Here is a 67,870-nt window from a genome sequence, read left to right as displayed (position 1 = left end):
CAACAATAGATGCGATACATAAATAACGAATGAAAATCAAACTCACAAAATAGTGAGAGAGAGAAATGGAAAAACAACACGTGACTAAAGGCACGTGAGCTAAAAGGGTAAAACAGAGAATATTATACATATATAGTATATATGTAATATTCTATATCTATATATAATACAAACAGATACGCATATATGTATTTATACATATATATACCGTAATCACGTGACCGAAGTCAGTAACACCGCCGCGGTCGCGCGGCCGAGGTCAGTGACCCCGATTCGATTCGGCTCGATCAACCAACTAACCAATCGGCAACGCGGAAAAGAGGCAACAATAGGTGCGATATATTCGACTCCAAACGTGCACTTCTCGGTCCAAATGCTTTTTTTAATATAGGACACATCACAGACGCGCGCTACGCGCACGCTATTATTTTTATTTTAACATATTCCGTCAGTAGACACAACATGTCACCGCGATGACAGCTAGTACACGTACGACAGTATGACATCGAGAAACACATTATCCGAGAAACGTCACCGAGACGTCCATTTAACGTCGCGGAAAAGAGGTAACAATCAAGATCGATAGAATCGATTCTGATTATTTGCACACGCTTTTTTGGTAGGAATATTTATTATTATTCTTTCATTTTTCTTCATTTGTTTTTGGTAAACGGGAATTTCGTTGATAAGAATGCTTTATCGTCGAGCAATCGGCGCTACAGTTAATCGATCAATTCGCGATTTTGAATACCGCTTTCCACCAACGCATCTCATTTCGCTCATCAGTACTCGCTCCGACTACAATTGCGCTCACGGGGCGGAAGTTCGCGTGCTCTTCCCGAAAGGGGACGAAAGACACCCCCGCTCGTCCTAGGGCGCGGGGGCGGCCCATAAAATCGGGATGTTGCGCAAAATATAACGACCGACGTTCTCCTGGCGCTGGCTGACGCTCCCGTCGTAATTCATCCCGACTCTCGCTTGCCTTCGCCTTCCCGACGACACCTGCGTCGGCAACTAAGCCCGTTAATTCTCGACGCCGCGGCGCGCGCGTCTCTCCATCGCCCTGCCATCGGCTCTCGCCGTGAACCCGGCTTTTCCCGGTTGCGCTGCTATCCTGACACGTTCCGGTTCTCGATCTTCGCCGGCACTTAGCCCTCGTAGGTAGGTAAGCGCGCCGTGTTAGTCCCAATGACGAGGGCGTTGAGCTTCGTTGAGTGTTTCACACGTGATGGTGCACAACACTCTATGTATACTCGGCATAAATATCGTATACTTATGATAGGGGTAATTAAGAAAAATATTTTTAATTCATTAAAATACAATTATGCCATTTTTATATACACGTGGATTTTATTAGGCATATATATAGTCGCGACTCCTGACGTTTCAATCCTGCCGCTGTTATGATTTTTTCTGTATTAAATAAATTTCTTAACGTTACGATGAAATTCTTCTGTAAAGTAATAAAATTAGCGGTATCTTATTTTTTTTCTGAAGATTTTTCGACCATGTTCAAACGGTTGTCTTTGAAACGCGTTGCGGCAAACGGACGGGACAGACGCGGTTAGGTGAGCGCGACGCGGCGCTACGACAGAAAACGGCAAACAAAGGATACCGAGTCTGGAGTGCGAGAACAGGAGAGTGCCCAGGCATCCCCCGACTGTCGCGCGGGTACCACGGCTAGCACACGTACCGCTGTAATTAAAAGAACCGACAGATGTCTCTCTCTCTTTCGCCGTTGCTTTTATTTCGTTACGCGAAACGACGTCGTCGTCGACGACGACGACGACGACGACAACGACGACGACGACGGCGGCGGCAGCGTCTCGCGTATTTAAATTCTCTTGTACGGCGCGACGCTAGGAATTCTTTGATTAGACGAAGGTACCTGACGACGCTGGTAGATGAGATCCGCAGCAAGTGCGTATGTGATTGGCGTCGTGATGAATTGAACAGAGTGGGAAGCAAAAAAAAAAAAAGAGAAAAGAGAGAGAGAGAAAATGTGTGCACACAAAACATTTCAAAGTGTGTAAAGACAAACGTGATTGATAAACAGACACTTTCATATTCCTATCACGGACAAACGTTGTCCGATTATACGGGGTGACAGCGAGCTTTTTAATTCCGCGCGACCTCCCGTAATTCAACTCTTTCGTTAACGCTGAATCGACGAGAAATATCGTTCGGCCGGCAATAAAGTTTCAGGCCGCACCGGGCTGATAAAGCGCGACACACGTAAACCGTAAAACGGCTTATACGCTTTTTCCTCGGCGTGCCGACATTTTTCAAAAGGCGCGGATATCATCAGGGACCATCTAAATCATCCCGCGCGCGAGTACAGCGCGACCCTATGCTCGGCCTCCGCAAACAACCCCCGTCCTCCTCCCCCTCCTCCTCCTCCTCTTCCTCCTCCTCGCTGCCCTCTGCCGCGATCCCTCGCTCGCCACCGAAAACAACCGTGTTTCTGCCGGCAAGCCGGTGATTTTCGTTAGTGCTTGCTCATCGAAAAAAAGTAGAAAAAGGGGGTAGATTCCAAGTGGGGGCGGCATGGAGAGCCCGGTAGATGTCGTGTGTTTGGAGACGAAGCACTCGCTTTCGGGGTTGTGCATGTGTGTGTGTGTGTGTGTGAGCGCGTATGTGTGCGCGCAGCACACCGCGTGTGGCCGCCCGAGATTAGCCTCGGGTTTATATCGGGATTACATATGTAAAACCATTAGGTTAAATCATTTTTTAAATAAACGCGCGTGACACCCCCTCTCACACTCTCTCTCTTTCTCTCTCTCTCTCTCTCTCTCTCTCTCTCTCTCTCTCTCTTTCTCTCTTTCGAATACGGCGGCCGGGTCAGATAGGAGAGCAATCCCCGCGCGTTCGCGCCAACGGGGGTGAGATTCAGCCCGTGGGTGAAATATTCCGTAGCACGTTCAACATATGCTCGAGAAACTCTAGCGCCACGCCATCCGATTGACCGTTTCTGCAACGCTCCCGCGGAATTTTCGCGTTCGGGAATAAATGAGCTTGCACGCGTGACAGATTAGCCCGCGAGCTTTATGGCGCCTCGTAAATCTGTCTTCTTTATTGTTTGTCTTTCGACCCGAAGCGGTTTCAAGTGAATATCAGAACACGCGCGTACAAAACAAATCTCGTTTTTTTTTTTGTAAAACATTCGCACTTGAAATGATTGTAACTCGCGACAGTAGTTCGCGGCAGCTCTTTCGCGCCGCAGCTTGATTGTATAATAATTTCAGTCAATCCAAGTCGATTCAATTTCGTACATAAATAATGTTTTAAATATTTATGTACACATTTATGTGTACATTAATTCACATAAGGTAGAACTGACCCATATCGCGGGTCTGGGCAAAAAATTGCATCATTTCTACCGACTATAATGACTACTGACAAAATTATTTTGCTACGCAACTTTTCTTCTTCAATCTGCATGCGCGGATTATATGTGTACATATAAGTCTGCAAATATGAAGCAGAATATTTTTTCGGGCGTGGCAAAAACCGCAATCTGGCAGTTACATTGTGCAAACAGTAACTCGCGATACGATGGTTTTTAATATAAATTTTGAGGAATGTGTGGTCGTGTGGAAGATATAAAATAGTCGGCCGCGTGTACACATTCACGCTCTTTCGCCGCCATAAACATTACGTGCACATCACGCCCAGACAAATATTTCTTTCACTCCGAACGCTGTGTGGTCCTGCATTTTTTTGTTCGATCTAAAATATATATAGATAAATTCAATTCATCGTGTTTGCAGCGATATCGCTCGCAATGTTATCGGTTTTGTTAAATGCCGATACATCGTAAAGATAATCGGGCCAATAAATTTCGAGATAGTTCGAATACAAATGATGCGTTTTTTTTGTTTTCAATTTTTTAAATCACAGCACGCGAAACTTTTTAAGCACTTTGCGAGATAAATTTATTACAAACAGTAAAAAAATAATTAGCCGTGTTAGAAATTTGTTTGCCACGAAAATTCTTTAATAAGATTAATTGTGGGGAATGTTTGCGCCTGTAATTATGCGTATGTCCATTATCTACTTTCCGCTTTCTTGCTGCGGGCGTTACGACAACTCGCCCGTTTCGCGGAGCTCAGAATCTGGGTACTCGTAGATGAAGAGCCGGCATTAGGGGTTTACGAGGCGAATACTCTGAGGGTGGTTCGAAGAGACGCTCGCTCGCTCGCTCGCGCGGTGCTGGCGAGTGGATTGGGTAGAGGTTCGCGGAGCGGCGAGAGGGTGGCTATAAGAGGTGAGAATTATTCATAAACGTAGGCTGACTTTTAGCGGAGAAGAGAGGAGAGGAGGGAAAGTGGAGAGTTAGAAGTGGGAGTAGGAAAGATGCGGCGTAGATTTCTCTCGGCCGTAGGCGGGAGAAGCTGAAATCTACCGAATATTAAGGCAGGTAAGGGATGACGGGAGCGGGAGAGCAGGGCGAGAGAGATACTCCAGGACGCATAATAAACACATAACGGTAATCCTTAAAACAATAATTAGCCGCGCGAGCCAACCAAGAGGCGACGATCTTCCGGCGTCGCGCGGAATGGCGCCGCTTTCGCAATTCGTTGTCGAATTAATACCGGGACGGTGTGTAGCGCGATTCACACCCACACCGTGGCCGCATTATGCGCCAGGAATTGTACTTACTTCCTATAGCGATTATCCGCGGCCGAGTATTGCCGTTTACTTCAGGGGGAACCCCGGCTAGACTGTATAACTGCGGCTAAACTGTCCTTATTTATTGTTATTTACTTTCTTAAGAGTTCGTCCTCTTTTCATATTTACGATTTCTAAGATTTTCTATCTTTACTTGTATTTCGTCTCTAGTCTTTACTTGTCCTTGCCGTATCCGCGTAATTACGATAACACAAGCAAAATGACAAAAATTTGTCATTAATTCTACGAAATAAAAACTGTTGCTATTAGCAACGTCTTGCGCATCTCTTTTACTTGCTCCGGTTCTCATACAAATGAACCTGCCAGATTCTTGATCCCCCCGGGGGACATTTAAAACATGCCGAAGAGCGCACAGAAAGAGTCTTCGCGAAGGTGAGATAGAGAACTCGAGATGAAGCGTGGGCAGAGAGAGAGAGAGAGAGAGAGAGAGAGAGAGAGAGCTTGAAGGGGTGCCGCGAAGTGGTAATAGTTTTAATCCGGTGTCTTGAAGTCAGGATTTGGCGGCACGGCAGTTAGTGGCTGCCGGTAAGTCCGAGCGAACCCGCTTCGCGCTCTGATATCATAATCCGAATAATCACTATTATTGCCGCCATTTGCTTAATCCGAAGCCCATCCTCCTCGCCTTTCCCCGCTCGCAAGCTTGCGGGATCTGTTATTCGGTTTCAGGACGCGCGACGAAGACACGACGGCCGTGTTCTCTCTATCGAAAGTTCCGTCTTGCATCTTTAATCCCAATTATTCCGACACTTTGGAATCTGAGATGAGCTGAAGCAATCTGCGACTCAGGAAACGGACAGTCAAATATTCGTCTATGATAAATTCAAAAGAGCCTCAAAGTTTCAAACGACAACTTTCAGATTTTTTTTCTCCGGATAAGAAAGAACGTTCGCGTTTCTGAATCGCGTCATGTTTCGCGTGTTCAGCTGCTCGGAGTCGCGGAGTGCGATAATCGCACAGCATAAAGCTACGGCGATACGACGAACGGAAGTTCTACCGGCAATAACGCATAAACTTCATTTAACCTTATTTAAGCCGGCTGAGAGAAGGTGGCAGACATTAAATCCCCGAGATTCGTTCTAACGGCCGCGACTAACTTAGGAACTGTTCCGCGCGATCTTTCGCGCACGCATAATGCGCTGCTCTCTCTCTCTCTCTCTCTCTCTCTCTCTCTCTCTATGTGCGTTCTTAATAAATTCGCTCGAACCCGGAACAGGCCGGGTTGAAATCGCCTAAGTGAAACGACGAAAAAACTTTCGCGCAAACTGCCGCTCTTAATTTGGCCAGTTTGTTTAGCAGCGGTCGGTTGTTCCTTTCTGTGCTTTGCTTTCCTCTTTTTCTCGTCCTCTTCGTTTCCTCCCTTCCTCTCTCTCTCTCTCTCTCTCTTTCTCTCGGAGGAAAGCGATTCGTTCGCTTCCGGAAAAAGTTCGGAATTACGAATTAGCAGGAAGCCGGGAAAGGTGTATCTGCATTTATTCTGAATTCAGCTTATTATGAAATTATAATGCGAAGAACGACTTAAAACGAGCGTTTACCCTTTTCGCGTTTATACCGCGAGCGGATTAAGAGTCATCGTATTTTGCTATTAATTACTGCTTAATTCAGAGTTGAGATTTCTGTTGCCCCGCGCGCGTAATACCCATATCTTTGTTTTGAGACTCGATTACCTCTTGTCAACTTTTATAACATACCGCGATGATCTCTCTCCTTAAAAAAAAAAAACGTAGACATTTATTTTATTTGATTTTATTTTATGTTAGAATACTCCGTCGTTTTTTTTTTAATTGTTCTCTCAATATGTTCTTTTTCTTTTAGATTCTAAAAACTATTAAAAGATATTACAATTTTGATTGAAGATAATTACGATATTACAAGATATCAATAGATATTTATGAACGAAGGCACAAGCTCGAACGAATGATCGACAACGATCGACTCAGCAACGGCGATTCAGCAACGAGCGTAATCTCCAACGGCGCGACGTAATTGCGCGACGTTCTAATCGCTCGAAAGATTACGGTCGGGAGCGGCGACGGCACACACCACCGAGTAATGTTACGCGAGACAGTAGTCTCGGGTGGCATGTGTCGTTGATGAGGCGGTTAGTATTCAGCGGTGCTTCCTGGCCCCCCGGAACTTTTGAAAACTAACCGAGTAAAGCCACCTTAATTCCATAAGAGGGAGACCGAAGGGGTTTTCCCGGGCGTCACCGTAACACCCTCTTAATTACAGGATATTAGGACGCCTACGGGAGACACGGCGCGGGGAAGGCAGATAGCGCGATTTATTATCCGCCGCTAACCTTATCTACGTTTTTACGAGTCAAATTTTCTTGGCGCGCGCTTCTTTTCGGAATTGCGAATTCGGTCAGAAGCGACCGGTGTGTGACATCGCGATCGATACGTCCGCATTGACGTTTGATTCGAACTGACATCGAGCTAACGTAACGATTATTTGTAAAGAATAATTGATGAGTTATTTACAAAATGCTTTTGTGAATGATCACAATGTCTTCATAATTTTTACTAATAGATTTTATTAATAGATATCAAAAGAGTAAATGCGTGTATACTTACGTGCACAGAATTTCTTGTTTGCCACCCTCGTAAACGACATCCTTGCCCCATCGTTTCGGTAGCTCCATGAGGGAGATGCCCAAGTTGCCCCATAGCGCTAACTGCGTTGCAGTCTCGTTTATCAGCACGTTCGTGACTTCGAATATCGGCGAGTCCGTTAGTAGAAGTAACTGCGCAATAACACAATTAAAAAAAAAAAAAAACATTTTTTATTATTAAATCAATACTGATACTTTTTTTATCTTTTCAAATAATACATATTCACATATCGAGGAGATGTAGAAGATGAGATTCGCATAAATAAGATGCGCAAGCGAGGCGGAATTAAATCAAACTCTCGGGAATTCTTTAATCTTAAATCTCATTCGCGAAATATAGACCTTTTCGAGGAAAGATTTCGTCGGTGCTAAGATCTCTTCATTAATTAAAATTCTAAGAAGAGAGGCAGGCGAAGCGAGAAAGAAAAGTGGTACGCTCGCTACTCCCGAAAGCGTTCTCGCGCGAGGTATAAATTCATTATTACACGAGCCAGTAAGCACGCCGCAGGATTCCTCGCCCGATCGCGCCGTTTCCTCTTTTGGACCCTCTTTCCCTTCCTTCTCTTTTTTTTTCTTCCCGTCTCGCACCGCGAGATATCTACCCGTCCCACGCTCCGCTTCTTCCCCGCGTCTCTCTCCGAGAGACGCGCATCGTCTATCGATTAAAAAACTTTATAATACGATCCCGCTTCTCGTTTGTTTTCCAGTTTGATTTTTATCGTGACGCGCCCCCGGGAAAAAGGCAGGTGCACAACGTCGTTCTTTCTTATTCTCCCGTCGCGCAATCTCCCGATGCCTCCTCTTCGACAACGTTTCCCGTTCCCGCTGTTCCACCTCCTTGCCCCGATATTTAATTTCGAACTAAGTTCGCCAACGCGAACATCATTACGAGGCGGCAGCCCCGCAGGTGGGGTATCGGCGTGTATCAAGGGGCAATTACTTTTTTTTTTTTTCTCTACCCAGAGGCTGGTTATTCCCCGGGTTTCCTCGATGGGGAGAGACTTCCTCGTCTCGATGTATCGGGTATCGTGTCTCTCCCGTTCGATGTAACCTCGCGAGAGCTGACAGTCGGAGTGGGAAATGAAAGTAGCTCGCGTGTTGCGGCATGTTGCGAAGATATGTTGGGAAAACAAAACTATAAGAATGTCTTAATAATATTCTAATGAATATTTTTTACACAAAACGATACACGCCAACGAGTTTTCGTTTCTTTTTATTCACCAAGAGTTGAATTCTTGTCGAATCTTATTGGAATCTTCTTTTATATAATTCTCACACATCAATAATAAAAAAATATCAGTAATTACGATATCGTTTAAAAATCATTTCCCAAACAAACACCATTGGATTTGCGCCGGCATAATGTTCGATAGAAAATCGAACTGTCACCGCGACTAAATGTGTAACATATTCGCGCTGTTCATCGAGGACACTCGGGCGGCTGAAAAGAGCAGGGGTTGGTTGAAAGCCGGGGCGATAAAGGGTGTTGGACGACGGTACACACGGAAGCGGCTGCATCAGAGTATGAGCAGGAAAATGGAAGGGTATAAAATGGGAGGAGGAAGGGAGAGAGAGAGTGAAAGGGCGAGAGAGGCAGAGAGGCAAACGCCGGATTCCCGGGTACCGATGCCGACACACCGGCGCGCGAGGCTGTAATGCGTTATTAATGAACACCAAGAATTTCATTAAAGATTGTTTGTATATCAAACTGTCCACTAAATTATGCCCTATAACCCCCGTGGCGCCTTCACGCGCCTGGAAACTATTGGCTGCTGCTGCAGCGGAGCTGCTTTTCCCTCGCCCTACGTGCCATTGACGATTCCCGCTAGACGAACAAAAATCTAACAATCATTGCGATAAAAAAGTGGACAAGCAATATTCTCGAGAGAAATATCGATCATTTGTGATTTTCATCGATACTAATGATACGATCCGAGAACTCGATCGCGCGGCGACTAATTGCGATGTTCGCCGTACGTCGACCGACGAAGTCAGTTATTTCGCGACCTTTGGGACATACATTATTAGAAAGGACGATATAGGTAGCTAGGACGTGGCGCGTGCGACGTGGAGCAAGAAGGACGCGTACGTGTGTATGTGTGTGTAGACATGGAGAACGAGAGAGAAAGAGCGCGAGGGTTGCGAGAGAATGAGCGAACACACGGAGTGGCGGATGAACGGAGAAGAGACAGAGAGGATGAGAAAGAGGGGAAGGGTACGAGTGGTGGATGGGTGGAGGGATACAGTTAATCGTTGGGAAGCTATTAACTTCGGACTGGAATGCCCCATAGCGCCTCATTTCGTTCAATGCAAATTTACACCCGACGCGAACCACCTAGCACGCGCACTTCGTTCTCTTTCAACGCGAAAATTCGAACTGGAAAACAAATGTGGCGCTCTATCAGCGATAATATTTTTCCCGCAATGTCCGCCGCGTGAAATGCATTTCTTTCGCAAAAAAATCTTGCAAAAACCTTGAATATGATTTTGTTATTGTGATCTCGAAATATCAGAACATATACGTAAGAATACATTGCGCTATCTTTTTTGAGAACTACTACTGTATGATAATTAACAAATCTTATATTATTATAAAAAATTATATTCAAAATAAATTAAATAATTTAATAAATATCTTGAGAAAGAGAGAAAAAGAAAGAGAAATAAAAAATAAGTTGTGATAACAAATATTTGTGCAAGATAGACGAAAGTCAAAAATATATGTCTGAGTTGAATCTTGGGGAGTTTAACAGAGGACACGAAGGCGAGACGAAGAAGATTCCGCTCCTTCAACTTATCCAATTTAGTTGTCTCTCGTAGACGATCAGCGTCGTAATCGGTGACCCGGTTCGCAGCTCCATGAAACTTGGACCCTTCTGCTTCCAACCTTTGTCCCCTCCCCCCCGATCGTGCGCCACCGTGATGTTGCCTTATTAGTTTGGAACTTAGGTTTACCGTAAAGTCGCGCGTGTCACTTATGATCAAAGTCTGTTCAGACGACGAGTCTGAATTCCGCTCCGAATTGAATGTCCCCAGAACCGCGGGGACAGTTCCGGATCGCACTTGTGACGATCATTGATTCTTAATGGAAGTCTCTTTACTGCTCCCTCAGCTGTTATTCCTCTCAGAGAAATGAATACCTTATTCGTCGCGAAATTAAGCGTTTATTTAAGTTGGCGCTTGTGTGAAATCTTGACTGCTGTTTAGAAAGACGCAATCTTCGACGATGTGTTTCCTTTCGCGTTGCAGCGTTTATTTGTTTGTTTGCTGTCGGCAAACATCGGTCCGTGACAAATCCTAGAACGCGAGTTGTCACAGTCGGCCGAAATATCGCGTTGGCTGCGCGACTTAACGCGCGGAATTGCGCGCGTACGACGAAGCGGACCCTGACAAATGGCGATGTAACGGGTGCTCAAGATACACATAGTTAACAGCGAGATGCGGCGCGAGTTGACTAACGACGCGTCGGGCGTTCTCGCGCTATATAATTTCAAAACACACGCAGGCACGCGGCCGAAATGTCGCGGATAGAAGGGGGAGGTCGGACACCACCCCTCGACACGCGAACATTGCGAGGCCATGACGGCGCCTTAATATGAACAAATGCTGGACTATATCTCAGCTCGGGTTTGCTTTGCATTATTCGGCTAACGTCCTCGTTTGCCATCCTTACGCAGGATGCCTTAACATTATGACGACCGCTCTTCACGCGAAATGCTCGTACTTCTCTCTTCGGGCCCGCAGAAATGCGCCTATTACCGAATGTGAAGCGTGAATTGATACAAATGTATGAGAGGGGGTGCGTCGCCCATTCGAATGGGCAACGCGCACGGGGGTATATAAATATACGCTTTCCAAAGTTGGAAACTGTGTGTGAGTGTATAATATATTTTACACTAAGAGATAGATGTGTCCTGCGATGACGATAACGACGGTGATAAGTTATACTTCTACTAACTTACAGAACGGTAATAATATATATATATATATGTAAGGCTGACAGGATAAAAGCACTAAAATGGCGAATAATTCCTCGTGATATTTCACTGTTTGACGGCGTATTAAAAATGAAGGAGACCAGGCGGAGATGGGGAAAAACGTTTTAAAAAAAAAAAAAAAAGAAACGGGTCAAGAAAACGGAGCCCCGGTATATATAAGTCGGATTTTAAGAAACCGTGACAAGGCACGAGATGTCTATCTGACTGGTGCTTAGCGCAAGAGTTCGCGCGCAACGGCAATGTTAATGGGTCCCGCTCTCGCGGGAGGAAGAGAAGAAAGAAAGGAGAAGCGCAAGATAGAGAGAAAGAAAAAGCGGAGGGCGGAAAAGAGAGAGGAGACGACGCGCGACGGGTACCAGAGAGAATAGATGTGTTCACATTATATCCTCTGTTCTTTTAATTTCTTCAAAGGACCCTACCCCTTGAGCATCCTCGCTCGCAGCCTCCAACGTCTCACCCTCGTTTCCAGATTAATAAGGCGTCGACAATGTGACGTCTTTTTTTTTCTCCGCTCCCGAACGGGACGGCAGACAGCTACCAAAGTGAATGAAGGCTCTCGCTAAGAGGAAAAGCAACAGGGAGGGTACTTTCTTACCGGTACTTAGCGGCGGGATGAGCCGAGCTGCCGTTAATAAATGTGTTTCTAACAGTGAAAGAAAGAAATAGAACGAGAGAGAGAGAGAGAGAGAGAGAGAGAGAGAGAGAGAGAGAGGAGCGGAAAGGGCAAGAAGAGGAAAGAGAAGGAAGGAGAAACAACAGTGCGGAACATGGCACTCTCTCGTTAGATTTTGCCGACAACGACTCTGGGGAATACATCTTAACGGGGAGAAAACTTTTTAAATGCGCGAAGACGTCATTCGTCGACGTCGAAACCGGTCGTGTCTCATTTTCTTTGTCGCGTCAGTCTCAGCGAGCGCGAAATCGATCAGCTCGAAATACGAGTGTGTTTTATTCCGCGCTTTTACGTTGCGCAGATCCCTCAAGTATAAATTAGTTTGGGATCGCTTCCTTCCTTCCGTTAACCACGACGAATCCATCGTGGAACATTTATTCACAATGTTGCTATTGCGTGCGAATAATTTCGAGCCCTACGACGGGACGTTGATAAAGGTCAGTTGATTCTCGGAGCCGCAGCCCCGGAATAACACGCCCCGCCACGGTCGGCGTAACAGCCACTGTTAATGAATCGACGTAATCAGGGGACTGCGACGAATGACAATCGAGTTTTGTATTAATGTCCGCCGCACCCAAAGCGGACAACCATCAGGCTGATCGCTCGTTTAATCAAGCGAGCCGCTAACGCGATTAACTTATTGCGTACGCTCTCACGCCGTTGCGTACACACGCGTGAGACACACGTGAATCAGCGATATATGCGCGAACGTAATGGCCATTACGGTTCGAGGTTTCCTCCTCACAAAAGAATTCGCCGATATCACTGGGCACGTCCTTTCTACGTTTCGTGATCGCTCTTTCGAAATATTATCTTTTTGCATTTGTCGACTCGATACCATCTACTGATGTATGTCGTCCTGTCACACATCCCGCTATTCTTTTCTCAGTTATTTTGCGCGCGTTTCGTCGTATACATTACATTACGTTTCACGCAAGCAAACTTTATGTGATCTAAAAAAAAAAAAAAAAAAAAAAAAAAAAAAAAAAAAAAAAAAAAAAAAAAAAAAGAAAAAACAAAACCAAGTGAAGTTTGCAAATAGATTTCCGAGATAGTAGAAGGAATAAAATTTTCTTTTTACACTCTCTCTCTCATATAGAATGTTTTGCTGACTGTTTTATTACCAAATGCAATGCACTTTCTATGATGAGAAAGCCGCGAACTCCTTCCGTCTCGTATACATTAGCAGAACGAAATAAAATTCCTTTCGACGTTACTGCGATGTCCGGTCATCCGCCAGCACCTCTCAGAGGTTGATATATCCATATTTCCTGAAGTGGAGATGCGCGCATACTTTACGTACGCTCTCCAGCCGAGCGTCCGAGAACCGAGGCGCCAATGTCCGCATGCATGAACCACGACACAAACATAAACGCGAATGTCCGGCGAATGAGTCGCGGTGCAACGAAGTCATTACAAAGTAGTTCTGTGGATTGCAACGGAAATTTGTAAAAGTACGTCAATTTTTGCTAATAATTTTGACAATATGTTTGGAAATAAATCACATTGGCGTGTATAAAAAAAAAAAAAAAGTGAATTAAATACTTATACAAATTTGTTTTACTAGTGTCGAATTTCTGAGAAGCGTTTTTTTCCCGCCAATTCCAACTTTAATTACGCTATACACGTAGTATTTCAATGTTTTTCATTGCAATTTACTTGAATAATTTTTTTTGCAAGAATGTTTCTTATTTACACAAGTCATAATCATCAAATGGAATTATTATTTGTTAAATGCAACACACAACTTACAGAGAAGATTTTTATATCTTATTCCGCGACGCGATGTCTGTAGCTTTCTCCGGCTCATTTCCGGAAATGAAGACGCACTTGGTCATTTTATACTTCGAGGCGCCAATGACCGCACGCATGACCGCGGCGCGCACATAAACGTGAACGTCCGCGTCCGGTGAATGGACCGCAAACTTCGTACAATGTAAGGATCGGTAGGTGGGCGCAGGCAGTTGAGTTCTCGCGCGGGGGTGTGAGAAAAGCGAACGGGGTGGAAGGACAACGGCCGGGGACGGAAAGTGACGGCTACGCAGGGGGACGATATAGAATTTTAATATAGTGCTTTACGAGCGCGATTGTCCGCCATTTTACGGACGGTATAGGGCGGCCATTTGAATTCTTAGATCTGCATACTTTGTGGAATTGCGTGGCCTGGCCTGGCACAACGATGGAGGTAAGCATCACGAGGCCACCCACCAAAGTGTGTATACGGGGTGTCGTGGAAGTCGACCGGTTTTCTCGATCGAGACGCGATTCACACTTCGATTGTCAATAGTTTGTAAGTTCCGATAAACAACGTTAAAATAAAACTTGTCCCCTTTTTCTAAAATGTATTTAAAAAAAAGCTTTAAAACACATAAGAGTTTTACTCCTCGATCGCAGACGTACAAGATTTGAAAATTACGCATTTTTAGAAACTGAAATAATCACGCGATCAATTTTACGATTTGCATTTTGCGTTCGCTATATTCAAGGAAAAGAAGACAATTTCTACGGCACCCCGTATACACGCGGCTATCGTCATACCGCGCGAGCGTTCAAACATCTCGGTCATCTCTCTATATTACGGCTTAATAAAATAATAACGTAAAGTCTTGAGGCACAGTGGCACGTTTCGTCCGTGCGTGCGTAGTGGAATTGGCAGCGGCAATTGCGAGTGTGGAATCGTCGGCAGAACGAAGGGAGAAATTCATATTGCTCGCATCGCGATGACCGGCGCCATTTGATTAACATAGAATTCGAGTTTTCTTCGATTTGACGGCGCGTTATTAATTTTTCCACTCGCTTATTAAACTAATCGGAATGATCGAGGCGAATATTTTACTTTTACGATCTTCAAGCGATTAAAAGAGCTTTCGCGTTTGAAGTATTGCATTTTATTTTGCGAGATGATGCATTTTTAAATCATATTTTCTATTGTCCTCATTTAAATTGAATGCAACTAATTGCTTAAAACCAAATTGCTTTAGATTATATTCGTCACCCCTTTGCCCGAGGATCATCTTTTCGTCTCTTCCGCACCCGCGATTCGAAATTAATGGTTCGAAGATCGAGCGGCCTCTTTTGGTGCACCTTAATCAAACAAGATACCCTTTTGAAATATCCGTAATTGTCTGAATACGCACATCTCCGACGACGACGACGACGACGACGACAAAAAAGAAGCGTAAGAGAAGAGGAAAAGGGAGAGGAAAAGAGAGAGGGTGAAAAAGAGAAAGCCGGAGCTCTCGCTCTCGCGATATAAGCCGTATCAGTTATAATTTATAATGTTATGGCGATTTTATGTATATCTTGCCTCGGCCTCTCAGCTTCCCCCGCGCGCGAGAAGTATTATTTAAATTAAACGGGGCTAAACTAAGCGAACCGGGAGCCCATCGAAGTGGCGGTGAGGTGCCGCGCGGCGGTATGCAAATTATTATCGCGGGGCGATAATTTAAATGCATATTTCGCCTCCTATATCATTTTATTATTGCCAGCCAAGTTAAGTCGGTCCGTGAGCTAACGTTTACGGCGTACGCCCCCAAGCTGGTGGTGGTGGTGGTGAACCACCATCACCACTATCGCTCGCCCACGTGGATTTCGTATTAGAAACGCTATCGAAGCGCTTTTCCCCGTATAATCCGCATTGTTCGCCGCTTCCAGAGGCATAATATCCTGTCGGGTAACGGCCAGCGGAGCAGGATTAATACCCGAGGACTAATTGTGTACCGTAGGAAGCGCTGGCTCATCTAACCAACCCCGTCTTCAACGCGCTCCTTAGCGCTGCTGTGTCACTTCGCGCTCAATGACTCACCGCGGTTAATGATATATCCGACGAGTAAACTTCACGCGAACGCGACACATGCTCTATCGTTAATTAATTCCTTCGACACGTTACATCGATCCGGAATAATACAACTCGCGGACGATACAATTTCGCAAGATCATTCGTTAAATTAAACTCGAGTAAACTCGCCGGTAGAGACGTGTTCGTCTAGAAAATTATTAATTTCTACGGCACACGTTAAGATCGCACGGGATTTAAATTTAACGATGGCTAAAAGTTACTGTTTAGATTAAGGCAGATTAGTTTCTCTGCGGTAACGACGACGCATTTTGGGCACGTATACGCAAAGAAAATGTATTCGCCGTGCTCATCCGCGCGTTACGAATTCTCGAGGACGAATTTCCGCGCGGTCCACGGACTTTGTCCTCCCTCTCCGCCTCTTACAACAGCGCCCTTTAATCCAGATTTACATTTCACGAAACAACAATAGCAAGTAGATCCCGCGGAAGATTGCCGCGGACGTTACATCCGAAGTTTTAAGGATCTCCGAGTGGAAAATGCCAACCGCGCCACCATCCAAGGGTAGCGGGACACCGACCACGTCCGCGCGCGCATACCTCGAACGACGAAGAAGGGTTAAAATCTACGGGCAGTATTTTAATTCCCGACCGTTATCGCGCCGGTGGCTCGGGTCAGTAGCGAAAGATACATGTAAGTTGACCCCGCCCTCGAGATCTCTCTCTGGACGCTTATGAATATTAATTCCGCCCCACCCCCTCCTTCCGCACACACACCCCCCTCTGGAAACCCACCACCTACGCATCCGAAAGCGGACCCGACAGGAACAAATTAGATCTTTCCTTCCATACATTTCCCTTTTATTCGCACGACTCCTCCCGAGCCATCGTCGGGACTCGGCCCGCAATTCCTGCCTGCCTTGCCTTCCAGCTTTGTCGAGAACACCGTGTTTTTACGCGCATTGTTGTGATACGCAATATCCTCTCGTCGCGACGTCGGTGTTTCTATCAACGCGCGGAGAGAAATTCATTTTTCGTGAGAAAGAGCTCGATGCGGGAAGAGAGACCGCGCCGATATATGAACGCGTCGCGCGGTTGTGTTTGCGCACGAATACGGGGGCTTGCTTGAATCTAGCAATCTCCTAGCCGCGGGATATAACCAGGAGTTAAAACCGCAGCGCGAGGTGTCGTATCTTAGGACCCCTCGCAGCACGACGTTCTGCGTACTATGCGGCTGGATCTTATTATCAAGCGCTGGGCTTTCTCTCGTTTCTGACGCACAGAGAAAGAGATGTCTCGATTCGTGCTTACGTATAGATATAAAAAAAAAAAAAAAAAGAAAAATTACGTATCTTCGACGATATTTCTTTCGGTATCCGATAATACGTTGATCTATGCGCGCGCTACTTGAAGACAATTTTGTTTCGAATTTGATCGAATCTTTTTACTTTTATCAATACATTGTACACGTTTTATTAATATGTTGAGATAATACTTCCATGTGTAAATTATTTAAGAATTTTTTAAAGCAAATGACTTCGTAATTTTTGGCCGAAATCTTTATTGGATTGTACGGCGCAAAATAATACTCGAACAAAATATCTAGACGAAGCGAACGAGCGAACATAAATATCGCGCACGTTCTACGGGGCGTGTTTTCTCAACTAGTCCGCGACGTGACTTAGTTCACCGCGAGGACAACGAGAAGACCGTATAACTCCGCAAGAACTTCTCGTCGTTTCGTGAATTTCCGTCTGCGCGCTCTTACGCGTATATGTACAATACATGCAGCCCCCGCTATTTCGGTTCGCCTTAATGGATTTCGCAGTAATTGTAAAATATCTCGTGAGTTCCGCGCGCGCATTTACGAGCGGACACGTGCGCATCCTGAACACGGACGTCCCTCGGTTTAATTTTCAGCTCGCATGTAACAGGTAACTTTCCGAAGTATTTTCGTGTGCGTCCGGGGATTTATTTTAAAAGCGCGTGATGTATACACGCGTCTAAAAATCCGAACTTTCAGGATCAGACGCAACCATCTTGTCATCTACGACCGCGACGACTTGAATTTCGAATGAAAAATTTTCAAATTGATACGAAAGTTAAAAAAATTCTTGTCCACATCTATTTCTCGATCACATATAGCGTTCTATCCGCTTCAAGCGGTCTGTCGAGATTTTACGAGATCCCGTACAACTTCACACCGATGTCCGCGTGTCTTCGCGGATGTCGTCGATGACTAAACAGGTTGTCGCGCCCATCGCACGCACACGGTCTTGGAAAGAGGCTCGGGACACGACAATGAGAAAGACGACGAAGGAGAAAGAGAAGAGGAGGCTGCTGTCGCGGGGTTAAAGAGACCGACGTCAAACGTTAAACGTAATGTCCGCCAGCGCAAGAATGTCCCCGCGGTAGTCGCCACGTAAAGTGGTCATTTGTTACGTTATTACGCGCGTTTGATACGACGTGTGGAAAAGCCACGTAGCACGTGCTTTCGCCCGGGTCTTCCCCTGACGGGGGAATGCGGCCTTACCGCGACTAAACGCGCGCTCCTAATGCGAGTCGATTTAAAATATAAATTCTCGGCGATACGTATGCGCGCGACCGTATAAGGGGTTTCCCCTAGCCTTCCAGTCTGTCTCTCTGTGAAATTCCGAGCTGTACGACTAAGCACGTCGCTCCCGGGAAGAGCGCCTTTTCTGGATACCGTATTGTGCGAAGCGTACACTACCAGATTTCTCTCTCGCGCGCTTCTTTTTTTTTTTTTTTTAAATTAATCTCACTATTATCTCCGCCCCTTCTTGAGTTTCTGAGATAAAAATTGATAACGATATGTCGTTCCTCGCGCAACAAAAGTCTTGATGTTCTTCAATGTCATAAAAAAAAATTCTTAACGTGTATTAAATATATAAAAAAATATTGAAGAAATTTTCTTTTCTTCTTCTAGATAACTCTCGTATTTTTCGCAACACTTATATTGCCTCAATATTTCGCCACGGCGTGAAAATCGCTCACTTGAGAAGCAATCATAGGAGGTAGCGAATATTCCCATTCGTCAGGTCGCCGTGAAATGGAGTAAAGCCCCGGGGAAACAAATGACCGAGCAGTCGGAGAAACGTCGTTGAAATACTACGTCGGATTGCGAAGGAGCATTATCATACTTCGCAATTTGCTTATGCGCCGTCGCAAAAATACCGTCAGGAGAAATTGCTAACTAGAATCATCCGGAGGGAACGTGTCGCTCCCCTTCAATGTTCTTCCCCCCGATCGGTTCTTCCGTCGTGAAAGAAACATTGCCGCGAGAATTCGATATCGGAACAACGACGGGGCGGTCGATTATGAAAATCGCAACGATTGCTCATCGACGACGCCGGCCTTTCTTGGTCTCGGGACGCGAGATTAGCAACGGAAATACACCGACGACGGGAGCAAGATCGTCACATTCGTAATAAATAGGAGCAATTCGTAACACCGTGGCTGGCCAAACTAACTGTTCATTCGTTCGTTCGTTCGTTCGGCGGCGGCGGTGGTGGCGACGACGCCCCGCGTCCCGTCGGATGCGCCGACTGATGCTTTTTGCCATCGATAATAAATTACCCATCGCGATATTTCTTATTGTTAGCGGGATGCTACCGAGTGCGTCTGAGGGCTCGATCGGTACCGTAGCCTCTACGGTATTTATATATATATATATATACGTACACATATATATATATAAATGGTGTCGCGGTCGTTAATCAAAGATATATAACCTTCGACCACACCATAGCGAACCACTCCCCGTGGCGGACTTTTCCCTCCCCATCGGTTCTATCGTCTCTGCTCGAAGACGTTTTTATTACAGTTCTGAGCGATCGCATGCTATACATGATGAAACACATTCTGCGTTTTTTTGCCAACTGACTCGAAGGAGTCGATTTTCCAGTTAAAAATTGTTTTTACTATAAAATGAACACAAATAGAGAGAAAGAGAGAGTGTAGCAATTTTATTTAAATTGGTTATTTGTGATTGATACGACGATTAAGATTAAAGCTATTTGCGAAAGATACGAGAGAGATGATATTATAGATCCCGAAGAGAGCAAGGAGCGACTAAATTCGAACGTCGTTTGTAAAATTTCTTGCCGAATGGTAGATTGGAGGAGCATTAAGAAGGCCATTATCCGGTGGCGGAAATCGTGTCGTTATAGGCTACGGAAAGACGGTCGCATTTTCCGAGCCATAAAGATCGGATATTACGAGAATTATTCAGGATAATTTAAATTGCGTCATTCCCTCATCTTTTCCTAACGCAGCCGTCGATTTTCCGCGAGACGCGTTTCTCTCGCGCCCAAAGTAGACGCGATATAAGCGACGTTGCCGGAAAACAAGGGCATAAATTATGTACAGATAGGTACTATAATTTAAATCGTCTTCTCTCTCTCTCTCTCTCTCTCTCTCTCTCTCTCTCTCTCTTTATGCTTCGACATCCCCCGATTTCAGGACTGCCGTAAAATTCAAATCAGCCGTCGTTATTTCTTCGCCAGAGACACTCTTGCCTCGTATACCTCTTAAAAACGAAAACGTACGGAGAGATGCGAGAAAGTGTAGCTCTGTGTCGATTTTTATCCCAACTTCTCTCTCTCTCTCTCTCTCTGCAATCGCGCGTTACGAACGCCTGAGCTGAATGCCTGAGTTTCGTTGCCGCTCTCTCGTCACACGCGACATAAATCTATCTATCCACGTATATAAGGGTATAATATGAGAATCGGATCCGACATTACGTATGACGTATAGTGCTCGGCTGACATACACCCTCGGCGATTTCTTGCCTTTCCTCTCTTTATCTGCATCGTCGCTGGAATTTCGTGCCCCGTATATTGATGTTCCCAGTTGTCCTGAACCTTATTCCCGCTCCCCGCTTCATCGCCTCGCTGCGAAAATCCACCGAGAGACGTGTATAAACGCGCACGCACATACACTCGCGCGTGGAGAAAAATATTCTCCTTCTCTCCCGCATCATATTGTACTTAAGCGATCTCTCTCATTCCCTTCTTTTTTACTTCAAAAAGCTCCTGGATTCACGACCGTCATTTGACGAATCGAAGAAATCGAGGGAGTGGCTATCGCTCAATCCTCACATCAACCGTAACGAAGGTTGCAGCGGTACGTGAAAAATTGTTTTGTTACGAAATATTAATGTATTCGATTCTTTTCTTCTTCTACGCTGAATTAACGAGATATTGTATCCGAATAAAAATTAATAAACGTTTAATATTCAATTAGCAGAGCTCACGTTCGTTCAAAAGAGAATGTTATTTCTCCGAACGGCGTTTCTCGGTATATAGTTTCGATCTTCCGTGGCATTAAATCCCTTACCGTTACACGCGGTTCCACCCTCTCATTCCCAGGGCAGAGAAAGCCTGATGCTAATAGTTTAATTGAATTCCGATTATCCTAAAGAGAGACCGACCGCCCTACCGGTTTCGCAGTTCTGTTGTGCTATGAATCAAAAGCAGGGCGCGTCTGCAACTGACGTAATTATTGAGACCTCAATTTCGCTAGAAGCAACCCCCACCGCGTTTTCCTCCTCCTTCGCTGTTGAACGAATGACAGACGCATTAAAATATTAATGACCTCCGGTATCGGAAACAGACTTCGGAAAAACGACTCGTCGGTCGCCGGTGGCATAAATCACTGCCAAAGCACCGATATTACTTCGAAATGCCGTCGTAGCGATCCCGACCAAAATGCCAAACGATATTCACATTTTATTTCACGTTAAAATTTCGAGCAAATATTACGAAATTCACAATAAAATGTTATGCAATATACTTTTGAAATAGATCTTTTAAATTGAACATTATTATACGCGGGCAGAGAGCAATACTTAGCGGGTGTGTGAGTCTCTATTCATTTTTAAAATCCACAAAGAAGTAAATGCGCCTGAACACACTATTGAATACGCACAAAGCAACGATTAATCCTCCTATAGCGAGAGCTATCGGAGATACGTTGCAGCACGGCATATGGGTCTGATATCGAGAAAGGATATCACCTGTTGCATCCGGAACGATGGGGTTGGGGTCACGAGGGTTACGGTTCGAAGGCTATTCAGGAGTTCGTGGTAGAAACGACCCTCGATTGGTCGTGTAGTGGCCAGCGAGTGGCTATATCTCCTCAAATGCCGTGTAATTGACGGCACCTCTCCGTGTTCTCTCTGTTGAAACACAAGTAACTTTAAAACGACACGTTCTAGGAAATTTTCGCAGTGACAGTATTTGTTTTTTTTTCTTTTTCTTTTACATACGATCACACAATGTGTGACTGAACATATGTACGTAATATTTGTCAATTTTTGAACAAACGCGTATTTTGTCATTCAACGATTCGTTCCGTCGATAAGCAATAAAAAATCTATCATACGCGATTCAAATTATTTTGTCACAAACATATACCAGAAATTGACATTTTCTTGCTCACTAAATTGCTTTCGCAGCGATAATTTTAAGAGCACACACAATGGCATTTTTGCGAATCGTGTTACCAGATGATTTCACTCGCGCGAACGTGCCGCACATATATACACAAGGAAATTTATACACAAGGGGAGCTTTGATCGTATTATCCTTCGAGCGGCAAACATATAGAAAGGTAGCAAAAGTAAGAGAGGGTGGGCACGGAGACATCCGGGTCTGTCGATGTCGACCTAGGTCGAGAGAGGGTCCACTATACGACAAAGGGCAGCCGGGATTCCCGTGGGATTCCCGGAACAAGGTTGGAATGTCTTATAAGGGGAGCTGACCGATGTCTTATGGTTACGATAATTCATTATTTCTCGAGCTATACCTACGATCGCTAGATGCGTTAAACAATCGTCTCTCCGACTTATATTAATTACAAAAACTCGCGCAGCGTATGCGTAAAATATTTATAAAAATATTATTGTTCACAATCTTCAGTACACAATCCTACGATAATTGTTATATCCGCTTTATAAAAAAAAAAAACGTTTACTTAAAATTAAAATCATAGTTCCTAGGTGTAATAATATATTTTTGGCTTGAAAACGTTTAAGAAAACAAAGATGTTATGTAGTTAATGGTTATCTTCTCGTTTAAACATTTTGGTGGATATTGGAAGAGATGAGAGAATCATTATCACTTGCCATTAACAAAAGTCACGGTTCGCATGAACGTATCCAATTTATCAGTGATTCGTGGCATTAGGGGTAGCGGAAACGAATGAATGAACGAACGAGCGAACGAAAATAACTGCGGGGATGAAAGAAATTCCAATAAGAGGATGAAGACAAGCTCGAGTAAGAAACGAGCCCATTTTGATAATGGGTTCGTATACCGGGGGGCCAACGCTACCTACGTGGCTCTGTAGGGATTTGGTGAGCCATTGCCACGGATCACCGTGGAAAGCGACGACACTTACGTGTGCGAACCAACACACACGTGAAGCGCGAGTAACTCGTACGTCTATAGAAACGTTTTCCAGTCGAGACACTTCGTCGTCTCTCTCCTTGAATTGTGACTCGCGCGTTGAAATAATATCTGTCTCGATCGCTATTTACGCATTTTCACGCATTTCAATTGTTTGTTGAAAAAAATCCACGTTGACCTTTTTGTCTAATCTAACATCAGGGAAATTGCAGGCAATCTTTGCGTTCTCTTGCCAGATAAAAAATAAAACAAACTATAATAGAAGATAAAAAAACAATTGAGATAAATATGTCAATATTATATGTGCGAATGTTGCAAAGATTTTTTTGTAAAAACATTTGCTGATGTTTTCCGATCGTTATATTTTTTACAAAGTCCGACAAATGTAGTGTCTAACGATTTTTCAAGCAGAAAGCTTTTCTTTCTGAGATCGTTCTCTTTATTTTAGTGTATTTAATCGGTCCTACCGTCATTAGCACTCTTTCCCCGACGAGAGAGCTAAAGCCGGGACTAGACCGGGACGCCGTTGCGGTTTACGTCGAACCAGGTGCCTGCCAGAAAGGTTAATTTTAACGAATTCAACGAAGCAAGAGAGGTCGGAGTTTAACAGGATAAGCTAATTGTGGGGTATTGGCTAAGAAGTCGGGAGAAATGAGGACGTGGGCGGCGAGAAGCGAGACCGACACAGAAAGAGAGACGGAGAAAGAAGCGTTCTCTTCTCCCCGACGCTAGTCGAGGATCGTTAGCAGCCGGCAGGTGACTGGAATTATAATGCAGTTTTCTTACGGGAGATCCGCAATGAGGATTCTGTTTTCCACGAAACTAGCCTTCGATCGAGGCGAAAGAAATGGCTCGGGCGTACCCGAGCGAAGAATATTGCGGTGTCGACCTTTGATCGTGTGTGTCATCTTAAATTTATTTTCGATCATTTCCAAAATAAAAGCAAGTCATCGAAACTACAGATAAACGTAGATTGATTTTGCGTGTAAATATAATATTCTTCGCGGAAGAATGAAGAAAAAACTGAATTGCGAAAAATGCTCTTTAGATGTCATTAATCATTTGCAGAATCGTCACCCGAACACCACGTTCGTGGATGACAAACGTATCGACCGGGATACCGGTGGAGTGGGAGAACGCGAAGCGAACCTTCTCAATCGTCGCTTTATACCAGAGGATTAGATTAAGTCCGCCAAGAAAAATCTATCCAACCACCCCCTGAGATGTCTCACTTCGCTTCCACGGAAAAAAGAAAGCCAGCAATATGGCCGTTGTCCTGACTTGGATCTCTCACGAAAGATATCCAAGCTTTCGCGGGAGGGATGGCCGTCGGAAGGTCCAATGAAGAAACGACAAGGAAGAGAAAAGCTTGAGCTCTCCCTCCGGGAGAGAAAAGGGGGAGAGGGAAAGGGCACTACTATCCGTAAGGTAACCCAATTTAGATCGAGTGCCGGGCATTTGTTACGGAGGCACGGATCTTCTACGTTGCCTCATCCCGCCCCGAGGCAACGCTCGTTTTTATTTCCTATTATTTATCTGGATAAATAAGTCACTTGCAACTCCCTTAGCGCGCCCGGAAGAGAATCGCCCGGCATTCTTTATTATCGAGGACGTCCCGTCATGAAGATTTACGGAACAACGATCGGAATGAGTCCTATACATCACCATCCGCGACACATCGTGGACGAGCGCGAAGAAAAGTTAAGATTTATTTGCGCGGCAACTATACGAAATATCGATTCCAAAACCATCTCGACGTCTCTGCAAAATTGAATTTTTCAAAAAACTTAATTTTTTTGAAACTTAGTTTTTTTGCAAAAATAAAAAAATGAACAAAATAATATCGATACATGTTTCGTAAAAAAAATACTATACGCATACACACAATGTCTGATACAACTTGATTTTAAGTTGCTCGGCGTACGCGCGGTTGAATATGGGAGTGGTAAGCAGAGCATAATTACAATGAGCCAAAATTACTAAATGCGTCCAAAAGCGTTTAACGAGGGAACGGTGTTTTCAGCATCGGCGAATCCGCGTCGTGTGTTTTTGTCACGTGAAATTAACGCGCGCGCTCGTGGATCCAAATGGTAATATCCGACAACAACGACAACGACAACGACGACGACGACGACGACGACGACGACGACGACGACGACGACGACGACGACGACGGCGTCGACGACGGGGTTAAAGGTGGCGGACGCGAGTTACATGCGTATAATAATCATTACGAGCCGCAAATGTGTGCTCGGTCTTCCAGATCCGGCATGCATATAGAGCGGTGCGCGAGAAGGGTTACGACAACCGTGGGAGAGCGAGATGGAACGTAGAGGGAATATAGAGGGCGAAAGGGGTGTGGAGATGAGAGTGCGAGGTGGCATATTTGGCAAGGATTAATGTAACCGCGAAACGTGTGTCGGTGCTGTTTACGATCGGCTCGATACATTCCGCGATAATGTTTACTGCCTCCGCGGATAATTAATTTCGAGCGAGTCGGGTAACGACTTTTTTTTTTTTTTTTTTTTTTTTAATTAGAAGCGCACGCGCCAGACGGAAACGTCGTAAGTAGCACCGGAAGTCGCGCGACAGCACAGCTCGGGTTGTCATTCGCGTTCCAAGCGACGTAGACCCTCATGAATGTTGTCGGTGGTAATAATGCGTAATTATGCTTTTATTAGCATATGATAATTTCAAGAGAAGAGTTGTTAAAACTTGGCGCGGCCTTCGTCGCTTTATCGTTCTCCGTTGTATTCCGGATTTGTCGCCCCCGATGTCGACCCCGTTTCCAAGCTGCAGGAAATTATTCCCTTGTATTATTTCGCCGACATTTAGGAAATTATCCCTCCGTCGCGTAAAAGAATAATGATTCGTCACGTGTTATTGTGTTGAAGATTTTGCGTGCAATTCGCGACACGAATACATATATATATATATACCGCTCTACATATGTCTGTATATAATTACTGATATATTAAATTTCTAATATTTGCGCAAAATTATGTGGACGGGAAAGATTAAAATTGTAACAGATTTCAAAATATATCAATGTGTCAGTAAACGCGAATAAGAACCCGAATAATAATCGCGAAAAAGGACGCATAGGAAGGAAGTCGATTTTCAAAAAAAGTTCCCCGTTCGAAGACCGGAAGGTTCTCGACGACGAATGCAACGGGAGGTCAAAGAGGGTGGTTCACCTCATTGTTCTCGCGGTGCAAAAGGTGGGCTAACAGCGCGAGGTTGATGCGAGTGTGGCAGCAGCAAGAGTTAAATGACAAGAACGAAAGAGAGCGAGAGCGAGAGAAAAGGGATGTGTGGAGGGTGGGTTGCTGAAACGAGGTAGGGGCCTCGAGCGATGCGGGGTGTTTCGCAAGTGTAAATGCCAAGTGAACAGTTCGAGTGAACAGCCCTTCAGTGCTCGCGCGCGGTGGCTCTCGACCTTTATAATCCGGGCATAATTACTGGGCGGACGGTAACGGCGGCGGTGGCGCCCGGCCGCTGCCATACACGAGAGATTAATTGTTATTAATTATTTTCCCGCGGTGGGTAATTGCGTCATCGCAGCATCCGTACGCCGCCGACTATGTGGGCCTCGCCCGTTTTAACAATGAGACCCCGCGCCGACGTTCCCTTCATAGGCCCGCGACCGGAAGCGGACGCTCGAAAACTGCAATACCCGCGTGTACCCTCCTCCCTCCAGGCGCTACCGGATGGACTCTTTCAAACGCTGCAAGCTCCTTAGCTTGTAGCGATTCAACTCGAGTGCCGACTTTCCACCGAGTTCCTTTTGACGCCCGCGCTCTTGGACTTTGAGAATTATTCGAGGGCCCTTCGCTGCCTCGCGCGTCCAATTCGCCTATGTGTGTGTTTCGCGCTCGCGATTTTTCTATAAGTTATTTAATATTTCTACATGCAATTTTCAATAAAACTCTTCTGCGCTTTTGTTCTCTTCAATTTTCCAGTTTAAGCGCTTGGTTTGTAATTGCACTTCAATGATGGGCTACGATATTCTTTTTGTTTCGCGGTCATCTCATCGCGAAGTCCCCGTCGAAGGTAACTTTATCCGTCACTCCGAAATATATCGTTTAAGGCATCACGGAGACGTGTCTCCTACTCCCTCGCATGACACTAATCGCTTGCGGCGTCGTTTCGCTAACGGCGGTCATCGCGGTGGCACTTTCGTTAGTACAGCTATTGCTTTCAGGGGGACAGCAAGACGCGACACTCAAGGCGGAGGGGATCGGGTCAGAAGAGACACGACGTTGTTTGCGACTGAAGAGGGTGCAATATTCCGAGCGCGTCCTTTTTCAGCGGGGATGGTCGTGCCGGGTCGAATCACCGGCTTTGTACACGCCGACCGGACTTACCCCACGGGGGAAGTGTAGGATTTAAGAGCACTCGGGGCATCATACGGCGTTAGTTTACGTTAGATACCAAACGACGGGATCCACGGTGTTATCCTCCCGCTGATTTATAAACGCTGAGCATCGTTCGTGTTTTTTTTTTACATAATTATTATTACTGCTCATTTAAGAGCAATAATAAACGTGATCTTTTTTTCTAACAAAAGTGTCAGTTTACTATTGCGAATAAAGCAATTATTTTAATTATTAATATAAAAAATATAAATCTTTCTAAAGATTTGCGTAGTTGTTTTATAATTACGTTCGAACAATCATACAATCGTAATAATTTTAAAGTTTATATATTACTCGTCTCGAGATTGAATTTCTCGCAACACAAAAGATCTTGACGATCTACACCCGAGTGAGACGCGCACGAGATAGGCACTTGAACACGTGCAAGTCGAGAAAGCAGCAGCAGCAGCAGCGACAGAGGATGGAATGTGCTCTCCGACGAAATGTAAAAGAGAGAAGAGGCGGGAGAAAGATAACGTACGAGAAACGCGACGGAAGAAAGAGACAGAATCAGCGTGAGGAGCCTCACACGTGGACAAGAAAAGAGGGCGAGGGAAGAGCGGAGAGAGGGAGCAGAAACACGGGGTGGAGTTTGGTCGACCGAGGCTGTCCGCAATTAAAATAATTCCCTTTCTGCCTGCAGCCGAGCGGAAAGAACTTACCAGCACCCTCCCGCGAGTACCCCCGGGGTGCTACCCTCTTCCTCCTCTTGCTGCTGCTACTGCTGCTGCTCGTTCCTGGACCGTCGTTCTCCTGCACCTCCCCCCGTGCCTCCTGACGCATCCCTTAGTACCGCGCTGGTAAGCATAGCTATTTTAATTGTGTCGTCCTCCGGCGGGATGACCGGTCCGCGCGGGACGGCGCGGAATGAACGCGCACCCTCTTGCGGAACCCCGCGTAGCTCGAGCAAAAGGCCGAGTATGTGGCCACATTATTATGCTTCGCTCGCGAGAATTGCGAAGGAGTCGGGGTGATTGCATCAGCGGAATAAGAGACAGTAGGTGTAATCTTCCGCAAGTTGCGCGACTGGGGGAAATCCAGCCGCCTGAAGATGCCGCGCTACATGCTCTTGTTATTCCGGATTTCGGTAACTTAGTCATGTAGAATGCAAATGGCGACGGTATAATAATTATCATCTCTTCTTTTCGCTCCGCGCGTATATTCGCGAGAAAGATAGAGAGAGAGAGAGAGGGTTTAGCGAATTTCACCAAACAAAATATTTTATCTTTATAGATGTATATATTATATAAAGTTTTATTTTTGTTATAAAAATTGTTTTGCAATACTTTTCTACGACGGTGCGTTTCTTGGGATTTTAAAAATATAGATTGGTTTTTTTTTTTTTTTTAAATCGTGTCCGAGCATTATGGAAACTTCATGAGATACATATTTATGAAACTTTATTAAAAGTCGGATGTTTTACATCTTCCGTCAAGCGTGCATTTTACGCGCCCCGGGATATACTTGCACGGATAACGTACGTAGATTTTCAGTGTCGTGATACCGCAAAGGGCGCAGCAGAGAGAAAGAGATACAAATCCAGACATGTAGAAGATAATCTCTCGTGGAAGATAATCTCGGGGGCGAAGGAAGAGGAGTCGGTCGGTCTCGTGTTTCAAACGGCGTTTCTTTCCGCTCGTAGCTGCAACTGAAATTTTATACCGCGTGTATCTTCTCGCAATTATGATTCTCCGTCGCGAAAATGGATGCTCCTTATAAACGTTCAGGCGACGACACTCTCTCTTTGGCAATAGGAACAAACGTGCGTCGAGTGGTGAAAGAGTCGCGAAACGGCGGTTGAAAGAACGCAGGCAAAAAAAAAAAAAAAAAAAATTGCAAGACGATGACGGTAAATGCCATGGACCGCGGCGAGCGATGCGCGAAAGGTTTATCGCGCTTAGGTGGCTCTCGCGAACGCGCGATTGAGATTAATCCGAGCGAGGTTAACCGCGGTTAAATTCGCTCAAAAGCGACAACCGGGAAATGGCTCACGAAGTCACAACAGGCGATTCTGCTCGTTTTTCACAGTCGGTGTCATCAGTCCGACACTGTCTTCTTCGTCTCTTTTGAGATTAACGAGGTGTTTTTCCCTATGTTTTTGCGAGAATGGATGAATACGGGATCTGTAGCGATATTTCCCCCTCCCGGTTTCAAAAAAGAACCGAGTCTTTAACTCGGAAAATGATACGGAAAACATTACGTCGGTCCCGTTTGTGCGAACACATGTGAGAACACATAAAGTATAAAATATGAATATAATAAATAATACATATTATTATAAATAATTAAAACAAGTTCTTTTAAGAAAAGAATAACCTCAAATGAAATTTCCGTATAAAAAATTTGAAATAATCTTAACGTATCCTGTGCGGTCACAAAAATCACACGCAAGAAGGTCTCGATTTTGCTTTCGGTGTGTATATTCGCGTTAATGTCTCGAAGACGCAGCATCCGTTTCAAGTGAGGGTGGGAAATAAAGAGCACGTCATCAGCTCGTTACGCGCCAATTAAATGCGTGCAGCTGGCCTGCCAAAGATATTAGAAGCATCCGAGCGAGCAAGGCCGAGCAAAAATAAGTAATTAGAAATACCGCATGGGTAATATACGGTGCAATTAAGACCGAAAGAGGGCCACCTAGCTGCCGGCAACAGCCTCTTCCTTCTCTACCGCGCTCTCTTCACCGCGTACCCTACCACCCCCTTCCCCGCGAGCTCCCGTGGGGGCTGCTGCCGCTGCTGGTGGTGCGCCGTGCAAAGGGGGGTGGAGCCTCAACCGGATGCGGATTCATAATTAAACACGCCCTTAAAACAAAATCATTACGGCTATGTCGGCCGGGGCGGCTTCCACCCGTCTCTCCTCGTCCGACCCCGCTCAACCTCCTCCGCGTGTCCTCTTGCCCTCTAACCACCCCCTTTTCGCTCTTCTCGCGGTAGGTGAGCCCCGCTCGAGTGGGTGGAAAACGAGAGAGACAGAGAAACGCGAGAGAGACGTGCCAAAGGGACGCCTGGGATGCTCTGGAATAGTGCGCGCGGACGAACGAACGCGGAAAGGAGGGTGCGCGGCAGGGATGATTTTGTCGATGTCCTCTACAGCGCGCGTTCCTCCACCACACGTCTTTGCGAATACCTGGACACGCGCGGTGAAGAGCTGCTGTACATACGTAAACTCGCGCGTCCCGCAATAAGTAGGGGAATCGGCCGACGTAAACCTACGTCACCTATGGCTACCCCTCTAGATCTGTGTGTGTGTGTGTGTGTGTGTAACTTGGGATTGCCGGGAATGGGTTGCCGGCAGATCAAGCACGAGCAGTCTAATTCGAGACACAACCTTATCACAGACAAGACTTACGCGATCTTTAGATGGATGTTTTTTTTTGTTTCTTTTAAAGAAGAAAAATACGAAATCAATACTTGGCAAATAAATGGATGCTTTTCTAATTTCTTCTCGCAATATATATATGTTCAAATATCGATAATTTATGTTGTACTTGATTTGATTATGATAATATTCTTGGCTTGTAATATAAATTTTAATCTTCATTAATCAGCTATTTTAAATATACTCAAAATTATTCTACAATGTATGCAGAAATGCACTTTTGCACACACATATCGTAGAAACGATATAAATATTTAATTATAATTCCGTACTTTGTATTATGCAACACTTCCAGATAAGATAATAATATTTACCATGATGTAATAAATAATTTCGCATAAATTATAATATATGCATTTCTGAATAGATGCTGAGAAATGTAATTTCGCATTGTTATACGTAGTATTACACATTTTTAAGACAAGGTATTACAAGGACAGATATTGCTAAGGACGTGTGTAGATTTCATCTGAGTGTCCGAATGGGAAATCTGCAATCTAGCTGTGCATTGTCAGGGAAAAAAATCGCGTAAACAAAATTTTTCATACAAAAACCCCGATCCCCGGGGACACGTATACGCGTGATGTATTTACGAAAATGCACAAAAGACCCAGGGTTTCTATTTCCTCGGGAGTGAGCGCGGCGTACGTCGTTGGTGCCGACGCCGCCGCAGGTCGCGGTTGAGATAGTAGCGGAGAGCCAGGATTCGTTCCAATCGTAAATTTCATCCCCACCTCGAGAAACGACGTGCTGTGCTACGTACTCGACTGGCTGTCGAGCAAGTGGATTCACCGAGTCGTACAAAACGCCGGACTAGCGCCTCGAAACGAGAGCGAGTCTCTCCCTCTCGCAGGTGAGGAAGGGGTGAACACAGAGGTGGGTAAAGGCGACGCCGAAGCTGCGGGGGTAGTGGAGGCGCAACCACTTCGGTCTCGTACGGTGGGGGTGAAAACGGCCACTGCCGCCGCCGCCGCCGCCGCTGCCGCCGCCGTCGTCGTCGCTGCCACCGACGATTCCGCACACCTCACCCCGCGATGGTTAGGACGGGGGTTGGGCGTGCGAACCCGACGAAGCATCCCGGGATTCGAACTGGTACCACCCACAAGGTCCATCGCGCCGGTCCGGCCGCCGCCCCCCGCGCTATTTTCTCTCGCGCAACGCTTCGTAACGAGCGGAAATCCTTTCTCCTTCTCTGTCTCGGCTCTTCTCGTCATCGTTCCCCTTACCGGTGCCATCGGCCAGTCATCGAGTGGCTCTCCCGGATTCGTTAAGAAATCCCGGCTGCATGTGCGCAATGCACCTTGCATCTTTGCGTAGAAGTAAAGATGGGATTCTTGGATTCAAACAGAAAGACGCAAACATTTTCGCTCACTTTGCGACGCTTCCTGAATTGAATGCGTAATGACTGTCGATGATTTTTAGACCATCGCGGCGTAGAAAACGATGTTATTCATTCGATGACTTCGTCGATAAGAGATACGCGTGTCTCTCATGGCTTCTTCGAAAGTCTTATACGTCGTTATTTCCAATAGAAGTTGCAATGCAAATCGCGCGCGCGTGAACACATTTCATTGTAAATTATAAGAATATTTTATAAATATAAATATAAAATTTGTACTGTTGTTGTATATTTAATCACGATCTCCGTTACCGCGTACGAAATGTATCGTACATCGCGCGGAAATGGCAACGGAACTTTTCTCAAAGTTTATGGCATCACGTCGTCTGTTTGTCACTTCGCTTATTGTCAGAAGAAATGGCAGAAGAGGATTAAGAAGAAGTACGAGTGGCGAAACATAGTGGCGGACGCCAGTTGGAAGAAGGCGAAGAGCAACGAAATGAAACGTTCGCAAACGAGTCACGATCCCCTAATTAGGCGACTAAATACCGCTGACGTTTTTTGCCGTTGCAATATTATCATATTTAGTATGCGCACTTAGGAAGCCGGCTTAAATAAGCCCCAGGACCGAGCGAGCTCGGAAGCTCCGCGCCGGGGCGAGAGCACGAAGTGCAATAAGTTTCACTGGTCGAGCTGCACGTCGTATTTCTGCAGGAGCTTTAAACTGGTTCACGTGCTGGCGTGTCTTAACATGGCCGCGTGTGAAGCCGAGGAAAAAAAAAACAACTGCCATCAAGGAAAAAGCGACTTCGACTGCTCTCGATTGGACGAACCGGCAGTCGATGTTGCTTCGCTCTTCGATTCGTTGGCTTCGAGCGGCGTTGAAATCTCCTCTCTATCACGGCTGCGAATTGCATTCGCATTTCCGGCCATTTTGCGAACTTCGCGTCAATGTGAATGAAGAATTCAGTGACAGTATAAATAGAAAAGAAATATTCATCGATATGCAATCGATAATATTTCTCTTATATGTAAATCTGTCGAATTAAGATACTGTTAATGCGATATCGTTGAATCTGACTATTTTTTTTTACCGAGAATCGATTTATGAGAAGAGTAACGGGAAGTTGGAGCGAAGATAAGGAGAGGGAGTATCAAGTCGCGCGTCAAGCTGGCATTTCTGGCGAAGGTGTCATGGGGGTGACGTTGGCGAAGACGTTTAAGAAAAGTTTTGGAAGAGAGAGAAAAGGTCGAACGATGGACGGGCCAGAAGAGGGAGAAAGAAGAAACGACTGAAAGAGCGAGAAGCAGGAGCAGACTACGAGAGGTTCTAATTTACCGGGACGCAGGGACTTTACGTCTGAGGCTGGAGCTAACTGCTAATTTAAGGGTTAATTCCTTGGGAGACAAGTTGGCAGAGTTACGGCGAAAATATTCATGGCATTATGCATATGCTTAGGCGGACAAGAGAGAACGTCGCTAATAAAAATTAAAAAGTCTAATTGCGAAAGAGTCGTCTTAACACCATTAAGATTCCTATCAATTTCCTCGTCGAGTCAGGCATTGAACTTTCTGTCACTGTCAGAAATTATGATTTTGTTTCACCATTAAGCCATTGGATGTAACGATATCTCTAATTTTTTATATATATCTTTACATCTTTATTAAATATAAAAAAAATTTAAAAAAATTAAAATAAGTAAACCTTGCCACGTATTAAATTTTTTACGCTCGAATTTTAATGTTAAAAATTCTGAGCAGGTAATTTTTTTAAACTGCAAAAATATATATATTATTGCCAAATGTGCGTAATATTATTTCCGTGTGAAATTACGCTTGATTCCCTAAAACAGACTTAAATTATAGAAATGTTCCACAGTATTCAATAAATTACTGTTTCCGAGCAACCGTGTAAGAATGTATACGGTTCAAAGGGGGGTTCGGAAAGAACTTTTCGCGTTTAAATTTCAATCGAAACTAATAAAATATTCCTTCCTTAAATATCTTTTCCCATCGAAGGAGAGACGCACCCTCGCGCCGTACCAAATCGTCTTTCGTCTGCATCGTCGCTTTCGTAATTTGATTTTCGCCTCGGGCGACGAAGGGCCATTGCAATTTTGTACTTCGACTTCTCAGCCCCGCGCGATGTCCCCGCCCAGTGCTCGCCGACATATTGAATTGGCAATTGTATACGCAGAATGGAGAAGCGCAACAGGAATGACGAAAAGAAGTCTCTTACGTGGGTGAAAACGGCACTCTGGGGTGACCTTACAATGAAATATACTCACCCTTTCGGCTACTGTCGCGATTCGCTCTAGAGACCGGGATTGAAAGTCCCGGAAAGAGAGACCTCAGTATAACACTTAGATATTTCTTTTAACGTAATCATTTCAACATTGCGCGATATATCGACGATGTGTAATAATTGGCTAAGTTTATTAAAAATTAAAACAAAGTAAAAATCACCTTTCCGTCAACTTCAATTTTTACTTGCAGTTGTTGGAAAAATTATACGCTGTGTGTGAAAGTTTTCACGAAAACATTTAATCTAAATAACAAAGATTTTGTATATGTGCGTATATATTGCACCTACGCGTAACAGAAACGTTTACACGTAAAAATACGCGAGAGTAACACAAATAATTTAATAAATAATTCTTCGCTCTTGCGATTATTTCTTGCTTCATTAAATGCTTGATGAATCTTTCATACACACGATGTTAATTTAAAAGCTGCGTGATGTCGTTTGCACTTCGTAACTTTCGTCGCTACGTCGGTGTGGCTGCGTTTGTGGTGAGTAAAAAAGTCGCACGAGGGTTGAAAAGCCCGACAGGAGGTTGACAGTCGGATTTGTACATTTTAAGTAGTAAGCCGGCTCTGTTCCGCTTTCCTTCGGTCCCTTATTTCGCGCGATAAATAAGGCTGTAACTTCGCAGCGAGGGCGATAATTAAATCGAGACATTTCGAGCGTTTACCACGTTTTTTTCACTTTTCGCCCGGAATTGAATGCTAAAGATACATAGATATCTTAAATAACAACAAGATAATCGCGCGCGTTTGTCGAGCTATCATGAAAAAAAAAAACCCAGAGCAAAATATTTTGTATTTATTTCCTCCATTTTTTTAATATATTGCGCAAAGCACGAAATTAGTAAATTAGCTAATTCGATGATCAAGAATCGTATTTGCAATAAACGGAGTTATAGGCTATCATCTTGTTAGTAACACTAGGTGAAGTACGATATCGCTGTCATTAAAACAGCCGAGTTACGATATTCAACTCCCTACCCCGACCGTCAAAGAGCCACGTTCGCCGAGACGAGAGCCGCGCTTGTAAAAATAAAGAAAATTTATTTACGTAATTTGAGCGGAAGCCGAGAGAGAGCTCGCATTCTGCGATCTCGCGTCTCTTCTTCTCGCACTTTCGTCGTCGTCGTCGTCGCACTCTACGTCGACATCAACGACCTGGTCGACACAGCGGTGGTACAGCGCCGCGCGGAGAATGGCAATATAGTTTCCCTAATGGCGCTTAAAAATCTTGAGAGGGCGATATTAAGAATGCGACTACCGACGCCCGGATCCTGAAACGCGAGACAAAGATCAAGCGAAAACAAAATGGATCTTACATGTCTAAAACCGACATTTTTTTTATCGATTTCTCAGAATTCGCACGATAAATCATCTGAAAAAAAAAAATTGTGAAGTGCCAATTATCATTAGCGTTCTTTTTGACGAGAGATAAGTTCTCTATAACATTGCGCTTATAAAAATATCTTAAGAAGACGATATTAAGAATGTGACTACGACGGGAAGGAACCGAGAGGTGATGGGAAGGGATACGAGAGGACGGTCCAGGATGGAGAACAAGCCGGAGGTGGTTACGAGGGTGGGAGTTAGCAGCCGTGGTTAATCACCGTAAGACAACCGGAGAAATGAGCGAACAGTAACGCAGGGGTGGTTTGTCTTTCTCCTCGGAAGGAAAGTCCGAAGACGGTGGGATCGGGGTGGAATTTAAAAGAGTGTCGAGTGGCGCGCGGCGCTGAACAGGGGAAAAAACGCGAAGAAATTAAAGATGAACCTTCAGCGAAATGGGGCGTGAGTTTATAAGGACTCTCCGCTTTTCGAGATATTCGCGCCAACTTCCTACGCGTTTTATACCCGAGCCGAGTGCCATCTCGTTGGCTCGATCGAGTCATGTCTTGAAAATAAAATTCTTTTTACACGTCTGTGTAAAAGAAACATGAGCTCTCGCGCAAATAAGATTCGTCATATAAATATTACCACCGCGTAATTGCAAAATTTGAAAACATTTAAAAATTTCGCACAAATTAAAATTTTTTAATTTTCTTACGAAACAAAGATGGCAAAGCCTCAGAAGTAAACTTCACCTAAAAAGCAAAATGGCAACGCTATCTCCTGAATACAAAATATCAATCAACTGCAGGGGTGGCTTGCGCGAGAAAAATACTCGGTAATTATAATAGGATCCCTGCACCCACGATGCCGACCCCTGTACGTAAATACAGTCGGCATGATTACTTTACGAGAAGATTTCGATTTCTTTTGAAGAGTCGTAGCACTTAAAAAAAGCACCCCATTGTTTCGCAACGTCGACGAAATCCCCGACGCATTTCTCACGTTGTAATTTCCAAGATCAATCATTTCAATGTGTTATCGAATGCGACTTAAAAGTTGATTTATTTGCAAAGCACTTATTATCATGTAAAAATCAACATGTAATGATGACAGATGTAATTCTGACCTCGCATAGTACGGTATTCCAGTTGTAACGTTCGGCTTCCATTTTTCTTTCGTCCGGGCGTCCCCTTCGAGGTCAGAAAATCCACGTCCGACCCAACCCGCGCAAGGGGGCGGCGGGCATTATAACGAATCCTCGCGGAAATTAAAGGAAGGACCCTTTATGTATTCTCCGGAGAATTCATACGTAGCCGGTTAATTACGAAATTCAAATTAACGCGAAAAATAGCGGCAGATCCCCGACGTGGGGTCCGACGGGGTTTTTAAGGATCTCTCGCTTTTTAAGGCTACAGACTCGCGTTTTCTCCGCGCACTGGCCTAGCAGTCCGTTATTTACCTACTCGAGGTTTTAATTACCAACCCTCTCCCTCCCCTCCCGACTTTCCACGGCGGACAGAAAAGTAATCTTGGAAGTATGTGAAAGCAGCTCGGTGAATTCACGTAGTAGCCGGACGTTAGGAACAAAGTAGATGTATCGGGTCTGAGCCCCAACCCCATTCTTAATGAATACGAGAAACCATGTATGCTTGAGAAGTGCGTTTTTGCTCGGAAACTTAATTGTCTGGTTTATTCGCTTCGAGTAAAATTACGTATATATCGCATAATAAATATAATTCGCGATACCGAGCGTGTAGGCGGAGTATCTTTGTCCAACATGATTTTAGCCGCGTTTCTATTTTTATTTTTGACAGTTTCACGCGCGATATTGCGCGAAACAGACCGGGATACTACTGTTGCTGCTGCGGTTGCTATCTGCGCGAAGTCTCTAGTGATTCGCATAAATCGCGCGCCTATATAGAAAGCCATAACCGCTCCCAATCGTGTGCACAAACGTCGGCACAGACGTCGCGAGCGAGTAGCTGTAGGGTAATAATGCTTGTTTGCCCAAATGTGCGCGCGGCAACTCCGGTGAAAACCGATGGCGATGCCTCCCGTCGTAGACGCGATGCCGTGCTGTATCGGAGTTACGAGCGACATAAAAAGTTACAGTTACATTATAATAAGCTGCCGGCAGCATACGCCTCGCGCGAAAAGAGGGAAAGAACGACTCTCCGGCAAGTTTATACGTCACCGCCGAATGTAAATTCGCGCGGAGAAGGGCAACCACGAGTCCGCGACTTATCGTGGCGTAAAAGCAAAAGTCCCGATTATTGGCGTTTAAAAGCTCGCAACGGGAAAAGAAAGTTTCTCGCCGAAGAACGCGAGGAAAAACGACGAGAGAGATCTTCGCGCCGTCGTCAACGAGGAGAAGTGAAGCCAATACCGATGTCAATACCGTCGTTTCCTTCGCGTCTTTATTTGCTGTTCGTTTCAGACGAATAACACAGGTCGAAACGCGGTTACCGGCAATCAACGCGATATGGCGTGTAGGTACGGTCGCGCGTACGCGTTCTCGCTCACAACCGCGTGCAAATATAAAGCGACCGTTCGGCGAGACGAAGTCGGAATAAACGGAAATTACCGAGGCCATCTTGTAATTATACGGCTAATAGGAAGGTAATTTAGTGTCTCGAACTCGAGTTACCAGCGCGGCGGCGGCCGCCGGTAGCCCGCGTCGGCGGCGGCCTTCGCGGAAAATTAAAATAATAAACGGCATCGTTAGGATTCATCATCTGATTTTAATTTCCATTCCGAAATGATTGCGCATTATCTCCGGGGCCGCCCCGTAACACCGTTTCTAGATTTACTGCTCGAGGGCCGAGCCAGACGTTCGCTCGTTCCTTCCTCCATCCGCTTCAATTTTCGTCCTCTTCTTATTCTTTTAACATTTTTCCCGCCAAGTTTTCTTGGTATATACGCGCTCTCGCCTCTCGCGTTTTGGCGATTTTATATTGCGAAAAACGGATATATATTTCGACTCCAATCGAAAATTCGCGATCATTTTCGCGTCCTGATCGAAATGTCAATTGTCGAGGTGAAATTTGGTGACACGCAATTCGAATAATGAAATCGTAAGATTACATAAGCTACTTCATGTTATTCATTCTAGAGATTAAAAATAATATTAATGAAAATATTGCGTCGTTGCTACGAGAGTTAGCATCTACATTGGACACGAACGAAATAAAATTGTGTGAATAATTGAACGGAGTTGCTACTTCGTGTGTGTCTCATAAAACATATCAATAAATTAAAAGCTCGTTCGCTGTAGACCGTTGTCATATTCGTTGTTAGAGTCGTTGCGGCAGATTAAAAATTACACATTCATAAGTCGCTACTCGGTTTTGCGAATTATATCGTATCGCGCTTATTCGCTAGTCGTCGCGTTAACTGCCATACTAATCTTGCTTATCGAAAAGATTAAAGACAATGAAAATGCATAGTTGAAATGAAACGCAAAACGCTGTTATACTTGTTTTTTCTTGTTTTTTTTTTTTTTTTTAAATTGTCGCGGGATTTTACATATACAAATATTGCGCTAGTTCGTATTGAAAAAGTTTAGTGCGCACATTGTTGCGCGCGGATTTCTAATAAAACCTCGGCAGTGTATGACACGTAGCCTTCCCAATAAAACCGTGTCGATAAAGCAGTCAACTTTGTCGACTTTGTCGCTATTACGAGCGTTACACGTTTATTCGCCGGATGCAGTCAACGTTTTATGATTTCAACGTGTAAAACAGCACGCTTTAACCAGGTGGGCTTTTTCGAGTCAGAGAGGATAATGAAAGCGGTCGTTTCGGCTAACCATTTATCAATATTCCGGTGTATTTATGCGGCGGTATGAATATTTTAATGATATTTTCCGGTCTCGATGGAGATTTGAAATTTTCAACCTCGGGATATACGGTCGTTATTCGTTTCGAAATTAGAGAGTAAAATAATATCGACTGCACTAATACAATTTTCAGACACTAAAACCGATATATAATCACGTGCGTTTTGTGTATCTCTGGTAAAATATTTTACACTTAACCTGGTTTTGTCAAATGAAGATTTACACGGAAAACAATTTGTATCGATTCTATCACCGAATTTAGTGATTCCTGTGCTCAATCGTCGAAAAAAAAAAAAAAAAAAAAAAACAACTCCTATTTTCCCTGTTCTTCTTTTCGCCGTTGTTGCACAAGCGCTAATTATATTTCTGGTGGCGTTACGTTGTCACGCGGAAAAAATATTTTAACGCCCGGTTTTTTTCCCACCGAGGGCGATCAAAAACCTCACCGCGGCAACAACGTTGCGTGAAAAAATTACGGTCGACAATTTTTTTTCGGAATCCCCTATCATTCCTCGTTCGTTTCTACGGACTACGCGTTATCACGATCGTTACCGCAGTCAGAACACGCGGCCACACATTAGGCACGATTTTTGAAAATAAATATAAAATATATTTTGCAAAAAGCTCTCTCAAACTTGTAAATTAAAATACTGTAAAAGACCTCGACACATACAAGAGCACAATAATAATTACTAAGTATACAACATGAACATATTGTTTACATTACATAATTGATATACGCGTTGCAATAATTGTTATTGTTAATTAATGATTTATTATTATCTCCACGTTTAGGTTTATTGTTGTTTTAATTGGCTTTATTACATCATAGGGAGATAAACTTTATCACCTTCGCAGTCCGCATGCAGTTCTCGCCGCATAATAGGAGTGTCCGCCGACGAAACGTAGAAAGTATATTACTAGCGCTGGTTCGCGCGGCCCCGCTCGTAGGAGCTGACATAATTTTTATGCGCGCGCGCGCCAACGAATACGGTGATGTTAGCATACATGTTCCGGACCGGTAGGACAGAATTTCCTCGCGTTGACTTCTGATTTAACGCGTGTTCCTACGCGCGGGTTGTAATAACGCTTTGTCATATCAGGCGTGGAACTTAAATCAGCTCACTCAAATGTGCCCGCAATGTAACGGCGAACAAGACAGCTCTCGTAAATGCGCTGCAACTCGAGGAGAACAATGCGCTATTTTTTTCCCTACTTTTTTACTGGAGAGCAGCAAGTTGTCTTGTATCGGCACGCGTATTAAGTTTGTGAGATTTACTAATTGATAACACGTAAAATTGTGAAGTGACTAAACAATTTACTACTATTGTAATAAAAATCAATTTTCATGTCGCGTACGTGTCGTTTTGTTTGCGTAATAATTTTTTTGTTTTATCGAATTGTTTACTGAACAATCGCGCGCGATAAAAGAAGGCGCGAAAAAATAGAGGGACAGCGCCGTGAATACCGCCGGAAGCATAAACTTTCCTATCGGTGCGCGAATATCACACATAACGGTAACCCCGCGTTCGTGTCGGCCCCTAAATCTTCCCCTTTGCCGCGCGCGAGCGGTCGAGGATACGAAACTTCGGAATACCTCGAGAAAGGAGTCCGATTGTCTACGGGTGTACGGTTAGGTAAGTGGCTAATTAACATTACAACTACCCGCTAGGAGTTCTCCATCCCCGCCGTTGCCGCTGCCGCCGACGACGACGACGACGTCGCCGTGGTTCCTCAGCGACGACGACTGCCGACACTCGCGTACTCGTAGTCGTTGTAATTTAAGTGTGCCACCGAAGACACGGTTTCGCCGCGCGACGCCAGGCATTATCATGGTAATTTGTTAGAAACAAACATTATAATTCGAGAAGGCCGTAGCAGCGGGGTGCGAGAGACGATGGTTGCTTTCAGGGGGAGGAAGGAGGAGGAGAAGAAAGAGGAGGAGAAGTGTGAATTCGTTGTCGGCGGCGTCGTTCGCGGGGGGAGGGATGGCCGGGTCGTCGTCTAGAGAGAACGAAGCAGCGAGAGCCCCGAAGAAAAGGGGGACACGACAAGGAGGTTGGTGCGAGAATCGCGGGCAAGGGTTGAGACTTGGTACCCAAGTTAAAGGCGTAAGATCCGCCGTGTTTTGGACAGTGTCCATTGTCTCGGGATTATTTATTAGAGACGGCGCCGTTGACTTCGCCTTCTCCTCCGGTTGCTCGCGAAGAGGAGGCGAAGACCGAGCTAAGATGGCGCGTTACGCCATATAACGGGGCGCCGGGATTTATATCTCGGTCCTACTACCAAGACGCCATTATGCCACTGTCGTGGCCGGAACTCACCTCCCGCCCTCCTCTCTCTCTCCTTGTTCGTTCCCTGCCGTGGCTATAGGTGCTCGAGGATCTTCTGTCCGCAAGTCTTCATCGTCGGTGATTCAATGGCGATTAAGGCGTTTCAAATGGGCTTTCGGCTACCGAGCGATATGTATCGGACATAAAATGGAAATAGCTTGGTAATTCCGCCCGAGTTCGCTGCCGGGAATTACAATTTCATTGTTTCCATCGGATTCTACGATTGAGTAACGAGAAAGACGACGGTCGGAAGATATCTCGATCCTCTTTACGACTTTATTTCACTAGTTATGTCATCGAATTATATTTTTCCTCAAAATAGAAGAAAAAAATATTTAAAGATATGCGATATAATACAAGTGAAAAAAATCGGGTGTGAAACAGCACACGTAGTTATTTTTGCTCAAGCCGGAACTCAGATACGAGGCCGAGAGCGGTGCTCCCCCCGAAAGCTGCGCAAAAAAGAAGGAAGGAGAAAGAGAGAGATCGGACGGATATCTTTGGAGCCGAGGATGGTGCGAGGAGAGTCTCGAGAACTCGAGCAGCCGCCACTAAAATCCGTGCCGCGCGCCACTTCCTGCGCGAGCCGTGGAATTATTAGATATGCAACCGCGACGGCTCGCCTCCTACGGGCATTATTAAACTTAGTTATGAATGCCCATTAAAACTGTAAAGGAAATGCATTAGCCCGCCAAGGCGTCCCACGGATGACAAAGCCACCTCCCGCGGAACGAGAGCCATCCACTTCGCCAACCCTCATCCGTTAGAACACACGATTCGATACGCTTGGCGATCGAGACGATCATTTGCGCGACAAGAAAAAAAACTCGTCGTTAAAAAAAAAAAATAAAATATTTTACTATACCGTCGATTATTTCTTATGTCGCCTATTAGAAAATCAATATAAATTTTTCAATCACATTGTAAACTGGATTTTGAAAAAATTCAGATATTTAATGTTCCACAACTGATTGTGTGTGTGTATATAAGCTTGCTCTAGTTCGCGCAAGTGATCTAAGGAAGTTACGGAGAACCAAATTCTGAAGATATCTTTAGAGATTATGGGTTCCAAGGGCTCGATGATCGCTCGGCTTTTGTTGATGTCGGTCCTTGGACGCGGCCAGTCGGGTTACAAAGACACGCTACCGCGTTATCACAAGGGCTGTTCGGAGAAGTCTCTGCGAGGGGTTATTAGCGCGGAATTATTGTCATTGCGGGAACCTCGCAGCCCTTTCACAGCTCATAGGCTATACACGTGGCGATAATGGACGCCCGGTTCCTTTCAAGACTAAGGGCGTATTCCGTATTTTAACGGGCGGCTTTGACAATGGACCACCGTCGTTCTTGTATACGACTTCGCGGCTGCGAGAGATAAAGGTGCCACTTCACCAGTACACGAGACACACATTCGCACTCTTACATCTTTGTGTATATTGAATGTACCACGGCGGCCTTGCTTCCGCCTTGGACGTCCAATAACATCGGCAATTCTGGTTTAAGCGTCTTCTTGACGACTCATTAAATTCCATTTCTGATGTCAAATAATTTTTACGACCTCTTCTTCCCACGTATATCTTGCTTATAACAAGTAATTAAAGTACAGAAACAACATCAACAATTCCCACAGTAAAACATTTTTATCGTCTAATTATTGCTTACATATATATATATATTTATTGCTCGACACATTCTCAATTGGGACATTAGCAGCGCACATTTCATTGGTAATGCAGCGCGATTATCTCTCCGAAGCTCTCGAGGGTGTGCGTATATATACATATATATCTATTAATAAATGAGTCGAGAGAGAAAGAGAAAAGTTTTGCCAGTTCACATAGGGTTACCGTTTTTTCCGCATCTCTGGCGGCGTGACGCTTCGAGTGCTCGAACAGACGCGGTAAAGGGAGAGAAAGAAAGACACAGTACGGAAGGGTACGTGGGAGGGAAAATGTATCCATGCAGGCGGCGGTACGAAATACGAATGCTGGGAAGAGGGATGAGCGCGGAGGTAGGACGGCCGATGTCTACCACAAAAGCCATTGTCCGCCACTTACTGAATTCGTCGAGCCTCCCTCGTTTCTCTCTCTCTCTCTCTCTTTCCACCCTCCCGCCTCCCTCCCGCCATATCCAGCGTATACAGAGAGCTACGCGCGCCACCCGATGTAAAACACTTCCCGTGAATTTTATTGCTCTAGGTACCTCCTCGTATACTTCCACGTTGCGCGGCGCCTAACCCGGCCAGGAACCGCCGGGAACCACCCCCGCGTTTGCTTATACGCGCGAATCTGACCGCGGGAACGTTCAGACGTACGTGCACGCACACGTGTAGGTATACGCGTGCGTTGTAGTTATTGCTTGTGTACACATAGAATGCGTGGCTCCACGTGTATTTACCACCGACGGCGGGTAGGCGGGTCCGCAGTTACAAATGTCACCGTAAAATTACTTTTTAATTATCGTCCACAGGATTTCGCTTATTACGCGATATTCCGCTCCGTTCCTGAGACGAAGGCGGCGGATGGAGTGAGGAAGAGAAGGGGGACGACGACGACGACGACGACGGCGGTGGCGGCGGCGGCGGTAGGAATTTGCCCGAAATTTTCTATTTTGTTCGCGCCACTGACCCTCGACCGTCGCGGCGCGAGTCCGGCTTTTAATTTAGATAAGATTGTCCCTTTTATACGTCGCGAGGCATATAGAAAAAGCCTCACGTAGAGACCCGTTGGCATCGTGCTCCGAAATCGAAGTAATTCTTACCTCGGTCGCGATTGCGATCGTCTGCGCTTCATGTTTTTAATCGCGGCGAATAGCTCGACGAAAAAAATGTGATATAAAGAATCACACACGATATAATATAAGCAAAACTGCATTACGGAAGATTTCGCGAAAAACTCTTAAAAATTTTAATTTTAATTAAACACTTCGTTCACACATATGTATTTCTATATTTTGTCTTTTAACGTTTATAATTATTTTTTAATCTCTAAAGTTAAGAAAGTTATTTTATATAAAACAGAGAAAAACATTGAAAAATAATGGGTCATCACAAAAGCTTATTATTTCACAAAATATCACATCCCAAAGAACATATAAATTGTCGCATCGTCTGTATCTTAAACGCATTTTAATCTTTTGAGTGAATTCTCGGTAACTCAACGACCCACAAAAAACCCTCGTTTGTTTCCAGCTGTGAAGTACCGAGGTCCTTGAAGAAGACAACGCCGCAAATGAAAAGTTCGGCCAAGAAGTGGCCCTCTCTTTCGTCCGCCGAAATATTATCTCGGCGACGGGCGCGGGCGATTCGTTTGCCCGGCGGTAAATTCGCGAATTAAAGAACTTATTCCATTTGGGCAGCCAAAGGGGTGTGAACGCTTTCGCGTTCGTATTATCTCTCGGCCCGGTCGTCGGAGACGGGGCAAAAAGGGAAAGAGAGCGTAACCGGCAGGAAGGCGAGGACGCGAAGGACGCGAGGGCCGGGAATGACCTGGCGAAAGGCGCGAGAGAAAGAGAAAGAGAGAAAGACCGAGAGAGTGATACATCCGCGGGAGAGGGAGAGAAAGAGAGGGCGCGTTTAGACGTTCGTTCCGCTGGTAACAAAGATAACTCTATGCAATAAAAATGATTCAAAGTTTCCCGCGGCGGATGGCGGTTCCGATGGCGGAGCGGTTGACAATGGCGCGTCTTTGTCTCCGTCCCGCGCCACACCGCCGTTCCCCGACCCTCCGCCACTTTTGCCCACCGCCGCCCTCGTCCGTATCCTGCGACACCTATCTTCCGGTTTAAAGTCCCGGCGTGCGCGCCAGAGAGGAACCTCGCTAACTTTTATTATTTACGACCGATATTTCAGCCAGGCCCGAGCGCATACAGCCCGGTAGCGCAAAGTGGTCTCCACGACGCGACGCGCCGTGTCGTCGACGTCGTTTAACGCAATCGAGACGCCTCTCGAGGGAGTCCGCCGGAGGGAGGAAAAAATGATAAAATTGTCTCATCTCTATCGCGTATCAACTTTGTTATCCTCATGTGTAACCACCCAAGGAACGTTCGATATTTTAATCGATTTCTAATTTCGAACAGTGATGAGTCGCTCTTGCTGATCTTGATAACGATTTGAATCGACAAAGCGAATGAAAAATTGTGTCAACGCGTTATATTAAAACGACAGCTGAGTGAAATTAAGCGAATACAAGGCTTATCGAATCAACGGATGAACGAGCGACGATCGGTACCGAGAGACCGCCAGAACCCTCCGAGACCGCACTTACCTCTCTTCTCCTCCTCGCCGCTCTCGCGGGTACCTTTATCTATCCAACCTATATACGTGTGCGCGTACGCATGACCCTTTCCCCGATGAAGGGTCTGAATTTGCATTTTATTCGCAGTCGTGGAACCGCGGGTCCGTCCGTGTGGGCAAACGCTTCTCCGCGGCGCGAACATTTATTTTAATTAAATTACTCCGGAGCGTCGAACAACCCATTTCCTATAAATTATCCCCTGGCCGCTCTTTTGCGCTCGCGCGCGCGCCGAGGCATTAACGTACCCGCTGATCCCACGGTGCCATTGAAATGAAATAAAAGCACCAGCGAGAACGAAACGTGCCGCCTGACCATTCTCGCCGCGATTCTGCTTCCCTTTCATTTACCGCGCAATCATTTCCCGCAAGTGTGCCGTTAAAACGCGCGGGCGACTAACCTTCGGCTTCCAACTTCAAGGAAACAATTTCTTGTCTTTCCTCTCAATTGTTTTCTAAATTTTTATCGATCTCTAACAACAACATTGCGTAAATACTTTTGCGTATATACAAAAAATTAATGACATAAAAATTAAATAAATTCGTATAAGTCTCTTCAAAATATTTACGATAATAATATACAATATAAGATGTAATTCAAAAAAAAAAGAAAGAAATTAAATTAAAAAAAAACATTCTGATACAATTTAAATTGAATATTTTGGCGTAAAACATTCGTGTGTTTAAAATAAAGAATAACAAAAAAATATGCTTTACACATACACACGTCATTATTTTAACTAAATAACTAATACTGTTTTCTATATTTGTATATTAAATGTAGAAAAGTGTAAACATAATATACATATGACGCTACAGAAGTAGCACAAGCGTGCAATAATGCCTTACGTAAACAATGTTAAAATTAATAATAAATTTTAATAAATGTTCTATGTGAATATATAATAAAACTATTTGTCTTATTTTTATATCCTCTATTTTGTAAAAGTTAAAATGTATAAAGAAACTGTAAGCATGTACACATTGAACGAGACAAAGTTATCTATCATCCGCAAGAGCAACGTGCGAAGAACGGCGCACGCGTTACCAGCTGACGCGCGGGCATTGTTAAAGTTAGGTTAGGTTGCACGATGTGCTTGTGGCAACTCGGCGCCGTTTCTCTCACACACATTCGATCGAAACTATATCTCGCAAAGCACGAGCATGCACGTAATGCGAAATAATCGTTAAAAGTAATTACCTGATATAGAACGTCTTCGTCGAGCTTGTCACGAACCGCTGCGACGTTGAACGTGAGCACACGGCACTCGTCGGCATTCTGATGGCACACGTACAGCACATTTTCACGAATTTCAAGAACGTTCCGCGTCTCCTTAGCCCCGCATGCCAAACTAGCTTTGATGTCCTTAAACAACCGTTTCTCGTTCAAGTTATACTTGTCAGTACACGATATCATTCTGCCGTGCGCGAACGACGACACGAGGTTAGAACGTTATGTGTGTGCACGCAGCTGTTACGACACCAGACGCGCTGCTGCCACGCGCGACAGTTGCCACCCCTGTATCAACAAACTTCGCGCCGCAATGACCTTGCAAAACAATCGTCTCGCGCGCGCACATTTCGGTTTCTTTATTTACCACGAGATACAAACGATACAAGTGATTTCACGGGAATAGTTTGCTTTGCATTAACGAGTCACAAATGTTGTAATATTATAATTATCGTCGAAATCGTAACAAATAAAGAGCAAGTATTTTCGCGCGAATAGAAGTGAACTAAAGACGCATACATATTCTTTATTGGAGATTGTGAATATTACAAGTAAGCAAATGCACTTATTTACGCAAATGTTTGAGATTATTATAAATATTATATCGATGAGACAGATCGTTCCAAATAATCTTTTTTTTTTTCTGTTTTTCTCTATTTTCTTTCTTTGTCTCATGCAATCTTCATTTTCTTTCTCTCTTTCTTACTCTGTTTCTTTTCTCTCTTCTTAAATACAACTTTTTTTTGTATATAACGTAAAATAAAATTGTTAAAAAACTTAATTTTAAATATTTTATTTCTGATATATATATATTTTAAAATAAATATTTCATGCAAGTTAAAAAAAAAATAAGCAAAAATTCAACTTCCTTTTCCAGGCCCCGGAGGGATTCGAACCCTCGATCTCCTGTTTACTAGACAGGCGCTTTAACCAACTAAGCCACGGCGCCGTTGAGGACTGGTGAGTATTTATCGTATATCCGTGAACACGAAATGCTACAAAAAATTTACGCATACTTTGATTTTAAAAATAAATTGTACGTACTATTTCTTTAGCGTAAATGAATCATATATTTATTATTACAGTTTACTTGAAGTATTAGGAATCTATTTTTTTATAACTTCGCGAAAAGAATATCACACACATTTGTGAAAACATATTTGTTATACATAACTTATTCAAAATATACTAATATAAATATCACAAGGTCATGTAAATACATACTTAAATTTTATCATTTTGTACATTTCTTTAGAAATCTTTTTTATATTTTATAAATTTATTAGTATTTACAATTTATTTTTACAAAAATTCTAAAATTTATAGAAGTTTTAAATAATTTATACGATAAACCATGATTATGATATACAATTCGGTGTAAAAATTTCAAACTTATAAAAATATAAAAAAATAACGCCCCCGGGTGGGCTCGAACCACCAACCTTTCGGTTAACAGCCGAACGCGCTAGCCGATTGCGCCACGGAGGCTCTCGAGATCCTCGCATTTAAAAAAACATAATCATTCCCTTACTCTTTTCTATGTATGTAATGTTGATTTTTTGTTGTGTTTACCGAACCTTACATGTTTACGTACCTTTTATATATCTTTTTAAACAAATACGCGTATATAAATTTTACAAATTATACAAATTTCTAGAAATATGTAAAAAATCGAAATTTATCAAAACAACATTAACACTGATATAAACTTAACGTACTAAATTATTTTTTAATGATAAATCTACGCTAAAAGAACAAGTAAGAGAGAGATTATTTTAATAAATGCTTAATTAGGAAAAAAAGATTAGCATTGACCGATTCCTTTGTGTGCGGAAAAATCGTGATTAGAAGCGTTGGCGGGGGCCTACAAATTACTTGGCGCATGCGAAGTGATTTGCAATTCATTTTCCGATAACGCCTGACGATGAATTACACTAAGTTTCACTGGAACTGTTTCTACCATTAGCGAAGTACCACTACTAGCGAATTTTCATATCTATTTGTGGCGTGAACCGTACGATACAAATCGAACAGATGTGTCGACGCAAGAAAACGGTCGACGATGAAATATCGCTTCGCGTTGGAATAAATTTGTTAGTTGAAGTTGTGCGTGTCGCGGCGATAATACCGCATGTGTGTGTGTACATAACGGGGAAATAGTCAGGCAGTTGCATCGAAACCATATACGGTTAATTAAATGGGGTCGGCTCATTAGTAACTGTCTATATGCAAGGCGATGGGCGAGACGCGATTGGAGGGTGGTCCCAAGGTGATTTATCCGTCACGATGGATCGCAGATGTTCGACTGGTACGCGACGCGGGTCATCACAATATCGTAATTAGGATGATAGCTTGTCTATATGTATGCACAATGAAAATGCACGTCTTGTTCAGATGCATAACATATATGTGGATTGTATAGAAAATAATTGTACCGCGCTTTGTGTAGTTAAGTGTTTTTAAAAAAAGAATAGTTTAATCACGTGCAAAGAGATAAGTGATAAGAAACCACATTGAAAAGAAGTATCAGTCATTAATGAATAATCTGAGTTCCGTCTTGAATTTTTTTGTCGTCATTTTTATATGTATTATCATCACATTCGTCTATCCATCTGTCATCCGTTAATCTATTTTATCTATTAGTCTGTTTAATATATTAACGAGATTATTATTCGTGAAATAATCAATGTTTCAATTGACGCCACAAAGTGCTACGTACATGTATACAATGTCATCGCGAAATTTGCTTTCGCTGGAAGGAGACCTTCCGGTGTTCGACTATGGTGACACTAACGGTCTGTTTAAATTGTGCGTTTAATTACAAGTAAGAGACAGTTGCCGCGAAATTTATCGGTCACTGTTACCGTCCCCTTCGTTCCTAATCTACGGAGCAGATATCCACACTAAACAGAGGAGAACACATATCCTTCGTCTGCAGTAAGACGCTTCTCATTGCTTTTTAGTGCCTCTTCTCGAGAGAAGCAATTAGATTTATCAAGCATGCATACATATAATTTACCGAAGTTACTGCCAAGTAGTTACGGCCAATGTAACACTAAATATATATACTACTTGTAACTACGAGAACAGTTTGTGACACTACGTGGTTTAAAATCTATGTGCGCATTTCTTGCGTTACGAAATGAAAACGGACAAACGTAACGTTTAACGTAACTGACATATTGAGAAAAACAAAAGATAAATAAAGCTGCTCTAAATGAGCTGAGATCAATCATCATTGCTTGATTTCGACCGGTTTTAATTATCGAAGTCTGAGTACTTGCGTGTATCGTTACGGTTAGAGAATACACGGATCTTGTTTCTTATTGGATAGGAATTTATGGTCATAAATCTAACCGGTTCCCGTCGAGAGGTTGAGCTTCCTCGTGGAAGTTTACAATCCCTCGTTCTCTCTATCCTGTAACCAGCATCCGCTCTCTCTCTCTCTCTCTCTCTCTCTCGCTCTCTTTCTTTCTCTCTTGTTTGCGCTCACCACCTCTCCCCGGGACGGAAAGCACGGTACTTTACAGGTCGTGGTGGGTGTCTATGATGAAGGTGTGCACGTTCTCGGATACAGCGGGCTTGTAACGATGTAACGGGTGAGCATTGCACTGAAATCATGATGAATTCATTCAGAGTACGCATTAACATCCGGTCGGATGTAAGTTTTGCTAAATGTCCGGAAGGGAGAACGCGCGCGATCATCAATATTCCATCATGGTAAACCAAACTCGAGCTTCAGCAAATTTTGTTCGTTCAAGACAAGCAGTTGCTTCGTAAATTTTGCTGAATTTTAAACAAGTCGTTACTTTCTTATTAAGAATAATTAATTCGCATTCTTGAAAAGCGTTGTTTGATATGTAGGGACTGAAGATCGTCGGAAGTCAATGTCTGTAGTCAATGTCGCGATATAACGAAGGTTATCGTTCCGCTGTCATAAGCTTCCGGACGTTTCTCCGCGCTGTTCTTGACTCGTTTTTCTTGTTCAATCAACTAATGGTCTACAGAATGGAGAACGCGATAGAACAGATCACGAACACCCGGTAGACAATACGTCTTGGCACTCGTAGGTCATTGTGGCGTTGAAAGGGAGTAACTTATAGGGGCATTGGGAATTACCAGTTTATTATTAGGGAGATAGCATAGAGGCCCAAGATCAGGGGTTGCTGTTAATTCTCCTAACACTTAGCTCCCCAGGGAGAACACGCTGCTTTAAGACTTCCTCCTTGGCGAACCACCCTACGGTGTACGGCCGACATCTTGAATCGCTGCCGTGTTAATTAGTACGACTTTAAACGCGCCCGCATGCGGTAACAATCGGGATTCACTGAAATGATTTTCGGCGCCACACTTTCTAGAAGATGTTAGAGTTGACATAGGAGTGTTGGAGCAAAAACATTTCAGTGTGCGCGAACATTGAATTGATTCATTTTCGGAACTAAGTTGTCTCGAATAAAATATGATAATTATATAAAAAAGATAATCGCACTTTGGATAAAAATTTGACTGGCAATATTTCTTTATTTTAGTTACTTAAATGAAAGTAACAAAGTGCGATAAATAGGAGAAATATTTTTTATTAATTTACTTATTTAATGTTTCGAGCACCTTCTTCCGTCGTTCTGTATATGAGGAGGAGGAGGAAGATAAAATATCTTTCACCACCCTCTTTAATCCGGATGCGAAGGTGAAACATTTTCGGAGGCTCTGAAAGACGAGTTGGCGGGCGTTTGACGTATGGAAGATGTCGGTTGCGGGCTGGCACGGTGGTGTCGTCGATCCGTCTTCCCTTTTAGCCGCCACCTTTCGCGAATCCTTTCTATTTCGCTATCCTTTACGTTATATAAATGGTGCTCGCGTCTGGCAAACTTTCGCCGGCATCGCCGCAGATTGCTCTATTTTCGGGACGCTTCGATTTATCAATTGGTTTCTTCGGGTTGGAAGATGCGCGAAATCTTCCAAATTTAATCCACACACTTGTGACCGGTCGAATAAAGATAAAATGGCGTGCGTTTGCTAAGATTTGTTTCTGTCATTCTCGTTCTTTATTTACATCATTAAGGAAAAAGTTTGTTTTGCATTAATCAAATTTGAAACGTTTCGAGTTTAAGAATTTTGTATTTCTGGCAATATTTTCTTCGGAATGTTAAAAGCAACTAAAAATATTAAATATTGAATTTGACTGAATGAATGTCTGATGTATCTCTGTCAATTTTGTGACTTACTTTTTTACGCAAGCAATATTGGGATGATCGCGCATTCGTGACGCAAACGCGCGATCGAAACGTTTCGACGCGTACGAACGTTTATCGGTTTTCACGTGCCGGAAAACTCTTGAGGAGCATCTCTCAGCTCTCCTTCTCGGAAAGCCGTAACGAGGTCGACCGGGCTAACTATGCCGATAAATCAGCAGCCTTAATGAAAATGTGGCGCTATCCGTTGCAAGAGCGCTGAACGAGCGGTCCTACCTCCCCGTTCGCCGTTTAAATGAAATGAAAAGAACGTGCAGCACTGGAAAATACCCTCCTAAAAATATCAAGATAAGAGCGAGTCGGCGATGAGGAGCCTTGTCCGGAATGAGAGATGGGGGCGGTTCGTTTCGCAGGAGAGAAAAACGCGCGCAATTATGAAAACGCGGTATTTTTCCCTATGAACGCCGAACAAACCTGCGCAGATGTAATCTATGCCGTAATTCTGGTAAAACTCGATGCAATGCAGCGTACGAGTGTCGTAATTCAAATATTTCAATTTATGTATGTTTGTCACACACACGTTTAATTATAATACATATATTACATATTATATTGTTTACACGCTGGTATTTCAACAAAGGCAAAGACATAAATAAGTAAACATAGATAAGGATGGAAAACACTTCTTTCTCCTTGTTGTTGAAGATATAAAACATGACGTAGCATGTGCCGCTCTCTGCGCGCAGTGGTTACATACGTGTTTAACATGTATAATGTCGTCTACGTGTGCCTGCTATAATTACGGGAGTCGCGCACATATAGCCGAAAACAAGTTTGTAATCGTGAAGGATGAGCGAAGACGACCCTCGCGGCGGCTGTGCTGCAAAGAGGCGAGTCCGATAATATATGTACAATATTTTTAATTGTTGACGTTAAAATGTGCTCCCTTGGTTTTTTCTCGTTAACGTGACGTTGGAGGGTCCGAAAACTGGCTCGCGTCACGTTTTCGGCCGAGCCCTCCGAGTTATTTATTTCACGCTTAAAGAATCACCCGCCGCGTCCATACATACTACCGTTGAGCACCATCACATGTAGACGACTTTGGACAGACTGTCTTCTGCAAACACGCAAAAAATCTGACGCGTGGCAAAAGATTCGAGGAAAAATATCGTGGTAATTAAAAAATGACACAAGGTAACACGCAAGAGAAACGAGATTAACATTGTTGTTGTTTTGTCAAAAATGAAAACGTCGAAAAAATATTGTAGTTGAACTCGTTGAATTGTGTTTTATATTAATTTCATTCACTTGTGTTGTGCGCGTTGATGAAAAAATAGTTCATGCGGAAATCACATTTCGCCGTGGTTCGATTATATAAACGCGCCGGAGACGTCGTTCAGAGAACGTCGCTCGCTCTGTTCGAGAAAATTATGTACCCCTCCGAACATCGTTCCGTGCGATTACAACGAGAGATACGATCGAAAGAAGTGAAATCGGAGAAGGTCCATTGTCGGGACGTATTCATATTTGGCTCCTACATTTTGCATGCGATTCGTACACAATGCGGTCCATCGGAAGCTGTCGTCTACTACTTCCGCTATCTGACTGCGGCACGTCTGCCTGGCTGTTTCCCCCCTTCATTCTCTGTCCCGACGAAATTCCGACGTATCCCCGCTTATATTTATTCGGTCCTATGGAAAAATATGAGAACGAGTTTTTGGCAAGTTTCTTCTCGACACACAGCCGCGCGTTTATATAATAGTCGCTCTATATACACACATATATAACTCGTAAAATAGAATCGGTATTTGTAAGGAGATAAACATAATTAATTCGTGCTCACTTTTCTGTAAGATTCGAAATTCGTGCGACTGAATGTACGTGTGAATGAAAACCAAACTCTTTGTATATTATTTGATAAATATTAGATTTAATTGTCGATAGTGGGTATCGCGCAATTTTAACAGTTATCTATTAATTTCAACAAACATCCACCGGTCATAAAAAAAATTCAAATATACTTAAGTATATCATGAAAGGGTAATGAACAGATTGAGAATGAAATTCCAACGTTTGCGTGAAATCCGTCGATCGCACGATGTCCGAAAAAACGACGTATCTACATCTCTATTAGGGACACACGCCGTGTGTGTATGGTTCAGAAATGTTTTACCCTAATTACGAGACGCAATCCTGATTAAATATATTCTGGTAGATTTTCTCGACCGCCTCTCTCCTCCCACTTTTCCCGCCCTCGTCATCTCTTCGCTATCTCGTACGCATACACGCGCGCAGTTGTCACGTAATGGAATATATTCGTTACCGCGATATGATAACGAGCCGCCGTAAGTCAGGGAGTCATATTACCTCGGAGATCCTAGTCGCGAAGTATAGCGTGATTTTTCAATTTATTAAAGCCGGCGTACGCTTGTATAACACTCGCGACGAGCAATGTAGATAAGAGCGAAATTTATGGCGCACCTATTGGAAATGCGACGAGCGCTCTCGCTAATGAATCGACTTCAGATAGCTCGGGGACGGAGAGGCCCGCAACCGCATAAATCAGAAACAAAGCGCGACAATAATCGGCCGATGTAACAGGGAAGCGCGCGAGTTTTCTTTTCGCATCTTATCTCTACTCGATCTCATTAGGCGCGAGTGCACGAAATCGCCGACGCGATCGCGCCACTCGATATCAATTGTCACCAACACCTCGAAGTTGAAGTTAATTACTTTATTGCGAATGCGCGGCGTATATCGTCAGATAGAAGCCGATGTGGGGTGCGCTTGAACCGTTCGGATTGGTAACGTGATCGCGATAATCATCTGTCGTGCACGACATCACCGCTTTTACATTAAATACGTATTTAAGAAGGGAAAAGTAAATAATATTTATATAACATCTTGTGTCGAAACACAAGTTCGAGAATTAAGAAGTAAAATTGAATCAATCGAACTGTCTCCTACTTGAGGATAGGTCTTTAATACTTCACAGCTATTTTTTCATTTACTTCTTCGGGACTCACAATTGTCGTCGAAATTATTTATACGAGTTTATTGCGTGTTACATATGGTGCTCGTAATTTTAGGCACTTTATTCGCGAAATGCAAGACGCCTCTTGTCGCTTCTCCAAGTATCGCGTAAGCACACGTGGACGTACAGAAATGACAAACGATCGCAGGGGTCGATCGGGTATTGGCATGCCACGTACGCGCCGCGGGGTTATATAAATGAATCGCGTCCCCGGGGCCGTATCTTACGGGAATACGAAACATTAATGGACAGATGCGTTTTTGCCGACGGGAACGAATGGCCCGTGGCCGCGTGTCGATTTATTCTCGGCGAACGATTGTGTCACGGAGGACACGTCGAAGGTACGCCGCGAAAAAACCATTACGACGGAAACATTTTGGATTATTTTTTTTTTTTGTGAAAAATGTTCCCGTAATTGCGCGTCCATTGTTCGGACATGGTTTCCATTAGAAAATAAATTAACGTGATTAATATCGAGCGAAACTAATTCATCAAGTTATGAACGTTTTGTGAAATGAAAACGAGTAATACACCAATGATTGATGATTTTGAAAGGCTTCTCAGAGAAATCTCAGAAAAAGGATACAATCTTTTTGAGTCATATTTTTTCGAAATATTTACGAAAAAATAAGCTCGACTAGCTGTCGGCGTAAACGCATGAAGTATGCATTTCGCAAAACTTTCTTGCGTCTGATGTGTTGAAAAAAAAAAAAAAAAAAAAAAATATGCGCGGCACTTTTCGCCGAGAGAGCATTCTTTGTAGCTCAAAGGTTTCGCTCAAATAGTCCGCACAACAATGCGTCGCGCGCACTTTAAATTGCCGGCATACTCGAGAAAAAGGATGCCCATGCGCGTGTAACCTTGTGGTTTAGCGAGGTAAAGTATCTCAGCGTGTAACGAGGAGGTTGGTTAGATATTTGCATAATGATCGCAATTATTATTACCTTACCGCGTAATCTATAATGCAGTTCAAACGATAACCGCCAATGCATCGGGGACACGAGAAAGGCCCGTTAACATTCCCAGAGCGAGAATGCCGGCGCAATGGTGTGGCCCCTTACCTTACCCCATCAGCGAGTGTCGCCGAGACACCAACACACACTGTGAGATATCGGCGTCGTCGTGTATTTGCCGCTATGGTAGATTAGCCGTCCTTAATGTCGTTCTAACAACAGTTGTGATTTAAAATTGCGGCGTAGCGAGAAATATGTCATTTTATTTTCACTCGCGTGTAATTGGTATTTCTGACGACACTTCAGCAAATCGTGGTTTTAGAGTCATTATACACGTAATACGTATCATCACACATATGATTACACGTACTGTGTAATTATCTATTAAGAAAAAATTGCACATAATGGAAAAATTTATCTTTCAATTCGAGATTACTTCATTCTTTGCATTTTGTTAGAAATAATAATTAACGCTATGATTGGTGTTAAATTTGATATATTCTAACTATTGTGAATTAGTAGATGTGTTATTCCGACAGAATTATCTTAAGAGTTCTCATTTCATTTGTTTTTAAAGATATGGTTTTCGTCATTTTTATTTTTTCAGATGTGAACGTATCCGTTTTGCGGATACGTCACGAGAAAACGTGCAAAATTTTTCTCAATTCTCGCGCATTATTGTTTTCATATTTTCGCGAAGAAAATTAATTCAGCATTTTCTCACACGCAAGTATCATCCCCGAGTCGGTAGGGTAGATATCCCCGGTAAGAGGTAAGGGGTCGCTAGTCGACCGTCTTCTTATCGACTGGAAACTCCATGCAAAACGGCTCGCTGACTCCCCGATAGAAAGGGGTAGCTGCGATTTGCCGCCGTCGATTTGAAACGACCGTGTGTGTAAGGTCGACGGCTTTTGTACGCGTGATCCCGACCGATTCCGTATAAACGACCGACCCTATAATTGCGTAAGTTATGATTCTATCGGAAACGTATCGTGCCGCTTCAAGGAATCGGTTCTTGGACCTTGTATTTTCCTTTATGCGTGACTGTTTGCTGATATATCGCGCTCAGCGATATCGGAAGAATATTATTGCGTTTAGCTTCATGTTTCTTGGAAATCCGGAAGAAAAACATAGAAATATTCGATATCTCGACTTTCAATCTGATAAGACCTTTTATATTTCTGTTTCTGTCTCTTTTTCCTTTTATTTCTAATATTTACATAAAATTTACATCTAAATTATTAACTACTGAGAAATTTATACGTCTGTCTTTATTACGTTACGTTTATTCGAAGTGAAAACACTACTATGTTTTTTTTTTTGCGTAGAGAATCTTGAATCGACATTATTGTGTGCATTTGTGATTACACGTAGATTAATAGATTCTTTCACAATCTCTGGTGATACAAACCGACCGTTTTGATACGCATATACACGTTTTCTTTGTTATGGAATCCCCGCATGAATTACGATCTCCCAATAGAAAGAACCCTCCGCGAACTATATTGGATTCGCGATACGCATTTCGCGTGTCTTGTGATACTCAAATTTCAGCCGGTAAATCACAGTTGCCTAGCTCGGTGCAACCTCGAGAGGGTCGAAAGGAACTTATGATTTCTTGGATTTAACACGAATGCAACGGAATCAACGTTCCTCTTTAAATTTCCAGCAAAATAGTAGCTAATGATACGCTCTTCAACTTTAGAGTAAAATTGATTTTTCTGTATAAAATTTAAGATAATTAGTTTTATTGTTTAAGATCAATTGTAATTATATAATTGTCACCAAAATATTTGCAAATACGTGCAACTATATTATATGACTTTTATATTTTTATATTGTTTGATTATATAGTGTATAAATTTTTTAATACGATCAGGGACAAATCATTTTTTTCTTAGTTATGTAGTAAATTTGTAAAATAACGTTGCTGCATCTTCTCTCTCTCTCTCTCTCTCTCTCTCTCTCTCTCTCTCTCTCTCTCTCTCTCTCTCAATTACCATCTCTAAATTTTATCTGACAAATTGTGAGGAATTCAGTTCTATACGGGATGGAATCCTTGATGTGTTTTATCGTGTTATGAAATATTGACGTGTACACTACGTTTACACTGTAGATGTGTAGATATTTCAGATGACGCAACGCTCTTCACCGAGACAGAGAAGAAAATCGAGTTTTATATTTTATCAGACGTATCTTCGAGTTTTCCCCGAGTTTCGTCGACATGTTTTATTCCGTGACTGCGATATCTATTCCTTTGCATGTCAATTGAAAACGAAGAAATAATCATGACATTTATTTCTCGTCAAGTTCTTTCACAATTGAAATTTTAAAATATAATAGGTCGTTTGTAAAAAAAAAAATTATAAGGCTTTTTTTTGTCTAAGTTACAATCACATTCACGAACGTCTTCGTACCCTAACGAGGGTGTGTTCCGATGTCGGCTATCATTGTGCCGACCGTGGTATTGGCCAGGCACCCTCTCAATAAGCTCGATACAAAATTCTTTTCACATTGCCTTCAATAGCTAGGTATAGGAAATATGTGAAAGGCTCGCCCGTCCGATTCAACCGGCTCAATGTTAGCCGAGGCCTTTTCTCCGAAACACACGAGCGGCGTTTGCGAGGCGCCCGCCCATAAGCCCGGACCCCCGTTTGGTCCGTTCCCCTCCCCGTAATGAAACATAAATTATTCAATCGAAATCAGCTGCGAACCTCCGAGCGTCGGCGTCTGCCACGACGCTCGGTACTTTCCGGTCAAAAGCGGCCCTTTAAACCGAAACCCTCGATCCTTTCCGCGAGGAAGACGATGAAAGAGGGAACGGTCGCGGTAGACCTCGTTTTTTTTTTTTTTTTTTTTTTTTACGCGCGTATTCCGAACGATTTCATTTTTTCCTCTCGAAGGCTGAATATCCGTCTGGCGTGTATATACGCGCCTTCGGGTTTTACTCGGGCGGGTAATTGGAAAATTTCAGTTCTATTCACGAATTCTCGTTAATAAATCGCGCAGAGTTTTGGATGTCTTACTTGAGAACGTTGGTAGCAACTTAGATATTGTAACGAAGAATAACAATATGACAGGAGAATAAAAATGGAAATAAATAATACAAATGAGATATGTTTGTATCGAGAATTTGTGTGATATAGACACGATTTTTATGGTGAAAGATACATAAGAAATAAATAACAAAATGATTTTTGAAGAAAAGAGAAATTTTCATTATACATGTGAAATGTAGTTTGTGCTCTCGTTCTTTTACGTAAGACATCGGAAACAGAACGATACACACCTCACACACATCCCCGGAGGACCTCTCCCGATTCCACTTCCGGAACGGGCACGTGCTTTAAAATTGAATGCGTGGCTCAATTCCGGGCGTGTCGACACGCGCGTCGACGTCGACGGGGAATAGAAGACGTTTAGGTGAGGCCGTCAAATAAAATACACTCGTCCCATGTGAAGGGAGTGACATGAAACCGTCGCGATCTCTCAGCGAAAGTTCCGTGTGTTACGTACGTGTGCATACGATCACGCAGACGACGCACACGCACTTCGCATCAGGAATCGAGGCTAATACGGTCACGCAATTAGCGAATGTGACAATGGATATTTTCCTGCGAAAATATCTGTAACGGAGACATGTATGTTTTTTTTTTTTTTATCACGTTAGTTTCTATGTACGCAAAAATTAACGTTTGTCTCGTGATTTTAAGCGAATCAACAATCTTGCGTGTCATACGGAATGGAAATATCTTTTGGCGTCGAAATATATTTGTACAGTCTTGAATCGCTGCACGTCATTTATTTAAAAGTTAGACACAAAAAAAAGAAGAAAGGTGTTTAATACATCTAGATTCTTTTTTGTGAGAAATTAACTTATAATTTGTAGAATTATATTATCGAAGAAAAAAATATAACGCAAAGAGCGACATACTTACAGTCAGATATAATTTATTGACGTTTTAACGATTTTACTTGTCAGAGAGCGCGTTGTGTATGTATTATGCGATAAAAGGAAAAACATTTTGCGTCGCGCCAAAGTAATTCTGCAGCGACGCAAAATCTGGGACACTATTTTCATATTAATTTATGCGAAGTGCAACTAATTGCCGGTGAATTGACGGCATTTTTATTTACACGCATACACACACATTACGTTATCTTTTGGGTCATATAATTATATTCTACTTATCCGTAATTACGCGGACGCGAGCGTGTCGATTCGTTGTAAAGCTCGACGCGGCTCATCGCCGGGGAAACGTAAGAGCGAGCAATATTGCTCTCTGGCCGGTCTGGAAGGCGCATATAGATTTTTATGCAAATTCTATTGATATCCGATCGTGGTTGGCGATAACTCACGGAACATGCACGTCCGCGGTTGCGGCGGTTAGTTAGAGACTAAACCCTACCTGGGGTCCGCGTCCGTTTTACCGCATCCTTCGCGATTGGCTGTTGCCGTTCGAGAAGCGGTCACGATTTGTCGAGGATCCCGCTTTACGTCCCACAATACGAACTTTAACGAGGGCAAGGTATATGAGCAAATCGCGATTAACGTTGTTCTTTAACTCCTGCCAATCCCCTCCTCCCGGGCGAGACACACAGGCCCGTACACGGTAATTCCGTCGTCTTTGATCAAATGTATGTGTTTTAGAAATTATATGTACCGGCGAATTTATCGAGCGCACTGCGACTGAAATAAATGGAAGTTAAAGCGCGATCGCGGTGCGCCTGAAATTGAAACTCTGGCAAGAAATGGAAGAATAAGAAAACTGAAAAGAGTCGAACACACGTGTGTGAATATCGAGAGAAATGAACGAGAATTACGAGTGTGTTTCGAAAATCTATGGTCTTTCTTGTATGTTTACGCTAGGCATACGTATAAATTGGACGTCTTGTTGGTTAGTGAACGTGCGTGCAACGGGGAGGTGCGTGACCCGAGGTATGCGATTACCGGTTGGCGCGAAACTCGGACCGATTTGAAATATAACCTACTCGTTATTAATAAAATTTGCATTTACAAGGGCGAAAAGGTGTCACGGCACGCCACGCGACAGAACACTTTTCCTATCTTTAATGAGGTTTCCTTGATTCGATTTAATGAGCGGGTGTTTCTTTGAACGACTCGCCTCAAGACTTGCGGCTTTCAACTTATTTTATCGGTAAAAAGTAGGTCTAAAAATATATGATCGATTGTTGCGTGGAATTATTATGTTATTTTACATTTGCATATACTCGCGGACTTGGTTTCGAAAAAAATGATGCAATGTTTTTCTTCATTCCGTGCGTTTATCAGTTATTGAATAATACGTATTCAATGATGATTTATCAAGGCCTTATTTGCGATATTCGCCAATACAATCGCGATTGGGGGCAATGCTTTTTTAAATAAGTCCAACAGCGGATCCACTGACACGTTTAACGTTAAGCCTCGGCGAGTTCTGTGGGGTTTGATTACTCGTTATCGAGGTAACTCAACCGTCGTCTGGCATCTGATAAAGGCCCGCGAGTAATTATTAATCATAGACCGGGCAGTATAACGATCCATCCGAGTCTTATCTCGGTGTCGAGTGATGTATGTACGTGGCCGAGGTCTACGCCGCAGCGTGAGGAGAGGGCAAGCGGGGGGTTGTGTAACGTCTAGAAGGGTGGTGATGGTGGTGGTGGTGGTAGCGGAGGGTAGTGATGGTGGCGGTGTTGTTGCTTGGTAGGTTACTTGCGCGCTCGCTTAGCTCCCGGCTAAGCGAGGTTGCAATACTTCACCAAGATAACAACTAATAATCGATAGTGGCATTGCCAGGTACGCGACCAGGTACTGCACGTACGTAAATACGGTCCTTTATTCATCTCAACCACCCTTCTCTACGTTCTTACTAACTCAACCACCACCCTCGCATCCTCCTTATCCCATCAATCGGTGAGTAGTCTCGCCTTTTGGGCCGCATGCAAGATGCTCGTAGGTCAAAGGTTGCGCACTCTGACTACTTCGTAAATTATCCGTGAGCTTAACTGTTACCTTGGCGCCTTTGGTCGAATGAACAATTCGAATAGGACGTATCTTTCATGAGAATGCAATTTCTAAGAGAGAGAGAATGCAATTTTCTCGTGTAACGTGTGTATCGTACGCAGAGTGAAATATTTTTGCAAAGTCGGAACGTCGTATATATTCGCACACGTACGAACGTTTTCTCAAAGATGCATCGCGTTATGCTTCAACTATCGAGCTGAGTTTTACAAAAAATGGTTGGCGGAGAATGATTGTTTATTGCGCAACATATACCAATTATTTTGAACAAAGCGGCTGATATACAAAATTAAGTTATATAAAAATTGTTTTAAATTAGATTTTAAGTTATTTATATATATATAGGGGAGGGATAAAGAGTAATTGACAAGTTTGACATTGAGACGACAATATTTAATTCCTCCGACTTGTTTCCGATACGCATTTATAGCCGCACTGTTTAATACAAGGAAAAGGAACGACAAAAAAGGGTGAGAAGCACGAAGGTAGGAAGGGAAAGGGAAAAGTTGTCGGTTTGTGCAACGGTTTGCAAGGTAGGGTCGCTAGATTGCCACGCGAGATAAAGTATTACAATCGAACGCACGCAATAAGCGCTATCGCTGGCCGATCGGCAATAAAATGTAAAATTTAAAACGGCAATTATCTCGTACCGTGTATCTGGCTGACTCGTCGACGCGCGTCGCTCCATCTAACTTCCTCTCATACCCTCCGCTTCCGTTACCACCGCTATCGGCCCTTCCATGACCTGCGACCGGTTCAATAATTAATACATCGACGACACACTGTATCGTTGCTAGGCGATTATTTCGCCAAACATTCTCACCGAAACAATCGCGTTGCAAGCGTGCGTGCGTTTTTTTTTTTTTTTCTTTAAACGCTTGCAACGCGATTGTTTCGGTGAGAATGTTTGGAGAAATAATCGGCAAACGTTGTTTTCGTAGGTAAATATTCGATGCTACAATGTGGTTTATCGTTATCTGAACGTATTTCGTGTAAACAATATGTGATCACATGAGAAGTATATTGCGACATTTCTCTCTTCCGCATCGAGTGTCACCGGCCTATTTGCATTCCAGTTCAACCGCAATGAAAGGCAGCTCGAATAAGGATTCCAATAAAATGTTTGGGGAGGTTTGCTTTGGGCGGGTGGTTCGGAACGTGGAACGTGGAATTCGATATTACAGCGTTATTCTGTGTAGTTCCGTACATACTCGCTCGTATCTGCACGTCAACGTAAATTGTCCCTTTCCCGCGTCTGCGCCGCGTTCGAGAAGGAATTTTTCTCGTCGTATCGCATACTTCCGAACACGGCGCAAGGTGAATAAGACGTCGAATACAATTTTGCGTAGCTCTTTCACTCGCAAAAAGGAACATTGCTTGTTTTATCGTTTAAACATCTTAATGTATTTTTTCGTGCGTCACACAAATGTCAGGTCAATTGTAACATCAATTTAAAACGTCAATTTAAGAACACATTGTTGTTTAATCGATACGACTGACGACGTTGATGATATATTTTTTAAAATATATTTTTTATATTTTGTTTTACAGTAATAAGAACCTAATATTTAGCACTGCAACTTTAGCGTGTGTAATAGTATTGGTATATGTTCTTATCTTCCCGTTACCGTTATTGTGTCTTACCAACAGATCTGCGCTAAGAACCCCTCGCGTCTTATACAGCTTGCGCGAACGATAGTAATGAACCGCGCTTAGGAGAGTAATCGTAATATCCGCACGCTTTCCAAATGCGTCCTTTCGAGTTCGTGTGCTAGAAGAACATAGAACCCCTTAGGTCCCGTGGGGTAGCTGTACTTTACGATCCGCTCGTCCGCGTGCTTTGCAGCTCGTACAAAGGACTGCGCCACCTCGTTACGGAGGGACCAGTTAGAATAAAGTGTGATTAGGACGATAGTTATGGCATTTTGTATTATAATTCCGCGAGGGTAGAGAGCTTCGCGTTCTCTCGCGTTCAGCCCCGCCACGCTCACTCTCGAAGGAGCTGTTAAGGCCTCGCCTAAGTTTTCGATCTGAGGTAACGCGGATTCCTCGGGATTGCTCGGGATTCTGCTTTATTTTGCATGCGCAGACGAGATAACATTAACTTCGACCGCGCGAAATCAATTTACAACTTTTCATTTCCGAGTCATCGTCGCGATATGAATATTTTTTTGCGATTTTATTTTTATTTCACAAAACTTGCAACGTTGCGGATGCAAAACGTTGATTGAACTAAAAACTCAGAGATCGAGATTGTTATTTCAAAGAATTACGAACGCACTAGATATTTAAGATATCGCGAAAATGTCGGACGGTGATTTAGCGTGACGTTCTATGGCCGGGGCGAGTCGTTGTTCGTTTTCGCGAAGGGCAATCGAAGTTTCAGACGAAGTTAATCAATCGATCCGGAATACCCGTGAGAATCGAGCAGGGGAGTGTGCAGCCGGTGGCTACCCGTATTTGATTGTTTAATTAGCAAGATGACCCGGTCGCGTGCTCCGGCGGGGATTCTCGAAGGAGCTTGGACGAAGGAACATCGAGAAGGAAAAGGCGAGGGTGACACCGAGTGACAGAGGACGGGAGAGAACGTAGAACGAGCACGTCGCGGGGTTGGTACGGGGAAAACCGAAGATGCTGGAAGGAGATACAGAAGCGAGTCGGTTGACGTGGGGATGGCGGGAGAGCAGAGAGGAAGGATGTGTGCTTCCAAGGAGAGATACAGTGGAACTCTGGCGAGAGAACGGGAGAGGGCACGGCGGTGCTGGATTTCTGGTGTATAGGGGTATTAATCCCTACCCTCAATTACCCTTTGTCTTGGGCGCAGCTTGGTCCACTTGTTAAGACACCGCCACTGTTTGTCTTGAGGAGCAGGTAAGGGCACCCCCGGAGCGGTCGCGGAGCGTCTGCCGGCTGTTTCGGTCGCTGCTTTACATACGTCCGTGAGACCGGAGACGAACTGCTACCGGGAAGGACTACTGATCGTTGCGGTCTCGCCTCTGCCCTTGATAGAAGTTCGCCGGCAAAGTTTCCGCCTCGCGGCCGCCTTAAGGGATACCGCCCGCACCAACACTGATATCCGCGCGCTCGCGTGATCCGCAGCCTTTTCGTGGTTTCGAGTGATCCTGGTGCTAATTTGAGAAAAATATATTGGATTAAAAATCTCCCGTCCCGGAAACTTTGCGATCTGTCGTTTTTCTTAAAAAATGGAGAGATAAAAAAGAGGAAAAAGCGTATCGTTAAATTCGACAGGATCGAGTCGAAAGGTTCTCTCGACGGAAGTTCGCTACCTCCAATTTATCCCGAGGGCAGGGAGCAAAGAGAACGGCGTGAAAATCGAAAGAGTCGACGGAACGGCAGATTTATCCGCGTCGTGGTAATTTCCTCAGATTTTCCGCCCGTATTATTTGTTCGACATCGTACCGGGAAGAGGAAGGGGGTAGGCAAGAAGCATGGCGTAGAACGAGGGGTGCGTCGTCCGTTTCTTTACACTACGAAGAATATCAATTGTTAGAAATACAAAGGGTGAGAGAATGAGAGAGAGAGAGAGAGAGAAAGCGACGGGGTTGAAGGGGTGGAGAAATCGTCTTCGCCGTTTGGGGTAAGGAGGAACCACCGGCGTGGCGCGCCGGTATATAGACGAGGGTAGGCGCAGCCTGTGGCACACCACCCCTGTACAAACCAAATTCTTAAGAGAATTTAACCGTTTGAATAGCTCGCAAATCCATTGCAAATGTTTACACGGGATTGGCGCGCGGGCAGACTTCCTTCTCTTTCTGCCCGATTCCGCTGGCGCAATCGCGATATCTGACTCTCCGCCTTTGGGACTCGAAGGCATTCGACCGGGCTTCCTAAGATTTCTGACACGCGTCTCTGTTTCGTGTGCCTGATTGTGTCTTAAACAAATCATTTTAGACACTGTTTTCTTCGGCAATTGATCTAGAAAGATATGAAAATTAAAATTTATTATACTTCTTTTAATCGTTTCGTTAACAAACAAAAGAAGTGAAAACTTAGATGTTAGAACAAAAAAGTTTTTTTTTCAATAAAAAAAGAGTTTCAAACTATTAATTTATGCCCGGGTAAAATCGAAATGGATTTTATGACACGCATACATATACACACAGTACGCGATGTCAATAAGAAAACAAAATCGGCAATCGGCCGAGAGAGTTGAATCGCCGCTTTCTCGGCAATCGAAGTTGGAATATATGCGCGGGGTGAAAGGAATACGGCTTATTCGCGTGCTACCAAAAAGTTTCTGCGAGCGGTGCGGCGCGGCGCGTTGCATGCCCCGGCATTAATAATTACTTTACAACTGATTCCTTTTGTTTTCTACTTTATTTCATTTTTCAGCGGGTACGGTGGTCGCGGCTGTGCCGGCGCGCAGTTAAGGCGCTGTGCATACGGGAACGCCTTTCGTTGTGTATTAATAGCTCGTATCATGCTATATTATTATTTCAGTACGCTGAAAAAGATCCGCAGTCGATGTCGCATGCTCCGACAAAATTACTCGTTTGTTTCTGCCTACAATGTTCGCGCCTTAATCGTTTGATGCTTTTATGTCTCGCGATAATGATTTAAATGCATCGAGACCTGTCAACGGCGCGCTTGTTAACGTGTGTATCAACGCGTACTTAGAAATAGTCAACTAATGTTGTGTGCCATTTTGTTTTTATTTTATTAATGACAATTAACAAAGGAAATCACAAATTGAAACATACATCTGATTGCGTTCATTGTGGCTACGTTATCTGTTGCTAAATCCGCCGGAGTAGATGGATAAAGTATGCACATTGCAGTGTGAAATGGTCTTCGACCTTGTCACTAAATTTCATGTTTTTGTACACCAAGACCGGAGGTGAACGATGCCTTCGGTACAGCAGCAACGCATATCGGTTGACCTCAAACCTGTATATATATAAATCGCAACGTACTGCTCCCTCAATCTTGTCAAGCTGCATCGTCCCGTGAACGTAGCTCTTGCCGCCAAAACCGCGCTATTCTGCATT

General features: G+C 43.9%; 1 protein-coding gene and 2 non-coding genes across 3 annotated transcripts; all 3 read right to left on the bottom strand.

Annotated features, from left to right (window-relative positions):
* Positions 1-7,265: 7,265 nt before the first annotated feature.
* Positions 7,266-47,938, bottom strand: LOC109853492 (the record flags this gene model as incomplete). The annotated part of the gene is made up of 3 exons (XM_020425671.1): positions 47,631-47,938; positions 21,807-21,968; positions 7,266-7,435 (listed from the first exon to the last, which is right to left on the bottom strand). Coding segments are annotated over exons 1-3 (548 nt in total), but the record flags the coding sequence as incomplete, so codon positions are not given.
* A 597-nt stretch (positions 47,939-48,535) lies between these two features.
* Trnat-agu lies at positions 48,536-48,609 on the bottom strand. Its single transcript has one exon. It is a non-coding gene; the product is annotated as a tRNA-Thr (tRNA).
* A 465-nt stretch (positions 48,610-49,074) lies between these two features.
* Trnan-guu lies at positions 49,075-49,148 on the bottom strand. Its single transcript has one exon. It is a non-coding gene; the product is annotated as a tRNA-Asn (tRNA).
* Between the last annotated feature and the right edge of the window lie 18,722 nt (positions 49,149-67,870).

The sequence above is a fragment of the Pseudomyrmex gracilis genome, unplaced genomic scaffold, assembly GCF_002006095.1.
Source record: "Pseudomyrmex gracilis isolate BER0280 unplaced genomic scaffold, ASM200609v1 scaffold_49, whole genome shotgun sequence".
Lineage (NCBI taxonomy): Eukaryota > Metazoa > Arthropoda > Insecta > Hymenoptera > Formicidae > Pseudomyrmex > Pseudomyrmex gracilis.
This window is presented reverse-complemented; position numbering and strand designations above follow the sequence as displayed.